This window comes from Calidris pugnax, unplaced genomic scaffold (genome assembly GCF_001431845.1).
Source record: "Calidris pugnax isolate Ruff unplaced genomic scaffold, ASM143184v1 scaffold4, whole genome shotgun sequence".
Classification (NCBI taxonomy): Eukaryota; Metazoa; Chordata; class Aves; order Charadriiformes; family Scolopacidae; genus Calidris; species Calidris pugnax.
The window spans coordinates 4,565,097-4,636,414 of NW_015090781.1; the positions used below are offsets into that span (position 1 = coordinate 4,565,097).

Genomic DNA, 71,318 nt, shown 5'->3' on the forward strand with positions numbered 1-71,318 from the left:
ACAGAGACCAAGTGGGAAGAAGATGGAATGGAAAGAGACTAAGCAAGTGCCTGAATCAAGAGCCACCATCAGCTCTCAGGAGGGAGGGCAGTGGTTGGGTTGGTGTTAAAGGGGTCAACAGAATTACATGCTCCTACTTCTGTTGCGTTTACTTTACTGTAGCTATTTGCAGTGTCAGTGGAATCCTTCAGCATTTCCTAAAATAAATGTACAGTGTCTGCACAACTGAACAATAACAAACTAGTGAAAAAAGGAGCAGCATCTAGAAGCAATACAAGTAAGTGTACAATAAAAAATCAGGATGTATAGCTGCCAACATGTAAACAACTTAGCAATAGGACAGAAGGCTCCAGGTGGACCTTATAACAGTCTTCCAGTACCTGAAGGGGCTACAGGAGAGATGGGGAGGGACTCTATCAGAGAGTAGAACAATAGGACAACAGGTAATAGCTTTAAATTGAAAGAGGGGAGATTTAGATGAGATACCAGAAAGAAATTCTTTGCTGTGAGGGTGGTGAGAGCCTGGAACAGGTTGCCCAGAGAAGCTGTGGCTGCCCCATCCCTGGAGGGGTTCAAGGCCAGGCTGGATGGGGCTTGGAGCAACCTGGTCTGGTGGGAGGTGTCCCTGCCCAGGGCAGGGGGTTGGAACTCGATGATCTTTAAGGTCCCTTCCAACTCTAACCATTCTATGATTCTATGAATATACAAGCATATGATCAAATACAAAAGAATTGCTTGTTATGTACCTGTGTTCATGTGAAATATTCCCAGAATGTGGATTTTATATCAACAACTAATTTCATTTAATTAATCTAAACATGAGGAGGAACTTCTTTACTTTGAGGGTGGCAGAGCCCTGGAAGAGGCTTCCCAGAGAGGCGGTGCAGTCTCCGCCTCAGGAGACATTCCAAACCTGCCTGGACAACCTGCTCTGGGTGGACCTGCTTTGGCAGGAGGACTGGACTAGATGATTTCCGGAGGTCCCTTCCAACCCCATGTGATTCTGCGATTCTGTCTGTGAATACATGACAATGTTCTTGACTACTCTTTGTACCCATGTATCACATATGATTAAGTAGGGTGCACCCACACATGCACTGTTGATCTTAGAAAAATGAATCCCTCATAGGACTTCCCATCCAGACAGCAATGTGGACAGTTCTAAGGTTAGTCATTTTCACAGACTCAAGAAAAGGCAGGGTATGTGCTAGCTAAAATTCCAGGATGATCTATCTCCTGATCTAACTCCTGGGAAATCTTTCAAGAGAAAACTTGTCAATGCATACCCATGTGTTGAGTTACCAACAAGCATTTAACAATGATGAAATAGCTTGTTCTGGCATATGTTACCCATAAAATGCTCGTAATTAACTCAAGGAAAAAATGCACTATACTTTAAAACATCAAAAACAGAATAACTCTTCTTTCAGCTGTGAAAGTACTGGGAGATTTCCAGCTGCGGGAGCGGTACCTGAAATGGTACAGCATGGCTGTTGATGACAAAGTTCAGTCACTACTGATAAGTGTGATGGAGGTCACTGATGCCAGGATACAACCTCAAAGTTATGTTGGCTACCAATGGGAAAACATCCCCAGTTAAAAAGGGGTACCACTTGCTAACTTGGTTCACCAAAGAATTTTCTTTCTTCACTTCACATCAGTTCAGCATTCCTAGACTCCATTTAAGATAAATGTTCTTCACCCAAATTATGGTTTCCTTAATGTGTAGAGAGGGAGAACGGTTCCCTTCTCACACATTAAACACAGTGTGAAACACTTATGCTAATGCAGTCAGCTGCAATTCCAGTATCTCAGCACCACATGAAATCATACCATCAGCTCACTCCATATGCCACACTTCTGCTAACTTCCATCACAACAGCGTAGTTCTGCTTCCCTTCAGTTCAGCAGGAGCTTTCCCAATGACTTCAAATGTCACAAGGGCTAAGCTGCCCTTCTGCAATAAGGCAACACGAGAATAGTAAAAATCACGGAATCACGGAATTGTCAGAGTTGGAAGGGACCTCTAGAGACCCTCCAGTCCAACCCCCCGGCCAAAGCAGGGTTGCCCAGAGCACATCACTCAGGGCTGCATCCAGGCGGGGCTTGAAGATCTCCAGAGAAGGGGACTCCACTCATTTTGAGATGAGCCATAACTGCCATAAACAGCATATTTTACTCAACAAACGAGGAGAATTCAAAAAGCTTCATGGCACATTATCTTTGCTCAAGGAAGTGGCACAGAAGACAGCCTTGTTGCCTTCCCTATAGCTGAGTATCTTGAGAGGAGGGGTGACAAGCGTTTGTTGAGTTCCCATTGCCTATGAGTCCCTTATATCTTTTGACTTTTAAAGAATTTGCTTCAAACTTCTTATTAAAAAGTGAGGGTTTCATACCTGTTCACAAATCTTGGTGAATTGCCTGCCTCACAATCCTGAGGCAGCTGTGCTTAGACATGTGATTTTATTTTCACGAATAACACACAGACATATCCTCCATATGACAATTATGCACACTTAAAACATTATGTAAGTTACTAATTGTATGACCAGGAAAAAAGGAGAGAGCTTTAAGGCAGGTCTCACATGAGCGTATTAACCTGTGAGCCTGGTTTGCAACATAAGTGTGATCAGTGCCTGGCAACTTTGCCTCATTGTAATCTCTTCGATGGGACTTTATTGTCAGCAGTATCCAGAGATGGAAAAGTCCCATGAATACCACATTCGTATTTCATCCTTAGGAAAAGACCTCTACACTTTTATTTTATAAGGCTTTCTCTAGCCTCAGCTAAATGACACGATTTGTTTCATAATAACGGGGAGGAAGTGTATTTTTAACTCAACTCCTGCTTGCTGATGCTGCAGATCAGTAGGGGAGGAGGTGTGCTCGGTAGAGTGATTGGTTGTTCTAAAATCAAATGATAACCCAATGCTGCTGAAGTGATGATGGACACGACTCACTCGTCTACAATCAGAGGAAAAGTGCAACCCCCAGGAGTCCAAGAAGAAGGTAAGGTGTGCACCTCCCTCTGTGCGCACCTGCTCAACGGATGACTTTTTTGGTGCCCCAGCTTAATCCACTGGGTCCACCCAAGGCCTACACACCATGGGTCACTGCCCTCAAACTAGCTCGTCTGCACGAGCAAATAAACTGTGTACACTTTTTCAGTTTCACCAATTTTAATAGCACGGATAAATGCAAGCAACCTGAGTTACGTGCGCACAGCATGAAATGAACTTTTGTATCACACGTGACAAAATGAAAGGACTCTTCAAGCTCCACTACAGTGCGAACACCTTTAACACAAAATTAGGCTCAGACCAGCACAGATGATAAAAGCTGTACCAGGGACTAGTTTGGGCAAGGGCTAAGATTTGAAAGGCTTGAATTTTCTTAAAATAATGATCAATCTGTTCTCCAGCAAAGACCAGAACACTGAAGGTCTGTTTGTTGTTTCCTTTGTCTGCTACAGTCTCATAAAGACTTCAGACTGTAATTTTTAGTATGACTATGCCAGAGAAAATCCCATAAGCAGAGACAAAAATACAGGAGAGCCTTGTGCTGTCCCCCTTTCTTAGCGCCGTGCCTCACCCAGTTGGTGATTCGCACACGCAGCAGCGAGAACTGGGGAGCCCATCTCAGCTGGCTCTTACATTATCTTCTGTAATGGCAAATTGCAGTGCCTCTCAGCTACAACAAATTATGCCAGCTTTTCTTTTCAAGACAGGTAACTTGAAAATAATTGAAGTAAAAAATGAGGGAGAGTCTAACCAAGCCCCAGATGTAACGCAGGAAAGGGAACAAAATTTTGCTTTAGCTTCATACTAATGTCATTCTAGTGACTTCATTATAATTACTGGACATTTGCACCATTGTGAGAGCAGAATCTATCTCCAAAGGACAGATTTTGTGTAGCAAACTGGTTTTACTCCAGGAACCTGATCTGTAAAGCCCTTCCCTTGATATATTTATGTGGCTGTAAGCAAGTCAGAACATTTTTCTCAGGAGTGAATTGCAGCCAGGAAAAACACAGCCCTAGGCCCATGCTGAAGTGGGTAGGATTTTAAAAATTTCTGCAGCAGTTAGTGGTTAGGCACATAAAACCCCTCCGCCCTCCTGCCTCAGGCAAGAGAGAACATGCAGACAGCACAGAGCGTGTTTCATGCGTCAGGATACATCATTTGGCTTTACACAAGATCAACAGATTTCTGAAAAATGAGAGAAGGGGGTAATGCTTATGTGCCTTAAAACTTAGTATGTTGACTAACATTTCAGTTGCTCCTTGGCAGGGCTTAGGGAGAAAAGGCCTGGCCATTGTGCCCAGCAAGCTGTTAAACGGGAAGCTTTGTGTTGCTTCTGGCACTCTGGAAGAGAAGAACCCATAGAAGTCAAACTGGAGCCTGTAAACCCAAAATCAGTATCCTTTACTATTACTCTTCACTTTGACTTTGCTACTACTGATGATGCCCACAGGGGAATACAACACATTCTTGTCCTGTCAGTGCTGATGCGGGAGTTCCAGTGCTCCTCTGGTAAAATAAGATTAAGGAAAGAGACAATACATAGAGAAGAACTTTCATTCGTGCAGGCAAACTGGTGTAAACCAGGGAAAAAAAATCTGCCAATCAGTAAATTGTCATCATAGAAACACCAAAGAAATAAAACCAGGAAGCCCATTTTCTTTCTGGTTCTTTGGAGAAACAAGTTTCTCTGAAGGGAAGCAATATGTACTCAAGGATTTTGTTACCCGGTGCACAATTTCCTATGCATTTTTTTCTTTTACTTACTCCAAACTATTCTGATCACAAAAGAAATTAAAAAATCAAACAACAGCATTACAGTGCTTAATAAAGACTATTGCAATGAACTGCCAGCTGTGTGCTCGTACTGCTGAGCTTAACTGAACAGTATGAGAAACGCTCTACAGTGTGCCATGAATATGCCAGTATTAATAACACATGGATATTCTCATTTTCTCAGGGGAGACAGTCGCACAACTTTTCAGAAGAAGGATTTAGTCTGACTTCTGTTTGCCATCAGTAAGTTGTGGGTAAAGTAATATTCATCACTATTGGGTTTCTGCAATAGAAGTACTGGGCAGTCACCACATAGTGACTGATGACACTCTTGTTCCCAATTCCATCAGAACTCACCTGCCAGATCTTGGACAAGTCGTGTTTTTGCAGTACTGCATGTAAACACCAAGTAAATCGACAGGTAGAAGTGGTAAACCGAGCTAAACACTTAATATCAACCTGAAAGAATCTCTTCCTAGAGTAATGACCCATCAGTGAATACCAATGACAATATTTCCTTTACACTGTGTAGTACATTAAACTCACAAACCCAGTTGTGGAACTGACTGTCTATATTCACAGTCTCAAGCAGACTGTAATCCTCACATGGGGTGGGCATGTGGGCATTGCTCTAACAAAGCAGCTATCATAATGCACAGGATGACTTTTTCATGTGTTGTGTTCCTGTAAAATCTTCCTGGAATCTCAGCTGGCAAATGATCTAAAAATCTCAAACTTTCTGTTGTTCTTGTGCAATTCAGCTGTTAACATGTCTGTACAACAGAGCATGAGTAATTTAAAGCTGGGACCATCCTTGAGACAGAAGGAAATATGTTGTGAACTTGGAGACATGCCACCTCAAAGCTCCACCATATTCAAGATCCAACCCATCTGATAAATTTGCAGCAGAAGTTCTGTTAGCACTCTTACTGTTGCACTCAGGAGTCCATTTTTAACAGGCTAAAAAAATATAATCCTTATGACTTTAAATTAGTTGCAAATTTGTTGCATTTAAAACAACAAAAAACCCTAACCCCCCCCCCCCCCCCCCAACCAACCAACAAACAAACCAAAAAAGGAGTAGGTTTAGAAAATGGCTCCAATCTGCCTCACCTGTTAAGGTATCGTTTGAGTTTTTTTGCTAGATGGTTATGACTGATCATACAATTTAGTCACATAATCTAACTTCCCACATTTGCTACTGAGAATATTATTTCTGAATTGATTTCACCCACAGATAGTCAACTCTTATAAAAGGTGTAATCTAAAGGGCCCAACGTTCTCAGATTTCCCAAAGTGACTTGTTATAGGTGGACTTTGAATGCTTAGATACTTTTTACTGTAAGAGAAAAAAGAGGTTGTTCTCATCCCTGTGAAATTCTATTTGAAGTGAGTGAATCCATGTATACTTATGGTCAAAAACACAGCAACTGAGAACTTATTGTCACACCTACACTCGGTGCTCACTCACCTCGGTGCAAGTCTTGTCTCAGTAGAGATGGGAGTTACACAAGGCAAAGAGAAAACTGAGTGGCCTCTTCTGTCGTCGTAAGGAGGAACCAGGCAGGAAATTAATGCATTTCTGCTACACAAATTAAGGACATAATCTAGCAAGAGTGTGCAGGTGGGTGTATTCCACGTGCAACAGTGGGCACAGCTGTGTGAGGCTGTTGAGCTGTGGGCAGGGCTGGAGGAACCACTGGGACATCACCCCCGTGGGCTGGGGGCTGTTGCCATTTTGGCTTCCACAGCTCATTTTCTCAGTCACAACAGTTTGAAAACCATTTTGTACAAATCAGTTTTGAGCAATGTCGATCTACATGGGAAAACCGGGTCTGCAGCACAGAAGGGAAGTTTGCTGATAAAGGTATAAAAATCGAGCTTGCTTCAGCAGTGCTTTTGGGTATCAGGGCACTCTTTAATCCTGCTCTGACCTGCACAACTGCACCTACAGCTGCGGCTGCCCCTTGTCACCATCTACCTGCCTGATTTTCCAGTCACGTTTCTTCACTTGCACTTTTTTCTCCTTCCCTCACAACCAAGACAGCGTTCGTCAGGTGGCACTTCTGCCGGTGTGTTCCTTGGGTACAGTTTTTCCCCCTTCTGTGAGGAGAGGGTGCCTGAGGCAGAGGTGATGGCTGGCCTGAGGTGGACAGTTGTGCTTCCCGTGGCTGTGGTGAAAGCCCAGGACCTGGGCCTGCCCTTCCACTCAAGGTGGGGAGCGCTGTTGAGGCTGGAGCCCTCCTCCCTGACGAGATGGCAACTACCCTTAGTCCAAACGCTAGCCATGGGGTGGCCGGCTCAAGCTGACCGTGCATGCCAGCTGCAAACGATGTGTGTAGGAGGTCCTCAGTGTCGCCCAGCACTGAGGGCTCCACAAGCCCTGCTCTGCCCCCTCAGCTCTGAGGCAGCGGCGCCCAACCCGCGTTTATCGCCCGCCCGAACACCCTTCGCGCGCCCGCCCGAACACCCTCCGCGCGCACCGCGCACCGCACCCCGCACCAGGCGCAACGTAGCCCGGTGCGGCGCAGGCGCAGTGCCCCCGCCCCGCCCCGCCCCTTCCTCCCGGCAGCGGGAAATTGAACCGCTGAGGCGCCGGCGGTTCGGGGAGCTCTCTCCGCTCGGCTTCCCTTCCTTGGCGCCTGAGGGGAGCGGTTCCGCACAGCTTAGCGGCGTTGGGGTAGAGGAGGGAGAGGAGAAGGTCTCTTAGGGCTGTATCTTTTCTTAACGCCCCCCTCCCCCCTCCGGGTCCTGGCCCAGCTGGGGCCTAGGGGCAGGCTAGGCCGCGGTGGGGCTGGGGGCCTGGTGCTCCGTGAGGGGCCTCCCCGCCTTCCGCGGCCTGTGGGCAGCCTCTGGCTTGGGCTGGGGTTGTGGGGACTCTGCTCCACTCCCTGGGCTGGGTTTTGGGGACTCTGCTCTGCTCCCTGGGCCTCGGCCCTCTGGGGTGCCTCACCGCAGAAGGAGCTCCCTGGGTCTGCAGCCCTGCTTTTTGGGCTGCCCAGCCTTCTTTCTGCTTCCCTGCAGGGTGGAGAATTAGCTAGGGAAGGATTGTTACTGTTAACACAGCCTTCCGATGGTAAAAGGAGTGAGTGCTGTTACATTAGGCAGCTAGAAGCAGGAAGATTGAGGTAGGGACTTGCCCAAAGTGCAAAATTGAGTAAGTACTGAAGTGCAAAATTGTCTTTTCCCCCTTCTAGCCCAAGTTTTTCATATGTGCTGGGCAGAATGATTTTTCTGTGTGACAAATAGCATCACTGCTTGAAAATGTAAAGGATTCTTAGGCTGAGATCTTTGGAAAGGATTTAAGGGTGTAGGAGATCCACCTGAATGTGCTGCCGAACTGAGGGTTAAAGTAACAGCATTAGTAAACCATTGGAAGAAGTGTTCATTATAGTCATTGTCACTTGAAGACCAATCATCTGCATTAGAATGTAAAGGCAGAAAGCCACAGGATTTACTTTGAGAGAGTTGAACAAGTCTGTTGAAGCCAGCTCTTGAATTTATTTTGCTGCTGGGTAAGATTTATTACATATTTATGACATACTATATACGTAGGCATGGTGTAGCCTGTTCTAGGCTCTTGCTTACATTAAGAAATAAGAATGATGATTTGCATTGTATTTAATGGGTGCTGTGGATTTCCTGCTTAATTGATAGATTGCTAAAATACCCAATTAACTAGACTTTATTTACAAAAGTCTGGATTTTTTTTTTAATATAATAACAGATGTTGATTTTGAACAAGGGGGGAGGGAATATTGACTTGTAAGATAAATGAGGACCTGTGTCCTTTGGAATAGAGCCAGGAAGACCAGGGTTTGCCGGGCTGGTAAGGTTTTGGCATACTGAAACTTCGGTGTGTTTCATCTCTGAAGAGAGAGCTGCTTATGCCAATCTTGTGTTGTCTAGTGAATTCTTTGACAGGATTTTATTTTTAAGTGGCTTCTGTTTTGAAAGTCCTATTTGCAACTTGCAGGTAAACAGAGGTGTAGTTGATGATTTTCCAGCTGCATTTTGGCCATCAGCAGGTGGTTCACAAGTGCTAAACTAAGATAAACCTTGCCAAAACAATTTGAAGTTGGTACCTGCTGAGAGGTGTGACTTATCATTTTAATTAAAGCACTTTTCTGAGCGAACTGGGAATGCTTACTTTTAATCTAAAACCCTACTTGTGTGAGTAGTTACTTTTTTAAGCAGCACTCCCAGAAAGATCAAGTGCGATAGTGGATTATTTTCACAGACTTGTATACCCAATTATTTTGTTTTATAGAAAAGATTAATTGTTTATACATGTGGACAATAAAAATCTTCTGGCTCCCCACAATCCTTTTATCACTGCTTGGGATGCAGTTAAATGAAAGGACTGGTTCTTCACAACCTGTCTTAGTAAGGATTATTCCTTTGCATTAGACAAGCAGTAATGGTCATTCAGGTTAAGAAAATATTATTTGTTTGGAATGAACTTTTTTGATGACTTGTTTCGATGTTGCAGGATCTGACCTTGGGTTTATAGGTGTACTATAATGAGCTTGAGTGCTTCGTAAGTTGTCTTGCTCCTTTTTAACACTTGAAAGAGGATATCAGATAGGAAAAAAAATTATAATAGAGAATATCTGTAAGACTTTTCATAATATTTTTCATCTTTTTAAGAAAAAATCCAGAGCTTTATGAATGAGGGAAAAATAATATATGGAATTCATAGTAAGATACTTTATAACAGTCAGTAGCATCATTCATCCTCTTGAAGAAAAGCCACTTGCAAAGCGAGATGCTGCTTGGCACATGAAACAGCTGTGTAACTTATGCAGATATCTTCTTGAACTTAACAATTAGAAAATAAGCCTTAGTATTTATTAGGGCTTTTTACTCGTTTCTGCAGCCAAGTGGCTCATTATAACCAGATGAAAATGGCACCATACAGAATTCATTCTGTCTTTTAACAGAAATTGCTACCCATCTCAAGATGGAAGAACCAGTGCTTGATAAAATGCCGTCTTTGTGCCATACTCCAAAGGATTCTGGGACAGCAGCTCCACAGGGAACTAGTTCAGGGAAACAGGTATGAAAACTTACTTGTTTTTCCAATAATGTGACTCTGTAGGAACAAAAAGGCTTGTGAAATCATTAAGTGGTTGGAGGATGCTGTTTGCTGGAAGACTAAAGGTAGGTAGCTTATGCCCTAAGGTTTTCCAGGTAAGGAATGCGCTCAGTGTGCTTTCCTCTGAACAGGCAGATTTTTGCTGTGAATACAAAGTGATGGAGTAGTATACCCCAAATGCCATATTAATAAATTTCAATACTATTTAGGGTTTGCGGTGTGTTTTGTTGGTGTTGGGTTTGTGGTTGTTGGGTTGTTTTGTTTTTTTTAATTTGCCATCTTCAATTTTCTCAGATCCTAGTTTTCTGGGTTGCTGTGGATGCAGAATAACTTTCTGTGCCTTCTGCTTGTGCTGTGTCCTGATTTTGGTGGGATTGACCAATCAGAATGCAGATGGCCCCTCCCTCCCCCCCTCTAAAAAAGCAAGGAGACGAAGAAAGAGATTTATGAGTTTCGAAAAAAAAACGAAATTGGAAATTATTAATAAATAATGAAATGAGAAGAAAATTTTTAAAAAGGAAAGAAAAAGTATACAGTACATACAAAACCCTATCAAACTCCTGGGATGACAATCATGTCACCAGCATGTGCAGGGAAAAAAAACCCCAGACTGGACTGGGCGACGGACAGAAGTTAAGTTTGTGAAAGCTACAGAGAGAATTAGGAAGTCTGGCTTTACACTGATTTTAGCATATATGTCATATTCTATGTAAATAATAACCAGGGTAAACAGTTCTTTGAAATTTGCTCAAGAATTAGATTGTTCTCTCAAAAATCTTTGGGTTTGTTCTGTGTATTTTATTTTTTTTTGTAGCCAATGAGTGCAGCTCTGAGGGAGCGATTAAGGAAAACAAGACGTTCATTTAATGCTAATTTTACAGTTGCAAAGCGGCTCAAAATAGACACTCAAGAAAAAGACTGTGCTGATGCTGACAGAGAGTGCCTGCCAAAGACAAGTACAGATTGTTCCAGATTACAAGATGGTTCTGAAAACCTGGAAAGAAACAGCACTGGACATACATGTTTCAAAAGTCCCTCACAGGACAGACAGAGTGGTCTCTGTGGATCAGCAGAGAATTCTGATGAGCTACAGGGTGAGCTTAGTCAGCAACAGTCCCTGGAAGTAAAATTAAGGCTGGTGAAACAAGTGCAAGAGAAGGAAGAACTACTTCGAAGGCTCAAACTGGTTAAGATGTATCGATCTAAGGTGAGGTGAGCCTCTGAAGAAGCACGTTGAAGTTATTCTCTGAAGGGGAATTCATAGTGTAATATTTACTTATTAATTTAAGCAACAACACAGACTCATTTTGTGTGTGTGTGTGGTGTTGGTGTATTGTCTCAGTTTAAGATGTTTATAAAATAAGTCAGGGTATCAAAAGCCCCCACGTTTCAGCAAATGACAAATCTTTTTGTTTGTTTGTTTTGTCCCAATTTCAGAACAACCTGTCTGAACTGCAGGCTTTGATAGTGAAGTGGAGAAGTAGTACCCAGCTGATGCTGTATGAACTACAGTCAGCCTTTTCTGCTGATGGCAAGAAAGTGAGTCTCACTCAGCTGATAGATACTTTTGGATTAGAGGACCGGTTATTGCACTACAGCAGAACAGAAGAAGACTTTGTAGATGCATGATATAATGGTGCAAAACTTTCAATTACACACGCATAAGCAGAAAAGACTGAATGGACTCTGATGATGGAAGAAGTGTTGATCAGACAGTGGGCTTGATGCTTTGAAGTGAGGAGAGATACCTGTGAAGCTGTGTACAGTAGGCACTGTAAAAACCACTACTTAATGGAAAAGATGAAAGTCATGCTGTTTTGGAAGACCTGGCTTGATAATTTGATCAGTGAATAGTTATTCAATAAAAATAAAATGAAATCAAGTCCTACTTTAACAGGTAGAAGGCAGTCCGTTCTTTAATTAGTCTTTGCGTGCTTACTTGTCTTGGAATAATGAGCTCAAATTAATTGTCACTTCTGTTGATGTACAGATGGGGAAGAGTTCAGTTCTTTGTTCATAGATACATCCCCATTTTACAAATGTCTTCCTGCTGACAGCATTTTGTGAGTTAAGTAAAGATAACTAATTTTCATGTTGTTAATATTCTGAAGCTGCAATGAGATGTTTAATTATTACTGAGGGAAATGTGCCATAATGCAGTCATCTTCAGATATTGGTCCAGAAGTTGTCTTTAGGGAAAGCTTTCTCTTAAGCCTTCTGCCTCAGCCTGAGATAATAGAAGGCAAGAAAATGGCAACCACCATCTGGCTATTCTACTACTTGATGTGAAAGCCAAGGTGTTTTCTCTTCAAATAAAGAAGAAAAACAAGGCCTTGTCTAATGGTATTGCTTCAAATACAACATCATAAAGCAGAATAAAAGTTTAGCATTTCACTTTTCCTCCAATAAATGTTATCTTTTTAAAATTATTTTTTTAATCTTAACTTGAAATTGTTTATTTTCTCTTGAAGGCCTATGCATATAGTGTGGTGAATTCTGTCTGCTTTTTTTTCCTCCTTAAAATGACTTTTTGTCAAGTGTTACAATACACAGAGCTCGGCCATTGAGCCAGTTCTCAATCCACCTCCTCCTCTGCTCATCTAACCCATGCTTCCAAAGCTCATCTATTTTGGGAGATGGTGTCAAAAGCCTTGCTGAAGTCTACACATCCACTGCTCTCCCCTTATCTACCAGCCAGTCCTGCCATCACAGAAGGCTGTCAGATTGGCCAAGCATGACTTCTCCTGCATGGATAACCTTCTTTTCCTCCACACGCTTTTCTGCTGCAGCTGCTGGTGGCTGTGGGTGGGTACGCCATCAGAAGCAGCAGCAGCTGGGCCTGGTATCACACGTGGTCATTCCAAAGCATATATCCACCTTCCAGCAACACACACCTCTACTATCACAGGTGTAAATATATTTTAAAAAGCAAAATGAAGTAAAAGCCATGGACGTGGATTTTGGCTGATGCAAATTCATGGATTTCTTGCAGTACTTCACAGTGTTCTACAGCTGCAGATTGCAGGCTAAGGATATACAAATACACCTGTTCCCCCATCAGTCTACAATTTCTTGTACCCTTTGTTTTCTGTAATGAGGTGTATAGTTTATATAATCAAATCAGCAGAAAAACATCTCATGGACTGAAATATAAGGGGGATAAGGCTAGGAATAGAATGTATAAAATAGACAAACACACATCTTTCAAACTGAAGTTATTTTTAAGGAAATTACAGAAGAAATTGTTTGTGGAAATAAAAGTTCAGGGAGAAAAGGCAGATGTCCAAGCTCTTTTTTCTTAGAGAAGACCATGGGATCATACATTTACCTGGGCTTTGATTTTTAAAGAGCAGGGAATGTTCCTGATCTCAGTCTTTCAGCTTCTGCCTGAAGAATGTCAAACTCTTCTCCCTGTTCCTTCACAAGACCCCGTAGGTGTTTCTGCTTCAAAATCTCTCGGTAACGCTGCTTTGCAATCTTCTCAGAAACGTGCCGTGTGTCTGCATAAAACAAGATAGAAGGGTTAGCCTGTACTTGTAGGGGATGCATAGTCTATATTTATATTCGACCTGTCCTGGGGTTATGCCAAGTTCTGTATAAAATAGGCAAGGATTTTAAAAAAGGCTTACAGTCAGGCTTAAGAGATTTTTGTAGTATTGAATAAAGCAAAAAAAATTCAAAAAGGCCCTGGGCGTGCTTCCTTTAGTTTCTAGCAGGTACCTACTATTTTGAAAATCCATAACTAGTGGAAAGATCTCTACAGTTTTCCTAATAGTGAACAGCCTTCTGAGTGTCACGTTTCTTCCCCTGTCCCCTTTGAATGGGTGGAAAGAAGTGGGTTGAACAGTTCTGAGAAAGAGTGAACTCCGGTTGCCCAGTGAAGGTATTAATGACTACAATACTTTGACTTACATAGTTTTAGCAATTTAGTCAATTAACTTTGGGTAACAAGAGCCTCAATCTCTAGGTATGCTCTTAAGTAAATGATGTTAAATTGTTGTGGTAGAAAGGGCAGTGCTAATTGTGCACAGAGGACTGATGGTGCGGATGGAGAACAGGCCCATCTGGCCTTGGAGATGTTTTCTGAATGTTCTTTGCTTGTGACTTAGAGCGTCACTGGGACTCACCGGCTGCCTCAAAGATGGGCCTCCTTTCTGAAACAGAGACAAGCATTTCTTTCAGCTCCAGGCTGAGCTCATAATTTTCTTGCTCTTTTAAACTGATGCACTTCTCCAACTCTTTAAGTTTTTTCTGACGGTTCTTCACGTTCTTCTTGTGCAGCTGTCAATTTCCAAATGAATAAAGCAAATATATGAGATTATACAAAAGCTGTTCAGACAAAGTTATGATGGAAAGCCATTATCTTAAGCACTGCACTGTAGCTCAGTAAACTTTCATGTATTTTGCTTTGAATAGTAGCCCCTTTTAGCTTTATTTAGTCTTTCACACACAGTGTATTCCAGTACCCTTCATGGAGTTCTAACAGAAGTAGCAGACAGGGAACAGAGGTATGGGGCAGGGAAAGAGAGATATTAAAGATAAAGCTTGAAAGGCAAAGGGAGGAAAGGAAGCCAACAGAATCAGTGAGTTGAGGACACTCTTGGCTGGGGACACAGTAGGAGCTGCTGAAGAAAGGGTTGTTGTGCTGAAGCTGTCGCCTGGGCTGCAAAGGGACAAGGTAAATACTAAAGCCTGAAGAGGAAGCTGATGCCAGCTGGAGCAACCTGGTGAAAATCAAGTGGTATCACTTAAAAACAAAGCTAATCATAATTTGAATATTGAAAAAGATGAGGGACCCAGCAGATCAGGTTGTTTCTCTGATATTTTGAATATAGGGAGGGAGTAATATTATGAAAAGGCTCCTGGAGAGAAACATTAAGCAGCAAAGACTGGAAGAATGCTTCATTAGAAATGGAAGAGTGGCTTTTATAGGCAGTGCTGGGTAAGAAGTGATGAGCAGATCTGCACCAGATGTCCAGGAAGCATTTAATTCCAGTAACAGAGCAAGTGGATTTCTCTCCTCAGGGTTGATCTATGCAACAATGAATGTATGATGACTGGCTCCAAAGACTTCAGAGAACTGCTGCTGCAGACATCTCAGGGCAGCATGAAGAAACTATTGAAAGCCAGATGAATAAATACATGGAGAGATATATATCTTAATCCGTGTGTGCTGTTACGGCTCTGCTCCAACAGCCCTTGCATTAGCTGAAGAGTTAGCATCCCTACACCAGTTGCAGTTACTCCTTACAGACACCTCTTGCTAACAAAGGAGGGGACTTGCATTTAAACCAAGGATGTGTCTCTCAGATGGAGTGGTTCACTTAGGATTTACCTCATCCATGATGCCAAGAGTCTGCTCCAGCACTGAGATGCGGTGGGCAATGCGGCTGTCGTAGTTCAGCACAGTTAGGAACTGAAGAATTAAAAACAGGAAGAAACCATCTTATTAAGCCTGTTTGTTCTCAACAATTCCACACTTTTGCAAAGATAATCATAATATACGAAACTCAAAAACCTAGAATTCTGCACAGTGGAAAGGCTTACTAGTTATCATAAATGGACATTTTCAGGACATTCTTGGATGCTGTGTGAATACTAGACTGTACAGCTGTTAAAAAGAATGTTATCTATTATGTGTTAATGGAAACAAAGACCAAGAAAATTGGGCCAGAGAAGAAAGTGATTATTTCCTGTCAAGTGGCTTCCTAGTAATTCTTACTTCTTTTGTCGTTCTTATATATGGATAGTAATTCAAGTTGCAGAGAATTTATTAAAGATTTTTTCTTGGGCACACTGCTACTGAAATATATCTTCTTCAAATGAGAAAACAGGCTGTATGACCCATGATGGGCAGCAGACAGGTTTCTGAAGATGTAGATTCATCCTTCCAGAGTACCGTCCATCCAAAGCGACATGTAAAATTTTGTGGACTGCTCTAGTTTAGTTAGAAGAGGAGAAACAGGGAAGACCCAGCAGGGTCCTTGCCTACAGCACCAAACTGCTTCATTCATAGCCCTCACTCCAGGTGTTCTCAGGTCCTTGCCTGCAACACATTTATCCAAGCCATCTTTCTCCCTGTTCCTATTGTTGGGATCTCTGTTGCTTTGTCTTGCCTACTAACCCCACATTTCAAGCCCCTCAGAGCATTCAAATTCCAACTAAACCAGTATATGCCTTTGCTATGGGCAAGCCTAGCGCTCTCTGAAGGGCAATAGTTCTGCTCATCAGTTTAAATGAAGTCTGAGCTAACAGCAACACTCTGCTGATAAATTTGCTACAAGAAGTTTTCAGTGTGTTGTCACATCACCTTTTTGGAAAACTGTTTTGTTGGTGTTATGGAAGTCTCTTTGCTGCAATTCAGAAGAGAGCAAGCAGTTTGGAGAGCAGCAAAACAAATGAAGCCTGAGCAAAATAGGTGATTTGGATTTTCTTTTAATCTTTTGATTGAATTACAATATCAGAATCATAGAACTGTCAGGGTTGGAAGGGACCCTTAAGATCATCTAGTCCAACCATCAATCTAACTTTGATAAAACCCATCACTAACCCATGGCTCCAAGCACTATGGCAACCCATCTCTTAAATCCCTCCAGGGATGATGCCTCAACCCCTTCCCTGGGCAGCCCATTCCAAGGCTTAAGAACCCCTTCAGTGTAAAAATTTTTCCTAATATCCAATCTGAACCTCCCCTGGTGCAACTTGAGGCCATTTCCTCGTGTCCTAATCTGCTCTCCAACTCTCCAATAGCCTTACCTGCTCTCCAACTTTCTTCATTTTCCCTGTGCCTTATAGCTCTCCCCCCTGCAATATCTCCAGCCTACCCATCCTCACACACCCCTTACTCCAAGCCTTTATGCCCCTCACCTCATTGCCACAAAACCATCAGCTTTCCCTGCAGTTCTCTACATCCCATACCTCCCTTACAACCTCTCTTCTCCCACTGCTATCCTTGGTGCTCTCCCACAACCTTTACCTATGTTTTCTGGCCTGCCATCTGGGCTTGTCAAACCTATGTGGCTGCTGACTTGCTGGCCAGCTGCTGGCTCTTGCTTGCTTGCAAACAATTCCCTCTCCTGCTGCTGCTGGGCCAACAAATGGCAGAGAGTGGGGCCCAGTGAGGCTCCTGTAGGACTGCTCCATCTTTGTACAGTGGTATTTCTACGAGATACCAGATGGGGGCACCTCAGACCTTTCACTTAAAAGGAAGTTATGGTGCTTTATTTAAAAGATCTGTTCCTTCTGGCTGCAAAATCCTGATTCCTTACTCTCAGTGCCAATTTTGAAACACTGAGAGTTAGGGCTAATTTTGCCTTTGTTTACACCTGAACATCCCAAACAACTACATCAATGAGCAATCTCAAAAGTAAAACTTCCCTTTGAAAGCTGAATTGTTGACCTATTAGGCATCAGGCTTTTCCATAGTAGTAAGAGACTTAAGAGGTATAAATGATCTTACAGGTATGGGCAGCAGAATCTGCAGTCAAAATATAAATGAGAGTAACTCACTAGCTGGCGATCTTTTGAAATAGGGAGTGTTACAATATCCCGAGCTTTCTGTTTCAGATCTTCTATCTGCATTCTCATTTTCTTGTGTTCCCATTCCAGCTGAAGTATCCCTTTAGAGAATTCTTTACATTCCACCATGCTAGCAATTTTTTTTTCTCCTTGAGCCTGAAAAAAATAGATTAATCTTCATTAACACACTTTATGGATTATGGAATAATTATTTCCAACAAGATGGGCAAGCTTCCAAAGTTATAATTTTAGTAAGGACAACAAGCTATACTGTGGTCTGCTTCCACACTTCGCTCCAGATGGTTACCTTCTGTGGAATTTTGTTCCCTTTTATCCTCTGTGCCACAGCCCTGGATCATAGGAGGAGATGAAGAAAATGACAACTAACCTCTCTCTCTCCATCTTTATCTCTAGTATATAAATGCAAAAGCATTTAACTCTACAGAATAGAGATTTGCTCTGTGTAAGGTATTCTGCAGTTGTCACTGAAAGCTTTGTGCAGTAGCAGTAACAAGCCTTTTTTGTACAGCCAGAATGCCTAAGAAAAGACCCTTTAATGAGAGTATGAAGAACTGTTGTAAGTAGGATCACCTTATATAAATTATATATAATTTTTATATATAGGATCACATTATATAATTTCACCTTATATTAAAAAGTGTAGTTAGTTTTTAAAATCCTAATGCTTCTTAACTATAAGTTTGCCTTGAGGGAATTTTCTGACTGGTGCCCAGGATATTAGCATTTTCTATTTACAGCATGTAAGTGATGGTGTGTCTAAAAACTGTTGCCATTTCATTCATCTGAGGTGTATTGATCAAACATGGAGAAAGCAGCCTGTTTTGCAATCTTTACATCATGACAGGAGACATTATAGAATTCTTAATAGCTTCTAGATTGCAATAGAGGGTGTAGTGATGAATTGAAACTAGATGTCAAAGTGGAGAAAAAGCAGAGCCCCTGAAGGACAACACATTTGTTTAAAACACTTAAGTTTTCTTCAGATAATGTAAATTACCTTGATAGAGGAATTCAGTTCTTCAATAATAGCCTTATTAATGAGAATGGCATCAGTGTAGTCTGGGATCTCAGTACCTTCCAGTTCCACCTGTCCTTGTTTTAGCAAAAACTGGACAGTCAAATTCATCTGAAGTTTGATTTTCTCCTCCTTCAGCCTAAAATGGCAGAAAACAAAAGCAATGTTTAGTGATGGTCTGTGACCATCTGCCACAGGTCAAGGGTACTCATCCTACCTGACCCTCAAGGCAGAATGGTGGGCACTGGTGGGAGAGCAAAGGCTGCAGCTCTGGCTGGGGATCTGCACCATCTGCCCCAGCAGATGAACTGGCTGAAGGAAGAGGCTGCAGCACTGGGAGTGCCTGGACCCTTCTCCTGGGGCAGGGCTAGGTGGCCAGACCTGCCTGTAAAAGGTGTTCCTCCAGGTGGAGGAACTCCTGAAGGAGGTGGCTGTGCTGCAGGAGACGGTGAGGAGGCTGCACAGCACCAGGGAGGTCAAGGAGGAGTTAAAGAGCTGGTTCTGAGCACAGTCTGCAATGAACCCAGAGCCCACCGTCAAACAACCAAAAACTCCCCCACTGGCACACACAGAAGGGAGAGGAGGCAATAATGAAGAGTGGAAGCTTGCAATGGCAAGGACCAGCAGGAGGGAGAGACTTGCCCTGAAGCCTGAGGTGCCCTTGAAGAACCGCTTCACTGCTCTGCAGACTGAAGAGGAAAGAGCAGTCCCATGAGGAGAGAAGCTGGAGCTGGGTAAGGCAGCCCCACCTGCTCCCCATACAACAACCAGTGCAACTAGGAGAAGACAATGGGTGACAACAGTAAGCCACTCTTCTGAAAGGTACAGAGGCAGCCACTTGCTGACCTGACACACTCTCTGAACATAGGAAAAGAAACAAAATTACCAAGTGAGTTCTTGGAAAATGGCTTCTATTTCTAACTTAACCTTCTCATTGTCTTCTGCTCTTCTCTGGAGAAAGGCCTCCATCTCTTCCAGTGTCAGCAACTTCCATTTCACCTAAGCAAGCAATATTGTGACATTCTAAACATTTCCAACTTTGTCAGTATGTCAGAACAGAGAAGAAAAGTTCTTAAGAAGCCATATTTATGTATAAATATGCAGCCTGATATTTTTAGAATCCCAGTAGAGCACATGAGACAGAGAGGTTACAGTCCTTACGCTCTGCTCAGAAAGTCATTTATTCATTTATGCATAGTTTATTCACATGAAGGGAAATGATATTGCCTTCTCTCTTGGTCAAAGGTCATGTATCTCTTGTCTCTGGATAATTTAGATTTACACCTTCATGCTTTTAAACAGAAAAAATACCTTGCCAGAACTTTCCAGCAGCACCCTTTGTTAAGAATTGCTCCTGGGGTTCTAGAAAACTATGGGAGTGCATTGGTGGAAATGTAGAGTGCTAATGGGAGAGAACAACTCCAATGGAGAATGGAAATCAAATACCTTAACAGTGTTTTGGTATGGATAGAGAAAAGGAAAATTATCTTTCTTTTTTTTTTTTTTTTTAAATAAAACTGTATCGAGGTCACTATCATTCTAATCAAGTCTGTCCACATTAATATGCTAGTATTTCCTCTGAAGAAGAACTAGAGCTGCTTTGCCTTGGTGACATTCCTATTATTCTGAATTTAATGTGGCCAGAAGCAACTTTCAAACTGAAACGTGGCTTATGTATTCTGCATTGTCATTTCACCACTAGCTTGGACCCTACACTTAAACTCCTCAGAAGTGTAAGACCTGAAAATATCAAGACGTATAGTGGCAAAACAAAGAATTTTACGTACCAGCTCCTCACTCTCAATTTTTTTTCGTCTGGCTCGACAAAAATGTTCCCATACAGATGGGTCTAAGCCATGGGGCATGTGCTCAGGACTATCCAGTTCATCCATGGCTTTCATTAAAAGGGTAAGTGCACCTCTGTAATCTTCAGCTGAGCCAGAACAACCCCTGCAGTAGGGGTTATCTGTGTCAAGATATCTGTTGTCTGTTTCTGTCACCTGGGTCCTAGTGCACATACACAGTACATACAGTATTTACTTGGGTTTTTCTCTTGCATAAAAGACACTCACAAACAACTATGAATATTTCAGACCCCTAATCTCTTGCAAAGAGAAAATAGCTAAGACCGCGTCTTACAAAACATAAGAATACATGGTTTTGAGAACTGATGATTATTTAGATTGAATTTAAAACAGATTGTGTGGGGTGAATAAGGAAGTACAAGTATGCAAAATAGTGAACTTAGTATGATAGGAAATCAACCGTTGTTAACTATCCAATAAAAAGCAGGCCGTCTACTGATTATCACAATAATTTAGGCTACTAGAATAAATAGCATTGTCGTTCTTTACACAAAAGGAATACCAGCATTTAAACAGATGGAATCGGGGGATCTTACTTTGGTCGATGTTTGTAAAGTTGGAGAAGTTCATCAAGGAGATTGGCAGGTACATCAGCAAACTCCTTTGTAAAACTATGTTCCAGATTCTAGGAGAAGTACAGAAAGCTTTCATGTTACCATAACACTAATTTTAAAAAAGCATCAACCTGCCCATAGCTTAGAAATACAGAAAATGGTGCTCTTCCAAGTGCCCCCGAGCTGACCAGAACTCATCCCATGCTTACAATGAAGTATGTTCTTCTCATTAACAAGACACAGTATTGATCTTTTAATTTCTGGATCTCCTCGTGTTTGTCGAGAATCTCACCTTCCCTTCAGCTACCACATTTTCATAGATGTCTGTGTAAGCTTCAATTTTATTTTTTGTACTCAGGATTGTTCTTGCAATCTTGACCTACAGCAAAACCAAAAGATTTCAGGAATGAAACTCAGCCAACAGAAGCACATTCACATACACCGATGAAGCTGACTCTTTCTTATTTCTAGAGAAAACCCTGTGAGCTATTTTTACTAATAATATAACGCCTTCTTCAGGGAGTTACTTGTAGACACTGCTAAAAGGTGAGAAGGCGCAAAATTAAACTCCAGTGCTAAAGAAATTAAGAAATCTGTGTAAGAAATATCTTATACAGCTGCTTACAAGTCTTCTGTTTAAACTTTGAATGTCAAGACCTATGTTGATACTTGTTTTCACTTGCATAGAGATCTCTTTTTCCTTTGATGTCATCATAGGTGAGACCAGTAAAAAAATTCTCAAATGCTGCTCAGTGGAGGGATCTTGATTTTAGAATGGAACTTCCCTGTTGTCACAACACAGTTCTGCTACATGTCAGGACACTAATCTCATCTGTTTTATGGAGGCTGTTAAATGTTTATACTCTGCTGGTGAGACCGTTTTGTTGTATTTGGCAGTTCGCATGGATCAACAGATATACCAATGGAAACGGTTAGAAAATTAAAAAAAAAGAAAAAGAGAAGATGTATTTTGAAAAATACAAGCCGGTATACACTTGGCCTCAGATAATTTCAGAACTAGTTCAGCCTATTCAGTGGTAGGGGCTAGATGCCTACTTTGGAACCTCTCTCTGTAGCTCACATACAACCCTACACGTTGGGTAGAAGATCTGACATGGGGAGCCATTAATACATTCTCTGTGGACTTGGGAATAGCTCCACAAAGACAAAGTGGGATAATATTGTCCCAGGAGCCAGAACCAACCTGCAGGCTACCACCACTTAGGTCACCTGAGTCACACAGGTATTGGCAGGACACAGGAATCAGAACTGTCACTCCAAATCATTACTGTGAGCAGCAAGCACTTGTATTGAAACCCAGATCTACTACTTGGGCTCTCCAGTTTTTTTGTCTATGCTTTGAACTGGCAAACACAAGTCGGTGTGGCCCAGGCCTCCATGATACACCTCCGTGAAAAATGTGACGGCATTACACATGCTTTTGTGCATTTTTGTGTCATAAAAGCATCATAATTGGTGCTTCCAGCTTGATACTGGATATAAAAAATATTATATATAGCAAACAAATAGCAGGAAGCTCTTCTGAATGTATGGAGTTTTACCAAAGAACTCCAGCTGAATCAAATCTATTAAAACCCAAATGTATTTATAACGCATGTCACCTGTGCAACTTGAAGAAAAAAAAAATCAGTGGCCTTGTAAATTGTCAGAAAATCATTTATGTCAAAATTTTGATTTGGAAAGAGAGTTTTCACAAAAAACTATATTGTAAATATTACACATTTTCCAAGAACAGCATTCCAAATGATAACTTACTTTTTCTTTCTCCTTTTTCACAAGGAAATTATGAAGTCCAGCTTCTCTAGCATCCAACTCTTCATCCAACAGTAAGGCATAAACGAGATTGAGTATTTTAAGTTCTTCCTGTGAAAAGATTGTAATAAAAATGTTACCATTCCTCTTGCACAGAGGCAGAGATGAAAAATTAATGTTCTCTGTGATACCTGATAGATGACCATCTCCGATTTCACTTTCCTTTCAGAGAGTTTGCACACAGTGTCATCAAAATTTTTTGTTGTTTCCTGGATAGAAGCTTCAAGTTTCTCCAATTCATTTTCTAGTGCCTAGGGAAAGGAAGGTCAGCAGCAGCAATATTATAACTGGAGGAACAAAGAAGCTCTGATACAGTATATCAGATGCTGGAGAATGCACAATATGGAAATGTATCCTTCAGCCAAAAGGTCCCAAAAATTACTTGTTTGGAAGGAAAGTGCTGCCAGGTTACCAAGTTACATGGTCCAAATACCACTTTGAAGGATAAAAATCATGGTATTATTGTGTATGGCATCAGCAACTCTGGGAATGGAACCTGAACAAAACATTTTAGGAGTATGTTTGGGAAGAAAAGCCAGCTTTTTGCCAGATATTGCAAGTTTTGGCACGTATTAATTGGTATAAGTAGAGATTGCCTTACTTTATTGTCTAAGCTAGGATTTATTTAATATGCCCCAGGATCTTTGTTCTTCATTTGTTCTTCATTTATTCTATTTACTAGTATTCAGTTTTAGAAGTAGCTCCTGAGAAAGATCAGAAGCTTTGGTCATGAGCACTGTGAACAAAACCACTCCTTTTCTCATTTTAATTTACCCTTCTATAATTTTCTTTTTCTTCATTCAGCTCCTCGACTTTTTTCTCATATTCTCTAAATATTTTCTTCTCTTCATCATTCCAAACATGCTCCGGCTTGGATATAAATGAAGGTGGAGGAATTTCCTGGAAATATTAAAGACATATATGCATCAAAAGCAATATTAATTCTCCATCAGCACACAAACTAACTATAGCTGGCATCAAATTTAATGAAAGGTATTTATGCGTGGTCAGTAAGGGACAACCCTTGAGTGTAAGTAACACATATATATTCTGTTTCCTTGGTTTGTTGCCTGCACCACCATTTGTGATGTATATATATTGTGCTATTCTCTCTCACTTGCTTACAGGAATTCACTATGGGAGCTTGTGAAACACAAGTATTTTCAACTCAAACATACTACTGTCAGTATAAGACATGTAACATTTTTTGTTTCAGAGACCCAAGTCTAACTCCATGCTAATGTATAATTCTAAGTGGAGTCCTAATTTTCCAAAACAGAGCAGTTCCAGGGAGAATGTTTGGGTCTTCCCTATCCTTCTTCTGTGACACTTCTTCACATCCTTCCTTCCTCTATTCCTGTACTATTTATCGTTGCTGAGTTAAATGGAACACAATAAGTTTCTGTAAGATCACAGTCATGGATAATAGACCCTTACCCCAGCAATAAGGGTACCCTTATAATGGTAATACTAGCTTATTTTCCTACAGTATTCCACTCTGATAGATGTTGATTGGGCAAACCATATGCAGGCACTAGAGTCTTGTGGTCTCTTTTAAGTCCAGTGTAGAGTCTCTTACAGAATCTATCTAGCCATAACGCAATGCTATAATTCTCCAATATTCTTCTATCACTCAGGTTGGAAATATTTGCTAGTTCATTTTCACATTTGCTTAAAAGCCCACAAGATACCTAAATGATTTGGAAGAGAGACGGCTCACCACTTTCAAGATGTCTTCCTTTTTGACTTCTAGCACTCCACCCATCATGTCATCAAGAGCACGCAGTCTTTCATTGTCCTGGGAACAACCACAAAAAATACTTTAGGGTACAAAGTAAGTGTGGAAACTGGAAGTTTTGGGAGTGATAATAGGGTAGCTCGTCTCTAGGTCACTCACACGATCATACTGTGTGTCACTAGTAGATCTATGCTCTTTGATGATGTGCGTGAAATATGCTAAAAGTCTCAAGTGTTTTTTCTGGTGACAGATGTTCATATACCAAATAATGTACTAAAACTGCCATACAGAGGCATAAGCTACTCCTGGCCAGTTGGCAGGCTAGAATGAAGGAATTCATAATGACACTGTCTTATTGTGCATCTCTCTTGGGGCCAGAACCATCTTAGGCTTTTCACAGATGCATTTTAAAGCCAGAGGAAAGAATTAGGATCTTCTAGTCTGATCCTTGAAGAAAAGGGGCCTCTTAGTTAACAAACACATATCAAGCACAAAGCTCTTGATTGAGCAGTAGCACGTGCTTAGAAATATATCTAGTCACCTGATATGATATCTTTAATTGCCACTAAGCACGTTTTTAAAAAATGTAAGCCTAACATTAGATCTTTTTTTCCCCCAGCTGGTCTATGTAGATCTGATTATAAACAATCATAAGAGGGAAAAGGCACACATCATCATTAACTACCATTTTAAATGTATTCTTCCATACTACATTACTGGATTATTCTAGTGCAGCATTAAAGAAATAAGCCTAACCAGAGGCAAAGGCCTATTCAGTAAAAAGGATACTACTTTAAGTACCATAGCAGAAAGGCGTCTTTCCATTTCAAGCTTAGCCAGCATTTCTGCCTTCTCTCTCTCTTGTTGAGTCAAGTATTTTTCAACTTTAATCTGTAGGAAGAAAATGAGGTTCATATCAGGGTTCTTTTCTCCAAACATTATCACACATGGACTATTTGGAAAGATGGTGCAATACTAATCCTTACTGCTTTTTGTATCTCTGCTCTATGATACTATTCCTCAAATTGTTCTTTTGAACAGCTCCAAAAGCTTTTTTGAAAAAGTCAAAATGCCAACTACCAGAATTTTTTTGATGTTAGTTGTGTTTTGTGCATACTTTTCTGACAGTGGAATAAAAAGGACTGCTGGGAGAGAAGAGGGAAGTGAGGAAAGACTGACCAAAAAAACCCAGATTAAATCAGTGGAATATATTGTAAAAGAAAAATGGTGTTTCTTTATAAATTATGAACTGAATTTATAAGTACAGTGCTGGGTATGTTTTAATACTTAGATATTTAGTGTGAAACTAGCTTGTTTCAAAATGGTGCTCAGAGAAAACAGAGAAACCTTAATCTATGGAAGTAAATCCTGCAAGCCTGGTTTGGATCTTATAGTCAGAAATGGGGAATGTCTATCTAATTTACGGGCAATTAAAAATTTATAAAAGCAATAAATTAAGATTGTATACATTTTATTCATTTCACATTGACTTACGTTTTCTCCCTGAAAAGGGAAGGGAAGCAAAAGAGTAAAGAAGATTATTTCAAGTACACAGACGCATCTGGTGTAAAGCTGTTCAGTACTGACAAATGCCTGGATATAAGAAGAATTAGAGAACTGTATTTGAGTGAGTGAAAGAGAAAGGTTTATTTTCAGACACCTCTGAATCCTGAACAGTGAGCGCTCGCTCCGGTATCTCATCATCAGTAAGAGCTGGCTCCCACACTTCCACTTGGAGGTCAAGCTGTGCCAAGATTTCCCGGACCCTCAGGTTTCTTTCTTTCACTCTTGCTATCTCCTGCTCCTTTTGGTGTGCAACTATGTCAAATTCCTTATTAAAAGCAGTTTTCACTTTGTAAATAATGTCCTGAAATACCAAAATAGGAGACAACAATACTTTACAAATCACATCCATCCATGATTACATCCCACTCCTTAAGCCATCACAATCATAAATGGGTGTATTTGTATGGGACAGAGGTAAACCGGTAAAGTCCTTTTGTGAAAATCATAAGGGCAGAGTTCAAGTGTTGTTAGAAGACTCTGAAAGAAAGATACTGCTGCCAAAACCAGATGAAAAATTAGGCTGCCTTCTATTTGCTGTTTTTTCACTCTTTAGCTGAAAGAAGGGTCTTCAAAGAAAAAAAAAAACATGTGACTTGTAAATCTAGAGATTGTAAATCTCAGGTTCATGGAGGCAGAGTTAAGGACACACTTTCCTGATTTTTAAGTGATGCAACCTGCAGTTTTGATGTGCTTTCATGTGATTTTCTGTCTGACATATGTAAGTAAAATGTGCCCATTACATAAACAAACATTGGAAACCAATTTTTTTAAACACCTAAGATTTTAAAATTATTTTTAAAAGCATGTATCTTAGTGGATTAATTCTTCCTTTAGCCTAAATAATCGATCTCAGCAAAGAAAAGGAGACTATTAAGAAAGAAAACCACACGTCTCTCCTACTGTGTCAATTTACAAAAACGAAACATGCAAAGAATGTCAGTTCAGTCATTAAACTTCCCATTTTGAGACGCTTAGCTGCTTGCAATTTTTATTACAATCAATATCTGTCCATGATTATTTTACTGATTTCTACTACAATAATAGCTTAGGACGTAATAAGCCAGGATGGCAGATGAGGTGCAATGCTGCTGGGAGAAAAAAGGCTGTGCTCAGTGTCTAGTTGGCCTCTAGTTGCTCTCAGCAGGCTTGGCCAAGAACACTGAAGATACATCTACACTTAGATATGTAATATGCATCTTTAAAGCCAGACAGAAAGATCTTATTACATCCAAGCTTACACCTCAAAGTGCTCCTTGTGTTTCTTCCTTATTTACTTTAAACACTAGTGTTATCTACTAGATTTTATGTGTTACAATGCATAATCATTGAGTTCTGCTACCATTTCCAGCCTTAAAGAGCTCTGTGGAGGCAATGCTTATAGTAGTTTAACCACTTCTACCCTTGTAGATCATCTCCATAAGAAGCCTACTCTGTAGCATGTTTACTACTTAATAAACTGGCCAGGGTAAGAGAAGTCAGAGTCTGATAGTAATGAATTATAAATAACAGAAACAGCGAAGATGCCAAATGAAGGGAGACTGGGGAGAAAGGAAACAGGGGTAGGAACCAGCTGATCTTGCATTCAGCAGAAAATAATATGGAAAGAGGTCATGTTTTCACAGGCACGCTGAGACGCACAAGCCACCTTTGGCTATACCAACTCCTAAACAGAATCACCAGTAGAAAAATACAGATACCCTTAAATTGGGTAACCAATTTCATAAAAATGTTTTTCTTCCAGACCTGAGCTGGCAAATCCACACGGTGCTCTGTTGCACCACGTGCATTTATCAGCTCTCATCTCAGAAACTCAGAGACCTGTGCAACTCTCCATTGTATAGTGTCAGGATGCCCAAAACCTGACAGTGGCTGTGGGGAGAACCAACAGATATGACGGCATCACTGCAGTAATATGAATTTAAGAAGCCATCACCTTCAATAATACTATTTGATTGACTTTCTGCTCCCTGGTGTGCAGGTCCCACTGGCGGTACAGGGTAGATGTGTCTCCCCCATACTGAGAGCTCAGGCTTCCAACCAGGCAGTAAGAAGATGCACTACCATCAGCTGCTACTTCCTCTGCCTTCTGTGATTCTTCCTTGGATGACACAGTCTCAGACTCAATCTCAAGATTATTCTTCTGAACCTGAATATCACAAACACGATAACCGTTAATTTTGCAGATGATCCAGTGGCACATGCATGAAAAAAAATTCTAGAGGTTATATTCTGCAGTTTAGCTCAGCAATCAAAATAATACAAGTTGAAATGATCGTATCTGGAATGTTGGATCCATTTGCAGGTTCTCCAGTATAAGGCAGACATGGACATACTGGAGGCAAGTCCAGCGACTGGTCACTAATGCAATTAAGAGTCTGAAGCATCTAACATGCCAGGACAAGCCGAGAGAGATGGATTTGTTTAGCCTGGAGGAGGAGGAGGCCTGGGGGGATCTCAGTAACGCACACAAAACCTGATTGTGGGGAGTAGGAACAACAGAGCTGGACTCTTCTCAGTGGTGCTCAGTGACAGATTGAGAGGAAATGAGTATACATCAAAATACAAGACATCCAGCTTTAACATAATAAAACACTTTTCCTGTGAGGGTTAAGAGATATTCCAAATCTGACTGAACACAACCCTGAGTAAATTGCTCTAGGAGGACTGGACTAGATGACTTTCAAAGGACTTTTCTCAGCTGTTCTGTGATTCTTTAATACTTACACATTTGTTCTGAGTAAAACCACATTTCATCTTTATTTCATAGAATCATAGAATAGTTTGGGTTGGAAGGGACCTTAAATACCATCTTGTTCCAACCCCCCTGCCATGGGAAGGGGCACCACCCACTAGACCAAGTATTTCTTTCTTTAAATTTGTTTTGGACAATTTCTATGGCAAGAAAATGGACTTCAGAAATGTAAAGAAGTGTTAAGATGCCAACTCAGAACATTCTGATCTGAAATGCCTTTACGTAGTACTTCAAAGAGACTGTACCTTAAGGTCAGCTGTCTCAATCTTCTTTAACCGGAGAACTTTCTCCAAATTTTCCAGCTCTTCTTTACCATATTTCTTCAGTGGATAATTCTTCACTTCACAAGCCGTATGGAAGCACTGTTCAAATTTAAAAAAAACCCACCAAAACCCCAAAGTGAAAACTTCTTCAGAATGTATCTATCAATTCATTTGTTCAACACACGAATACTAAAGAGTTATGAAGACTTCTTAAAAATCAGGAATAAAATAGAGGATCAATTAATATGGACAATATAATAAAATGCAGGAGTAAGACAAAAACCAGTGGCCTTTTTGGTACTGAAAATGGTTCGTTTAAAATTTGCCTTTTTTTTTTTTTAAATAATCTGCGATGTGGCCTCTTTATCCATGGAATTCAATCAGAACTAGATTTTTTTGTAAAATGACTTGGTCTTTCACCATCCTTGAGATAATCCAGTATCACCAGTTCACCAGTTTGACTGCTCTCCATCTGTTTAAAATAGGCAAAATCAGGGTTAAATTTTGCCTTTATGGTTTGTGTAGCAGAAGTCATACTGACTGCAAACAGAAAAATAGTATTTATCTCTCCTTTTAGTAACACTGCATACATATATTCTCTGAAATCAAGGAATCATAGAACTGCTAATTTGCTTATCAGCACTTTTACCCACCTTAGAAGGTAAAATCAGCCAGGCTCACACAAAATAATCAGAATGAAAGATTTTCAGAGCCCTGGGATATTTATTTTGTCTCTGTACTTTAAGGAATCAATAAACTACTGCAGAAAATGAGTTAGAAAGCAGAGGTTACCTTAATTGCACGCCCTTTTACACACATAGCATCCCAGCATTCACGTTTGATGACATCCTGAAAATAAAGGTTGGCCAAATTCTCCATCTCAATCTCCTTCCTCACCTTTCAAGATACAGAAAAATAACCTAGGCAACTTGTATTGAGTTATTGAAAGAAACCTAACAGATGAAACAAATAGCTGATATTTCATCATCCTAGACTACCGGAGCTATCGTCTCCAAAAACTATATTGAATACTACTGAAAGGCACCATTTTACACGTGAAGAAAATCATTCTAGAACTTCAGCAACGTGCCCAAGGCCACAGTGTCAAATTCATAGTTTCTGGCATAGATCATATTCCAGTTGGCAACGTCTGCATCAGCAGCTTCACCTGCTTCAAAAAGTGACTTAAAATACTTTTAAGTTTTCCTGCTTCCCAGCAACTTTGAGATCATCCTCTGTTCTTCGGTCATTCTTTCTCCTTTTCACTGCTAGATTTCAAATGTTCTCCCCTCATTCTGTCATACCCTGGCCACTTCTTCTTCAGCCTCTGCTTGTGCTCTTTCCTGTTCTTCCATGTCCAGGTTGAACTCCTGCTGCTCCAGTTTCTCAATGTCTGGCACCTGCTCATTTTCATGCACCATTTTCTGAATCTGTTTGTTTAAAAATAAGTATAAGGAATAAAAAGTAATTTGAATGTGAATAGAGGAAATGCTATTTTTAACACTATAGAACTTGATACCAGCGAAAATTATTTTAATTGCCTCCGCTTTAAACCACTTCATGGTAATTGGTAGAATATGCTGCCTGTAGCTAGTGACAGAGAGTGCTATGTGAATATGTTTCATCTTTCACTTACAGTTGATTTGGATGTTATATGTGAAGTTCTGTATACTTTCTAAGAACCTGTAGTACACAATTCTTTATTCTCTGGTTGCGAGAACTCTATTAAGTTGTTATCTACCTCACACAGTTCAACAAAGGGAAGAGCAAATCCCTGTACCTGAGTAGGAACAGCCCAAGCACCAGGACATGGTCAGTGCTAAGCAACTGGAAAATGACTTTGCAGGAAAGTAGCTGGAGGTCCTGGTGGACACCAAGTTGAACCTGAGCTAGCAACGGGCCCTTGTCACAAAAAAAGGCTAACAGTATCCTGGGCCACATTGAGAGTTGTGCTAATAGGTTGAGGGAGGCAAGAGACATGGATGTACTGGAGAGAGTCCAGTGAAGGTGATTATGGCAATGAAGCATCTCTCAAATGAGGAAAGGCTTAGAGAACTGGAGCTCTTCAGCCTAAAAAAGAAATGGCCTGGGAGGGGAAATCTCACCAATGTCTATAAATACCTGAGGGGAGGGTGCTGAGAGGGCAGAGTCAGGTTCTTTTCAGTGGTGCCCAGTGACAGGACCAGAGGCAATGGGCACAAACTGAAACACAAGAGGTGCCACTCAAACATCAGGAAACACTTTTTTCCTGTGAGGCTGACTGAGGACTGGAACAGGTTGCCCAGAGAGGTCAGGGAGTCCCCATCCTTGGAGATAATAAAAATCTGTCTGGACACGGTGCTGGGTAGACTACTGTAGATGACCCTCTGTTTTATCCTCTTGCTGATAGCAGGTTTTATGGAAGGAAACAGAAGGAAGAGGAGATGATAGTAGTTTCTATAATGAAAGGCTGTTAGACACGCAGAAACCAGCCTGCTGAGGGGAGAGATTGCTCAAGGTATAAGGGCAAAGGAAACAGAGCCAGACAGTAGTTCCTGGCAGGTTCAGCATATAGTCCCTGAAGAAGCACATCTCTTTATTACCTGTCCACTCAGAGTTTATGACAATAATGTAACTGAGTGCTAGAGCTGAAGGCCATAAAGGAAGTGCTCTTGTAAACAACACTGCTAAGCTGAGCCATTACCCTTGTAAGCAACTCACAGTTTTACGCAGCTTTTTAATTCCCATTTGCAGCTCTTTCTTCTGGTTAGCAAACCTCTGAGTCTCTTCTCTAATGACCTGGCATAGAAGAGATATGTTGTTGAAAGATAAAAACAGACAAGAAGAGAAAAAAAGATTGAAATAATCTAAAGGAACATTACTTGTACAGAAAACAAAACTCAAAAGGGATTAATAACTGAAACAGACATATTCCAAATTCAATAAGATAGTTCTTAGAATCGCTCAAGAGAAAAAAGACTGTACAACCAGGTCACATTATAAACTGATTATACAGCAATAGAGCTTAAAAGAAAGAAAATATTAGAGAAAAAGGTAATTACAAGTGCAAGAATTACAGACACATTTAACTGTGTAAAGCCTCCTGCCAGAATTTGTCAAGTGTTATATATTCCTTAGATTTTTCATTGTCACTAAGTGCTTCTAGTGGGATATTTAAAGACACAAGTAAACTAACATCTGTTACTCATTCTGGAAGCTGTAAGATTTTCTTTGCCCTTACAACCTTGCCAATTCATCTTTTAGGGAAAATTCTGTGATTAATCCACACCTCTGGAATTTGCTTTCTAAAATAAGTTTGTAGCTTTAAGCAAGCTGATGGCTACTGATTGAAAGGAAGGGGTGTGTCATTCTGACATTGGATGGCCTCCATCCTCTAAAAGTCAGACGTGTGTCTCTTAGGACATTAACAAGCAGCTTAAAGCAACCTAGGACCACACTGCTGCCCTTCAACCTTTGCTTCTCATCACCTGTCCCTAGCTGATCCCAATGGTCATGTGATACTCGTGTGTATGCACAGTCACATGGATTTACCAAAAAATGCCAGTAGAGACATCAAAGCATGAGTGGCAGCACCAAAGTAGAAACAGGAATATATGTCTGGGAGAGAGATGGAGAAGGTGTCACTTTCAGCGGCGATATGTCTTAGATTGACTTCAGCCACTTGTGAAACTGCATCATGATTTGGAAAGTCACTCCTGAGATCACCCAGAAGGCAATGATATTTTGCTTTGTCCTATCATCAAACCTCAAAAGCTGAGCAAAATGTACAGCTCTGGCTTATATCAGAAAGAACCTTCTACCATCTATAAATTCATATTTCTGGGGAAAAAAATACTAATCTATACTAACATTGACATAGCAGTTTCCAGGCTCACAAAGTGCTAAATCTCCCTTCTGTAGACAGTTAGATCTTTGATATACTTTAACTTATAAAAAACTTTGGTTACATAACATACTCACCTCAAGCTTAACCTGAAATAAACCTCAGGGGGTTTGTAATTAAATCAATACTCAACAATATGGCACTCTCAGTGCTGTAGAATTTGTTATTCTGGCCCTTGGGAAGAAGAGAGCAAGCATCTGCTTGGTTTCTGGCACTAATCTTCTGTGCAACTTATCGACTTTTAGAAGAAAAGTCTTTACAAGTTTCTAAAGGAAGCCAATTTCTCTGGCAATCTGTTTTAGTTTACGCCTTGTCTGGAAATGGTCTTTTGGTATTCAGAGGTCCTGTTGGGCTAGGTACCTTCTCTCATGTCTTTATAGCCTTGACCTGGGATATCTAATAGTCTAGACTGCAGTGCCTTCGAGAGAGGTCCAAATGTCAGAAAAGCTTTAGAAACTAGATTCCTTTACAGCATAAAACTTGGCACCACAAATCACTACTGACTCTTGAAAACTCTGGCTTTGATTAATACTTCTTCTATGAAAGTACCTTCTGTATCTTCTGACCCATCCACGTCACGTCATCTGTACTGGCTGAATACAAACTGGTGATGTTTCCACCTTCTTCTGACACCTCTACAGTGGAAGATTTAAGTGGTGCCTCCTGAAATTAAGGATATAAACATCTATGTCAGGTACTCAGAGAGAATGAAAGAGACAGAAAAGAAAGTAAAAATGGACTTGCATTAGAAGCACCACCACCAAATTCCAGAGTGTTATAACATTTTTGTTCCCTAAACAGTCCCCAGATTTGATCCTGCAAACCCTTGCTATTATGCCAAGCCTTTTGACTCAGAGGGGCTGACGGTACTAATCTCTGTAATCATTGCTTTGCTTGATTTCAACCAAAAAACAGGACTGGTTGTACACTATGTATAGCAGTAACAGCACACTGGGAATGACAACGTAACTTCACATGAGGAGAAATGGACTTTCACAGTTTCCTCTGGCTGAAGAAACCAAGTGAAAGTGAAGACACGAATGTCATCTTCCCATAACTATTCCACAAATTAATAATTAAGCATATTCAGCCCATCCTCAGATGTATTCTTCTACATTTGCAAAAGTATCAGAGTTCATTTTGAGGACAGTTTTTATCATCTGTAAATATTAGGATAATGATCAAACTTTTTTCCCCAATAAGAATTAAGAAAACACCTTAAATTTCTCTTCTGGAATTGATTCTGATGTAGATTCTGGGTCAAACTGCCATTCTGCCATAGATTTTAAAACAACATTTTCATTCAAAGCAGACTCGTTCAGTACAGCAAGAAGAGATTGCCAGTGAAAAGCAGCTTCCTTAGCTTCAGTTTTCGTTATCTTCCTAGCAAAGAGAAAGGGAACGGATGCATTTTTTTTGTGTATTATGGAAAAGGATGAAGTATTAAATAATCTTTATAACACAATCAAGTTGTTTAAAAATGCTTATTCAATGTTTTTACATACGATTCAATATTGTTTGTGTTCTAGAATTGCATAATTAAGTGAAGTTTCCACAGACTTAGAAATTCTGAAAGATGGATTACCCAGAGAAGAAATATTGCTCTTGTGGAGTCATCTTTAATCTCTCCATCTACCTGCACCTTTGTTATACCTAAACCACGACAGAAAAGCTGTAGTTTCAAGTGTCTCTTACTCCTAATGTTCTAAGAGCTCTCTAGAGCCACAGTTGAACTCCCATTAAAGCTGTGATGTCTCCTAATCACTGAGTTAAAATAGTATCTCACGAGATTACATCCTTTACACCCCCAGAGAGCCCCTTCCAGATGGTTTGAGAGTGACAAGAAGGCCACTCTGGGTATAGTTATCAGAAGATACTCCAATATCTTACATTGCAACCGTACCTGGAGTATAAAAATTTTCATGAGCTAGGGAAACTGCCTCTAAAGACAAGAGGAATGATTTTATTACTATCCAATTCTTCTCCTTACTTTGAGACTAATAAAAAGGAAGTCTTGAATTGCAAGTAGATCAAAATTAGTCTGTCAGGATACAGGATTTTGCACCATCAATATTGGTCTGCCACTTTATACATACTTCCATTTCAGACACACCAGGGCACCATCATTTTCACCAGTAACAAGGATGAATTTGCCATCCAGCGAAAACACCACGGATCTGATTCCTCCTCCTTGATACGAATGACAATGCTTTTGAGCAAGTATATCCTAGAAAAGTTATAGAAGCAGTATCAGCAAATATGTTTTCCTAATGAAATACGCCTGTAAATTATGCTTCTTTATTTTTAGATAAAAGTAAATTAAAAAAATATCAAAGTACATAAAAGACTAGGATATATGAGTCTAAAATTCTTGACTACAGATGGGGGAAGTTTGTAGCATATTGATTTTGCAGGAGATAAAGAAGAGTAGTAAAATTATCTACACTAAGATTTACTGGAGAAGAAAGTAAGCAGTTTATACATTCATTATAAAAACAATTCTACTGTATAATGCTATGTCAGTTCATGCTCAACATAAATTTTTCTGAAACATGTTCTATTCAAGTAAAGAAAAGCTTACAGTGAAAGACAGTAGTTTTCACACCTCTTTCTCACGTAAATCAAACAAAGCCTTTGCCTGGCTGCCCACCTACCATAGTAAGAGAATGATAGATGATCAAAACCCCATCCTTGGCTGCTGATGCCAGCCAGCGTCTGTTGGGTGATAAACAGAAGAAACCTGATCCAAACTGATTGCTGGGAATCCTCTTTTCTGACAGAAATACCGATGGACCTGCCAACATACTCTGCCAAACAAACAAAATGTTAGCAGTAGTTTAGATGATGGAAAGATTTCTACCATTTTGAGAAGATCAGTGAGAGCTTTTTGGGTTATCACATGTGCTGCAATTTAAAATGTTGTTGGATTACTGAGCCCAGGAAGCAGTACTGCTGCTACGCTGCTGATTTGCTTCTTATCTCTTCCAAGGGGTCTTTATTCAGTATGTTTGAGCCTATATATATAGACTATTCAGTATGTTTCTTGGCTCAGAAAGTATAGGGTTTGTCAAAGAGGAATGCTCACCTTTGGAGTTCACCTTCTTACTTGACCTGACTCTTAAACTGAGCGAGGCCTATGAGCTGCAGAGAGCTCCAGTTGAGCAGCAGGCAATGACAGTGGCTTCCTGAAGCCCACAAGGTTTCACTGCAAGGCAGGGCTGGGCTGGGTTTGCAGTTGCCTCTTAGAATCGTGGGCTCACATTGGCTCAGTTCCTTCAATAGCTGGATATTCAGGTTACTCAGCAAACTGCACAAAAGCAAAGCTCCCCTACAGAAGCTACATGTAAAATGCCTGCAAGTTGTATGAATTTTAAGAACCAATATTTGGCTTTGTAACAGAACAAGGAGATGGCTTTTGCCAGGTTTCTGAGCAGAGAAGTGCAGAGAAGATTTCTTTAAGATGATATCCTGCTATATGCACTTTATCTACAGCCTTTATTCACTGGTACTTAACCACCACCCAAAATAAAGCAGCTTCAGAGAATTACCTCTTCAAGGAGATGGTATTTACAGATGAAAGGTGCACAGTTACAGTAGCCATAGACAATGTTATCCTTCAATCTGACTGCTGAACTCAAAGGGTAATCCAGATCATATTGCTCCTTTTTAATGGCACTAGCATTAAGCATTCCTTGTTCATTAACATACTTATCGTTATCTAAAAGATTGAAAAAAAAGAAACAGAAAGAGCCCCAAATCAATGCATTCCTAAAATATCAGGTTTAGATATTCCTAGAATACCAGATACAATTAAAAGTTCTGTGATCACTCATGACACTGAGGTCCATTTTTTCTTGCTTATAGAACTTCTAAAATGCTATAAGATTACAGCTCTGTCCTGAATGACACAAATTACTGAGTTGTTTCACAGTTGAGCATGGCATACATAAAACAAATCTGAACAGTATTTGAGAATTTAGCATGGATTACCCAATTTAGTGAAAGACTAACAGGTTCCCTTCATTCTACTTCCAGATTATGAATAGAGATTCTACCTGTAATGTCCAATATGTAGATACACAGGGCCAGATTTCCAGAAGGTGAATGGAGGTATGCTATTCTCAAGTCTCCTTAATTCTCCCCTTTTAATCATAGTGCTGTTTTTTTTTCATGTAATCTTTCCCTGCAACATTCCTTATTGGGATAGAAGCTAATACTTTTAACATACAACGGACACTTTCCTTGGTGCTTTTATATAGAAAAGCTATAACAAAGACAGGGAATCATTTTTTTTTGAGATGTATCAACCTTTAAATTTTTCCTAATGAGCTATTATATACCTATAATCATTCTTTGAAGAAGCTGGTGGGGTTAATTCCACTTTGATACACTAGTCTGCATATGGGTGATGCCCAGCCCAAGGCCTCTTTGTGGCTGGCTTTGGGCAATGCCCACACAGCAATAATAACAATAACAACCAGTAGTAGCTGTAGTTAAGTGGTGGCTTTGTGATTCTGGAAGTGAATTACTGCTTCTTTCCTTAGCTGTCCTTCAAAATACCAGTCTTTCTGCTGAAATGATTCAGCAGACTATAAGTCTGCAGCCTGCTGTGTGAGAAATGGTGTCCTCAGAGAATGAGGACAGATGAGATGAAGAAAGAGATTATGATTGTTAGTATTTTTTGTTAAGGGATAGCAATAATATGTTATTGCCTTAGAAAAATATCACAGAGTATATATGTCAATTCTTACCTGTTATGAGTGCTGAAGGTAGACAAAAAATTGCCAGCCTTGCTCGCTGGACCTCAGCTACGTTAAGAACTGCCACCACTTCAACTGAGTTGTTCTTCAAGTCAGAAACTACAGAAAGATCCAGCACTTCATCTGCCAATGCTGAAGCAGGTAGGGAACAGCAATGTAAATTGTTACTAAATCATAGTAATGTTTTTATTAAATCATGTGAAACAAAAGGAGATCTCTGTTCAGAGTAAGTCTCAGATCAACCACGTGGTTTTGAACTTGCATTAAACCAGCAGACAAGCCACAACCTGGTTTCAGAAAGTGCTGCACGCACACAACTTCAGCTTGAGGCATCAGGTGCTGAGAATACTAAGCACCAGAGTGTTATTATTACATTAAACATTCAAATTTGAGTTTACATCCCACTTGAATTGTAGCAATTTTGAGGCTGTCTGCTGATAACCTCCAGATAAAGCCCTGCTCTAAGAAACCAGCCAGACAACGAGAACACGATCAGGCAAATTCTGAAAATTAAGGAGATGTAATTCTATATTTGTCAAACCAATTAAAATGATAAAATAATGCCCTTTCTACTTAGAATTATGATGCAGATCCACATGCACAGATGTGATCTCTAAGTATAATGTTACTGGAATTGAGAGACTGCATAGACAAGTTTACAAATTCCAGAACTTTTTTTCAAGTTGAAACTCCATTTTTTATTCTTCAGTATCAACCAGCAAAGCTGATCCAACAGCACCCGTGTTAAAGACGGGGCAGACATTTGTAATAGGAGATTGTACCCAGCTATCAAGACCTACAGTTTTTTAGTCTAAGTTCACATATGGTGAGCCATAAAAGTCTTAAGTTCCTTGCTAGCACTATGAACTTTTGTGCTGAAGTTGTGATCATTTGGTCAATTAATCCATTCTCTTCCCTGTGACTTTTACGTTCCCTGGAAGAAAGGTCATATTACATTTACTCATTAAAATTACTGAGGAAAAAAAAAAAAGATTGGCCAGAACAAATATGGTTGGGAAATTGGTGGGAAGAATACGTTTAGTTCTCCTAAAAAATAAGTAGAATGAAGGAGAATGACTTAATCTGATCAGCAAGTATACTTAAAAGAGAGCAAATAGTGAGAATACAATGTAATTAATGTTGTTACATATATTACCTACATATCCAAGAACTTGGAATAATTTTGAAGGCCGGGCATCAAGAATAAAGATATGTCCTTCTGTAGCTCTAGTGATGAGGAACTGGCCACTCTGATCATAACTAGGTAAAATATAAATCCAAGTAGAAAGCAGTTCAATACAAACAATAAAAAGGGTCAAATAATGCCACTCCCATAACTCTGCCGACTTCATTGAGGGCAGAAACGCAACGGAAATTTCATCTTCTAGGTTTGCCAGCTCAGGGTCTGATATAAAGCCCAGTGCTATGAGTGCAATCTCCAATTGAGTGCTTGGTCAATCTAAAGCCAGTGACCCTGCATAGCAGTCTATGTTAACAAGTTTATTAAATCTTTCTTTGAAGTTCACTTTTCAAAAAAATAAAACTCCTATAAAGTTTTTCACACTATTTTGAATAGACATGTTTTTGCTTGCATTGGCTTCACTTTGAATAAGTTGCTTTCTGTATCTATTTTTAATGTTGTACCTTAGGTAACTGTAAAAAAAGAAGTAGAAGTAAAACATTCTCATGTTTTTCAATAACTGAAAAAAAAACCCAAACAACAAAACAAATAAAGCCTTTAAGATCACTAGAGATAATTACAGGAGGACTGGTAATTTCTGGAACTCTAAGCAAATGAATAATTATCAATGGCAATAAAAATCCACCCTAATAGAAGGGATGATCAAAGGGCTTAAAATTAAATTCCCAAAACTTCAAATTTATATTCAGTGAGAAATAAGCCTCTAAATTCAGATACCTGGAATTGTGCATAATTACTGCATGTGGTGATCTGTCAGAAAGGATGTTATAATTGAGCATCTTCAGTGCTCAGTTAAACCTTCTTAAAATACACGTTTATTATATTTCTCATATAAATCCTGCTACTACTCTTCTAGCAAGCAATTCAGAATATGTTGGGAAAAAACCTTGAAGCTGTTAAAATATTTTATTTTGTTATTTTTTGAATAAATACTTCAATTTTTTTTGTTCAACCAACAGCATTACTCAAATTGAAAATATTCCTGCCCTTGTTACTACATACTTACTGCAAAGACAGCACTGGAAATTTGGAAAGAAAAATTCTGTGAACAACCCGTGGAGCTTCAGCTTTGGTAACATCAAGGAAATAGATTTGACCCATTTTGGTCCCTACAGCAACACTGTTGGAGGAGGGACAGCAGGCCATAGCAGTTGCCTAGTTGAGAAGTAAAAGATACTTAACAGTTCCATATCATTTGATGTATTATGCTATACATTAGTATGCAATTAGTATGCAATTTCTTTTACTACTTAAAAGTCTCTAAAATGTGAAGAAGAAACCCTAAGTGGTTTATTTAAAAAACTTTTTTTTTTTCCTCATTTTTAACAAAGGAAGGATTTTAGAGACATCATAGGCATTTTACCTACACTCTGTATCCACATATTAAAAGCTGATTCTGCGCTCCTCAGAAAAAAACTTTATATCCATTATCCAGATTTTAAGTGAAAGATGTTTCACCCAAATAACATGAGTACGCTGCTGTATGTATAGCTGGTACATAAAGTGATTTTTTTTCTTACTATGTCAGATTTCAGGGTTCAAATGCCTCCTACATAAAGACAAAGCATCAACAGCGTGAAATACTTTTATCAACTCAATTCCTAAAACCAGGTTTTCAGATCAGTCAAGGTATTTAGTTTTTATACACTTGAAAATGTTCCTTTTAGTTCTGACACTCAGTAAAAATTAAAATTTAATAAAGTAATATAATGAAATTTGGATTGTTATTTACAAATACATGCTTACAAACACATCACTAGGACATTAGGCTGAAATATTTCTGTTGCTTTATGGCCAAGTTAAATACATGATTAGTTCAAGGAAACATTTTGAATTATGATCTTTATAAAAACTCTTTCATGGGTTGTTCAAAGACACTACTGAGCTTTCCCCAGCACAGGTTGATCCAAATCTGTGGAATATTACACTATGAATTGAAAAATACTAAAGAAAATGTTAAGTATCAGTCACTATATAAGCTCCTGGTTACACGTACCTCAATATTAAGGTTCAGCTTGCTGAGACAAGTTCCATCTTCCAGGAACCAAACTTGTACTTCACCTGAACTTGTTACAGACTGTTGGACAGAGAAAAAACATAGTCAAAAGAGGGTGGAATAACCAAATAGTCTGGAAATGACTAGTGATCTTCTATAGAACATAAACTCAACTAATGTCTGAGCACAGCAGATCAACTAGTTTTGTTTGGAATTATCTTGCTTTTCCTTTAAGTCCAGTTGCTGCAATGCACACCTGTCTAAGGAAAACATTTAATAACTTTTATGAATCGCTGCAACTACAGGAATGGTCTTTAAACAGAATGAGACAATTTAGGGCAGAACACAAACTTGATCAATATTAGCACTCCCACCATTCAGCCAGCAATAGATAAACCTGTTTATAATTTTCTTTGCATATGAAAGGGATTAAGGAGAGGTCTTGTTTTCTGTCATGACGCATATCATAATGGTGCTCCAGTTCTTCCTATATCTGGGCTATTTTATAATTCCACAGTAAAGTATGGCTAGAGATCAATCAACCCTCAGAGTGAGGTAAAATCTATCATTCCTGTGCTAACAACAAACAAACAGATTCAGCAAATCTAATCGATTAAGACCCCAGGGTTCCTAGGCTGGCTACCTGAAGTATTCATGGTCTGGAGATCAATCAGACTTGTTGGCTAAAATATATATCTTGCAGGAGTCAAAGACAGAGGAGGAAAGCAAGGAATTGCTCAGAATGAAGAGATCCATGAGTCAGGACTTCTTTGTCCCTGGACCCAGGACAGAGGCATCTCTCAGGCTGTTCCAATTTGTGCTGAAGGCTGAAAAGATCAGTAGGAATTTCTTGTTCCAACATCTATTCTCTGAACTAATTCACCTTTTGCTCAGCTACGTTCTTGGACAATAGTGAGTCACACAAATCAACAGCAGAACCAATATGACATTTTAGCAGTCTGTGAATTACCCACCTTGCATTCCAGAGCAAGTTCTGACCCTTTTATAGGCCATATCTGAATTATTGCCATTTACTTCCTTTAATGAGAAGTTACACAACTGTAACAAATATCAGAAGAGTTCCAATCTCTGCAAAGCTTTTGATTTTGTGCCTTAGCAACTGATTACCTGAAAAGAGCTACAATTACATATGAGAAAGAGTACCATTTCTTACCACACAGTACTTGTCCCCTGGAGTAAGAAAATCAGCCGCCAGAAAACAAGTGCTGCCTGCATCCAAGAGTTTGACAGCTTCTCCACCGTGCACAGGTTCGTAAGTATAGACTGTCCCCTGGCAAATAAAGAGAAATAATCTATCACAGGGCTAAAAAACACTTCATTAAAAGTTTTCAAAGACTTCAACAAAAAATACACCTCTTTCTGAGCTGCACTCTCTAAAGTTTTATATTTGACTCTAAACTGGAGTTAAAAGTGCCAGCAGAATTCAGCTGAATTTACTGGATTATATTAATTTACACTAGCTGAAGATCAGGTTAGTTCTTTTTACAGTGATCCAGGTAGTCCCATTTTTGAGAATTTTTGTTTCTCAAAATTGCTTAAATATAATAATTTTAAACCACCCTATTTCATGTTACTGCAGGAATTAATATTCTAAAATAATACAAAAACATAAATCATAAATGTTAAGCTTTAAGAGATGTTTTTATCTAAAGATTGCAAAACCTCTTAGAAACAATTAATAACTAATATTAACAAAGATTTTAGAACATCTCTACCCATGTTAAAAAAGAAGAATGAAATCAGGTCAGTAGGTTCCACGTGACCTGGACACACTGGAGACATTGAACATTTGCTCCCCTGTAAACACACAAGTATTTCTTCTGGGAAATCTCACCACTTGGTACTTTATAATCCACTATCTGTGGGAGACAATTGTTCTTCATTAAAAGTCTTTCCAATTTTTCATTCAAAAACACAAGATGAACTAAATTCGCCTCTGATACAATTAGTTGACTTGTGTGATTACATTACAGACATCTTATATCAATAGTATCAGCATACACATATAGAATCTCAGGAACATCCCATTACACAATGTCATTATCTCAGATGCTGTACCTTGTCGGTGACCAGCAGCAGGATGGTATAATCAGGAGAGAATACGAGGCTGGAGATGGGTTCTAAGATATCGGCACAGATTTTCATCTCGTACCGCAGACCATGGATGTGATAAAAGAATAACATGCCCTCCTGTGCAGAAAAGTACAAATCCACATCAGGTCTAGGTCGTTTAGCCCTAGCCCACTCTGGCAAACTGAATTGCAAGAACTTCTGAAAATCTTGCAAGCAAGAGTGTTTAACCGTACCCCACCGCTAATGGCCTCATTTGCCTTCAGTATGTTTAAATCCAGAGGACTCTTAAACCTGGATAATAAATCTATTGAAAAATGAAGGTGTCCTTTAATACAAGTCTTACTAACAAGTCTTACTTTTGTTTGATAACGGGAGACTCTCATCAGTTAATACTTAAGAATTTGTATTGGGTTTTTTGAGACAGCGTAAGAATTTGCCCCACTCTTAAGCAGTAACGTACAATGGCATCGTCAGTTTGGGTTATTGACTTAGATTTTGCACAAAACAATCTGTTAGTTCTCTTGGCCATTTTCCCTCCTTTCCTGTTTTTTGTCCATCCTTCTTTTGTGTTCCTCTAAAATACTCATTGCCTTTTGTTAAAAATAGCATTGTTCTCTTTTGTTGCTTCTCTGACTACAAAAAAGGAATCTCTTCCCACCCTGCTCCCTTTCATTTTCTTGTCTCAAGTCTTAACAAAGAAAAAACACACAATGCCAGGGAGGACCTTTATAGTTCTGATGCCCTGCACTTTTCCTAACTCCTGTTTCTGCAGTGAAGTCTGCACATATACTCCATTTGAATGTTCTTTGATTTTCACACAGTAAGAGTAAGCCAAAGGCACAAAGGCTGCCTTACGCGTCCAGCTGCGTACAGTCCCTCGTTACAAAATGCCATGGAAAAAAACACTCGGTTTTCCAGATCCTTTGGTTTGCCACCTGAGAGCACAAAAATGACATAAATAATCAACTTTAATTTATTGCAAAAATGTGTCTCAACTTCAAATCTGAGATGATTTACTATTTGTGAGTAAAAAGGTTCCATGGGCTATATATTCTTTGGACTGGTTGCTGTGATGATGAACGAGGAGGTTTGTATACATAACGTGAAGTGACAGGACTACTCTTGTCCAATGAACTAGAAATTAATTTGAGAAATCATTAAATTTGGTAAAGGCTGCTAAATAGCCACATTAAAGTTTGTCAATAACAGAATCATAGAGTCATTTAGGTTGGAAGGGACCCTAGAAGTCCTCTGTTCCAACCTCCTGCTCAACACAGAGCCAACTTCAAACTCAGAAGCAACTTCAATGTTAGATCACGCTGTGCAGAGTCATACCCAGCTGAGGTCTGAGTATCCCCAAGAATGGAAATTCCATAGCTTTTCAGGGCAACTTTTCCCACTGCCAGATTACATTCACTATGAAACTATTTTTTTCCCTAATAAGTACCCAGAATTTCTGTGGATACAAACTGTGTCCTTTGCCTGTCTGGTTCTATCATCTCTGTAACCTTTAATTATGTTGCTGAAGCAATAATAAAATCCTCCATTTCCTTTTCTCCAGGCTGAACAAACATATTTCTCTTAGCCCATCTTTGTATGGCATGTACTTGGACTCTGCAATAATCTTTGTGGCCCTGTGGTGAACTCTGTCCATTATGTGAATTTCCTTGCTGAACTGTGGAGCCCAAACCAAAGTGTTTGAAACAAAATCCCGAACAAATCCCTAAATCCTAACTCAACTAAATCATAAGTGATTGCAGTTCTAAAAAAAGTTACTAAAACAAAGCAGCAGGGAACCCATTCTAGCATTGCTTATTCTAATTCAAATTTGAATGAACAGAAATTATTTCACTGCCACAGTTTCTCCCGAGGCTATTCATTTGGCTGTCCGTTAGCCCAAAAGCTATTAATTATTTCTCATGTAAACAGATAAAAGATTGCCATCAACGTGTCTTACAGAGGCCAACGTGAGCTGTGTTTTTCTAACCAGTGGTTTCCACCTGTACTCACACATTATTACTCCCAGACATCACTGGTGTTCATAAATATCTATTAACTTGATTTGAACATGGAAATACCTTTCTTTTTCTGTACTTCTCTATGAACATACGACACCACATCTGAGATTTTACGCATGCGTTCTGCAGAAAAGAAAACAATTATAATGTCAACCTTGTTTGTGTGTCAATATTGCAATAACAGTCAGTTGTATTCCAACCTACTGAAGAAAAGGCTAGGTTCACTACACTGAATCAAAAATGCACATTTTTCCCCAATACCCAATTTCTGTCATTTATGCAACTGAGCAGGCACAATCTTTCTGTGATTCAGCTTACAGCTGTAAAAGGGAGATGGCAATACTTGGCACGGAGAGTGGTACAGATGCAGATTTATCAATGTTCCAGTGCTAAGTTTTGGTATTGTTATTTCTAACCATGATTTTTTTTTTTTTTTAATTTGATGTAATTAAGAAGGAAACTTCAGTCAGTCTGACAAAAATGTCCAAGTAAAATGTGGCTTCTTATGATCCTGTTTGCAACACCATAACAGGAATTTAGCATGTGCTTGAAGCTGGACATGCACGTAAGCATTCTGCTAAACAGATACAGATTGCAGTCTGTTTTAAATTAAGCAGAAGTTTCAGTACAGCACGAATACAGAAAATTTTGTTACAGGTTTAGGACAAGACTCAAAAAAGAATACACAGACCAAAGAAAAGCCCGAACGGTAAATATAAATAAAAATAAAAATAAATAAAAATAAAAATAATAAAAAAAAATAAATAAAAACCTTCTACTGAACTGGCAAAAACATTTCTGGTCATACCTCTGCTTTTTATTTGTTGATGGTTTCCAACTCTTGATTTTGTAAATTTAAAACTCTGATAATTTCAAAAGCAGAGAAATAATGCTGGTTTGTTGGTTTGTTTTTTTTTTAAGAGTAGCCTTACATTTCTGTGCTAAGCATCAAAACTGAACAGAGATACAGTACTTCAGAAAAGTCAAGGACACTTGCTGTAGCTTAAAAAATAATGTATTACATGACAAAAGAAGAAAACAAGATGATCACCAGCCTGTCTGTTAACACTGCCTCAGTGTTTATTAGAGAAACAGTTCTATGCTGGTCTAGTTCTAGTGCTAGGGAGAAGCATATTGTCCTAGAAGTATATATATATACTTTTTATATATATATATATCCTAGAAGTATATATCCTAGAAGAAGTACCCCTCTTAGACCTGAGTGAACCAGTGAACTTCATGTGCACAGCAGAACTGACACCTTCCAGCCCTGCAAAGGACAATAGTACACAGGTTGCCATTGCCAGAAGACTTTATGCTGCCTGGGTTCCCCTGTCTTCCATCTCGGGAGCCCTCCAAATGGCCATGGAAGGGCAGCATGTGGCAGGTAGCAGGGGAATGACCTCGGGATTCCCAGAAAAAAAAGAATGCTTGGAATGGGATGCTGTTGCCACAAAACTTGAGTCAGTCACCAGCCAAAGATGCCCTTGAAAAAAGACAGGTGGGAATACACATAGGGCAGAAAAATCACTTCCTCAAGCTACAATCAGTTTGAGGGTCATGTACCGAATCCTCCCATTCCAGAATAAATTAAAAGCAGATTTCTTTGTTTGAAGCCAAAGACATCTTCTGTTCACTCTCTGTGCTTCATACCTTCTGCAGTAAAGCCTGAGATTCTTTACAGACTTGTTTTCATTAGAAAACAGTTTATGTAAGAGCCGACCCTAAGGAATTCTCTTAAGCAACATTACATTAAATTCAGTTTTGTTGTTTGAAGATTTATTACGCATCTTCAAAGATCTGTTCTAACATTATCTAACATACCAAATGAGGACAATGCAATATTTCATGCAAAACAAAATGAATTATCAGTACTTAACAAATAGGGAAAGGACTGTGTATAGCTGGTCTATTAATAGTATAATGCTAATCTAGTAGGGCTGGTTAATAAGATCGAGGCTCCTGGAACTATTGTTAATTTTATCATTTTTGATGTATTCAGATTTCTCTTTGTTTTGCCAAAGAAAAAAGAAAGCCAATTATTAAGTGCTCAAGAAACCCACAGAGAAGTTCAAAAGACATTCTCAAATGTTTATCACATGAATAAAATATGGCTTTACCATTTCTGTAAGGTACACAATAGGAGAACAGAAGAAAGCAAAAAAACGTTTCATCTATTCACTCTCCTCCCTACTTGAATAAAACACACAATGCAGCTATTTCTTACCAGGTAGAGGTTTTTGTTGAAGAGCAGAAGCACGGCATGTCTCAGCATCAACTGCCAAAACATATCCTTCTTCACAGCCCACGTAAACTCCTGAGGCTGCAGTCCAGCAGTGGGCAGTAGGATGCACTGAGGACCTAACATAATTTCTAGGCTTCAGCACAAAAACAAACAAGTTCAATCAACAGTTGACAAATATCTGTACAAGCGGTTACATACATTTTAGGGCAAAAATAAATCATTACCTCATAGAGTCTCACCACTGGTATAACATCAGCTTTATTTTATTCAGTCGTCCCTTCACTGAAGCTAGTAACTTGAGAAACAAGAACATTTTCGAAATAGTCTATGACTAGAGACAGTGGTGGAGAACTCACCTCTCTCCTGAGAAGCCTGATATAATAATGAACTGCATTTTTTAAATTATATATTTAAAAATTTGAATTTACATGGATTTATTCTCCAGCCCTTGCATCTGCTACAGTTTTGTCCTCTAGCTTGGAATTCCCTTCATGATCTTCCCTACCCTCACAAAGATACTGACCTACCATAACCAGGTCATCTCCCAATTTTTTAATGATAAAAATATGATAAAATTCAACACATTGAGCCTCTAAATGATTGTTTAAATTCTTTGGTAACATCAGAATAGCACTGGAAGCCCAAACTGAAATGGTTACCCACTATGACTTCATCCTGGCAAACTCTTTTCAAACTGCTTTTCGGAATAATCTTCCACTTTATAGACATAACTTGTACATGTGGTTCTGCATACTCAGCAGTGCTAGAACACATTTTGTTTGAATAGCTTATCTTATCATATAATCCAAGTTGGTCTGTAAAACAGCTCTGTCAACCTTTGGGTCATCTGCAAATTAGTTCTAGAAATATCCCTGCCACAGACTTCCCATGTGCCTTGAATTTCATTTTGCTGAAATAAATCTCATAAATCCATCATCCACAAAACAGGAAGAACAGAACTTCTCCAGAAAATATTATTAAAGACAGCGACCTGTTCAGATACAACAGCAAAAGGGGTCATATAAATACCATGGCAGAAAAAACTAGATGGAAGAAATTCAGGGAGGGGGAGAGGTGAACAAGATACAAGAAAACCTGGGGAGAACCTTTAAAAGAGAAGACTTGGAGAACTAGTTCTGCATGTGAGCAGAAGTGGTGAGGAACAAAAGACAATATGATGGATGAAAAACAAGAAGAGTCTATAATTCTATAAAACACCTGCTGTCTCACTAAAGGTTCTATAAAAAGAAGAAATATGGATGGATTTGTGATGAAAACATAGGACAAAGATTCATCAGGACCCAGATTTCATTAGTAAAATATGCCAAGGGCTTGCTGCATGATTCCGGGTAAGTAACCTGCTCTCTATGCTTACAAAGCACTTTGAATTTCTCAGGGGAAAATGCTACAGAAATAAAGTATATTAACATTTACTTTATAAATCAAATAGGACTAACAGTAATAAATCTAGGGGCTCTCCGTCACCCAGAGAAACATTTAATATAGGCATTTTCACTGATTTTATGAGGCTTGAACATCACAAATCTTTGGGAAGGTTGTAACTGAACTACTGTGAATCAGAAGACTCCTGTGTAAAAGCAACTTCTGTAATGTTCCTTTGTACCTGCTGTCATGACTATTCTTACACATAAACCAGGTAAAATATGCTCTTCCTAGGATGACATTATGTAAATCCCAAACCAGGCTGCTTCTTGAACTGTGCATTGGTACGGTGTGGCATAATAATAATGCTGGGTTTTTTTGAGCTTCTCTCCCTTTTGAGGAGCACCTCTTCAGAGAAAATAATCCATGATGAATCCTTGTGATGAAAAGTTTTATGAAAAGCTTTATGAAAAGACAATGAAATAAAATTGGTGCTGGGGTTGGAGTAAGGTGGGCTTGTCATGGTAAAGCATATTGAGAAAACTCAGGTCCCAACTGTAAGAAATACTGAAACAAAACTAGATCAATATAATGCAAGAAAAGAAAAGGATTTAAAGCTTTAGGACATCTCGATCCCTTTTACTCTGCTGCCCCGTTGTGGTTACACTCCGGTACACACCCAGCCTCAGTATCTCATTCCAGAGTAACACATTTCAAAGCAGCAAACAAGTGCACTGATAACGGGCTTGCTTTTCTTACTTGCCTCTCACATATTCCTTAGGAGTGGGCTACAGCTTCCAAGCACCACAGACCACAGGTTGAAGACAACTCCTTTAAATAAGAGTCTAAATAAATTACTCAGCTACCACAGTTCGGAGCAAGGTGAAAACATGCCAGAAATTGATTCGGTGCCTCCTGGTACTAAGGTGTGAGTGTAGCACCTCAGAATGTAGTACAGAGAAAACAGCACACCTCCCCATCAACAAAAGGAACACCAGCAGCTTGTATTTCTGCAAAAGCTTTCATTTCTAAATAACCTGATGTTCATTATCTTGTCAATATTCACAACTAAAATACACCCATTTAGGGAATTTGGACAGTAATTAACTATCAAAATATTTACCGTGTAATTTGAAAGAAAAGGAAATCTTTGTCAAAGCCTAGTACAACAATATATTCTTACCCCAGGAGTATTTCTATGTATAAAGAGAACAATCACCTTGAAGGTGCTAAAAAGACATCTAGTGTTTCCTGCAGGCAGTTGGAAATGCAAAGACCCCACAGTGGTATCTAGCATGGCTGAAAGCACAAACTTATCCATGTGGAAAAGTTCACGACATGGTTCTGCAAGTTCAAGCATAAGAACCTACTATTCCTGAATTGACCAGCATCCATACAAGGACAGACAAATTACATGAAACCTCCCGGACCTAATATGGGAGACCTAATTCTCTTCATTTCCCATGTTCTAAGTCATTTCAAATCTAAGCAGTTCATGTGTAATCAGCATCAGTGCAGGATGTTTGTTTGCAGTTATTGATTCTCCTGGAAACAAAGGGCCTCAGCAGTCAGACAGTTAAAAACCTCTGAGAACCTGAATGCGTGAAGCCATGAAAAGAGGATGAGATCATTCCCTATTTTTAGTTTTTATTCTGCTTTATAAGAAAAGTTTCTGGCAGAAATCTGTGGTATACTGATTTGATAATACGGAACTCACATTTATCCCTTGAAAATATGTAGTATAATGCCAGTATCATCTTATGCATGGTAGTTTTGGTGTCACACATATACCACAAGCCACCAAATAGAAATTGATGGTCCTAATCTTAGCAGAGAATCCCAGACTTGCAAGTTAAATGTTTTCACACTGGGAGCTGCTTCTAATTGGTAGTCAGGCGAAAGTAAATTTCAAACAAAATGAGGATGCTTTTGAAGCCTCTCAAAAGAGGCATCTCATAGGAGACTAACAAGTCAATGATCAAATACAAGCGAGACAAATGGGCAGATCCAACACTGACAGTGGCATGGGAAGGTATTTCAGAAGCAGGGGTTGCTGTCTTGAAACATTTTCAGAGTCAAAAAGAACACAAATCTCAGAGGGAAGTAAGGATATCTGAAGGTTAGCACAGGAATAGGTTTTCAAGGTTTGAGCAGGTCATAATAGCTTGGGCATGGTTAAATGCTGACATGCTCCTACTGCTTCTGGGATACAGATTGGTACCTCCACTGCACAGATCTATCACCATGCTAGGACCTGGGTGAGAAATCTCTACTGCACTGTGCAGCAGCAGCATGTCTTGTAAGCCTTCTGTCAAAATGGATTTCAAAAACATCGTTGAGACAATAGATCTATTTACTGGGTTGTACCTGTTTAACAGACATTAAAATTATTCATTTATTAACAGCCATTTGCATAAAAAGCATAAAGATTTGGAATAATAAAAAGGGAAAAAATCAGTAACTACCAGGAATGTTTCTGCTTCATCTCCTACCAGTCCAGCAACGGCGGAAACTGGCAACTCTGGGCCATAGTACAAATCTTCACCATAATAAACTGGGAAAAACAAATCCTTATGAGATCTCACAGACCCTTGTTCATCATGGAGCTTCACAGGGCTATGAAAAAGCAAGAGACACTGTCTGAGGAGAAGAAATATTACAACTAGTAAATGGTGATACAAAACTGAGGAGCATGTTTGCAAAACTGTGAGGCACCAACTCGGTTAATGGACTTTACTCCTGCAAGAGCAATGGAGGCCTGTGGGAGACAATCATTCTCCGTGGCACGTACCATTTCACTGAAAAAGCAACAGTAATTCTACTCCAAAAGAGGAACGTTGTTAACTGGCAGAAATGGATTGCCATACTCTAACTCAGTGTCTTTTCTTGTTGCCTTGTATAGACAACTATTCTGTGTTACTGTTTCCTTATTAACCAGGATTAATAAAGTTGCACACTTAACTTGCATATGCTGTGAGGATTATACTTCATGTTTATGTAGAGAAAGTTTACCAATGATGCAAAAATTAGTAGTAGTATTTGCCTGTTGCACTCTGGTAATCAATGTACAAGTGGCTGCTGCAATACAGGAGTTGAGGGTTCCATAGTTTATAAAGTACGTTGATTTATGATTTGGAAAAAAATATGTAAAATAAACCATTCTTAGTGGAGGTTTAACCTCTATTGAATGGAACAAAACGTGAGGAAAAAGGAGTATTTTCGTATGTGTATTCTCTACTGACAAAAACAAAACCCCCTTCAGTATTCTTTCCATACTACAAATTAAGGCCATGTCTATACTTTCAGTAGTGTAACTCTGTTAGTGGCAATATGTTGGTTATATTGATAGCTAACGAGTTCAAACATGCTTGGGATTTGTAGAGTAGCTGCCACTGAAACAGCATAGGAGTTATATTTCAAGGACTCCAACTTGAATGACACACACTACTTTTATACCAGCCTCAAAAAGCATTTTAGCATAAATAAATTCTAGGTTTGCTGTGCTCAGTGAATTGCATTGACTGAGCCATCCCCTGTGGACCTGTAAATCAGCCACACAAGCTGGAAATCACAAAGAAAACTGCTTTTGGTACAATTTGTGATTACAACAACATACTGTTTAACTCTGCTTACTGGGAAATAATTTGATCCTAATTTGGTGGTTTCATAGCTACAAAAGCAGTGCTCACCACAGCCACTTGCAGGAAAGCAGGTGGAGGCACTACCTTAATTCAGTCACGCAGCTTTTGATAGAGGCTGCCAAAGCAGCTGATTCATATTAACTTCATTATGTGCATAATCTGGACATGTGAGCAGTAAGAAATTAAATCATAAATTCAGTTCACATGATTGACTAGGCAGGTTCACACCAGTTGTGATTTACCAACTCCTGATTGCAATTGCTAGGTGAACTAAATTGGATTAAATTCTTTGCGAAAAGATGTAGGTTTTTAGTCTTAGTTATTAAAATACACTTCTAGATTTCCTAGATTTTAACCTAAGGGTGTTTCACTTACTTTCGTGTAAGGTGGTGCTCGTCATTATTCCTTTCAATATGCCAGAATGTAACGGAGCTCTCATTAACAGAACACAGTTGTTGCCAATTCATAGGGTTAAAACTTAAAGAGGTCACTGTTACCCCTGGCTGCGACTCACTGCACAGGAGGATATTTTCTTGCCAGTTCCTTCATTAAGGAGAGTAAAAGAAAATCAAATCCACTAAATGAGTCAAAAACATTCAAAGATAGGGATGAGATTAGGACTGACATTCAAGATCAAGTTTGGAAAACAAATACTTTGTCACTGACAAAAAAAAAAATCTGCTGTCAAACAAGTTAGATCTTCTTGGGAATAAAAAGGAGGTGGTTAATTAGACACACATAAAATTAGTACTGCTACAAAAAGACTGAATAGTGAAATAATTTTGAAAACTGACATTTTAGAAACATTATCATGCACTTCTTTTTGTGAAAAGACCAACAGAATCAAGAGACCCATCACTGAGTACTTGAATAGCCCCAAAGAATTAACTCTTCAGCACCCCAGGCCTCAGCCTTGCTTTTCCAATCCGCAAAATAATGATTATAATGCTTGCAGTTGGAAGGTGTTATGGTTAGGAAATAAAACATAGTCAACCCGTGATTATCTATGGATGAATTATTTAGGTAACAGTAATTGTGCTGTGAATGCACATACAAACCATGGCTGCATTAACGAACTTGAGCACAAAAGAGGGCAGAATTTGTGTGGGGCTGGTGGATACAGCTGACACAAGCCAGGGAATCTGCTTTCCACTGACTTTTCTTTTGTCCTGTGTAGCCTATTTATGTTCTCACCACCTAATTTGCATATTTCTCTATTATCCAGATTAATTCTTGACTGCATTTGCATTTTTAGGTGCTATCCAAGAACTGCTTAACATAATTTGAAGAAAATGATTAAAACTGTTTCTTAATTTCTTGGACTGTGTATCTGGCCGTTAATCTAAATAACATTTATAGCTTTAGTATTTGTCATTACTGCTGATGGGAAAAAAACCTAAAATGCATACACTGCTGTAAATGGATTAAGTATAATCCTGCTGTTCTGGCCTGTAATAAATTCCCCCACAGAAATAGACGAAGACACAAGACAATGGTTAATATTGACAGCATATGCAAAAAATGAGAAGTATTCACACATACGCCGTAACTCTCATTAAAATTACAGAAAGCTACAAGCTGCAATTCTGACTTTAAAAGACATCAGTGTAGTCCTCTCTCTAAAAATGCCACCATGTTCTCCTCTCGTACCTAACTGATAGTGCCAAAACTCTTTTACAGTAGATCATTTATTAACATCTGAAACTATATGGTACACGTATCTGAGAAAGAATCTGGCATTAAGTCTCTCATTTGAACAGAAAAGAATAAAGATTTAGGGATAAAATACCTCAGGTGAAAGGCAGCTTTTAGTTATCCATAAGCTTTCTGCATTTTGAGACTGACATAAGTTTCAAAAAATCTCTTATACATCTGATTCCAAACTATCTGCTTATAATACAGGAACTGTGCAAACAGATTGCAATTACACATGAAGAACACTAAACATTAACATTTCCTTCATCTGTACACACACAATGAATGCACAATATAATCCAATTGCAGAAGTGAAGGTCCTGATCTCACAGTAAATTCAGACACCTCTGCTCAAGTTATTATAAATTCCAAGTTTAGTATTGTAAGGTAATTCTGTTTTGTTACTAAATTCTTTCTGACTGGAATCCTGGATGAATCTTTTATGACAATTAGCTGCTGATGGTCCCATTCACGCTGATTCAAATAGGATTAAATTGTTTGGCTTTGGAAATGGCCATTACTGTAAAGCACTGAAACATCTCTAGGTTTTTCAATTTTTAAGAATAATCTAGAGAAATCTTTCAAGATGGTGGATTTGTGTTGTTAACTGCACACAATGAACACATTAGACCGTGTGCATTATTCCTGCTGTATGAGACACACACATAAGCTTTCCAGGCCAGTGAGACTGTCTTACTGGTTTCTACTGTGATATACACACAAACATCCTTCCCCAACTACTGTGTACAATCCGAGTTCACAGCAGAGGCACCTGAAATATTATCTACTATCATTAATAAAATTCTGAAGTTACAGGAGTTTCTGCCTCTTCACTAATCATTGTACAAGGAAAGGTCATCATTAAATTGGGAGTATACAGAATATTCAGGACACGTCCTTGCTTGCCTTCCTCCTACTCCACCCTCCCCATTTGTTTTGAAGAAGTGCTCAGACTCCATAGTCAATGGGCGTTTGCTGGCAATGGAGGCATAAACAGGACTAAATTTTTACATACCGACTTAAAAATTTAAATAATCTAACTTTCTGTATCTGTACCATATTATATAATATTTATTTTCATGACAATGAGCAAAAAATGATGATCTAACCCAGGACCCGTGGCAGCGTAATCACTGAGCACAACTACAGGACAGAACTAATACCAAGCACAATTAAGGGGATCGCTGAATGGTCCTTGGGTGGGGTGGGGGAAGTAGAAATCAACTTCAGAACACTTTTCATCTTTCAGCAGGCAATCTCCTTTCACAAACAGCACGGTACTCAGCTTCCAAGGGTGAACAGATAATTAACTGATGCTTAAGACTTCAGAAGTACTCCAAAACACAAGATTTGGAAGAAAGTAGAAGGCAGCTGTGGCAAAGTAACAGTCATTCTGACTAGTGGCTACTAATGCTAGAAAATAAACAGCAAGTTTGGCACAGAAAGTTTGCAGACAACGATCAATAGCGAAAAAACAAAGGAGATGAAGGCAACCTGTGTGTCTTGCACACTTGTTAACTTAACGTAAGCTAAAACAGCACAGGTACCAAAAAATAAATTAAATGTAAATGCGATTAGAGAATTTTTTTTTACTCTTACCATATTGAAAGAACAAATTCTGGGATTGAAGAGTAACTGGCCAGATACGGGCCTGTGAAACTAAACGCAAGTAAGGTATAGTCCAGCTGAGCATCACCTGAAATATCAAAATAAAGAGCATGGTCTTTAGTTGCCCCAGGCTTCACTGCATGCTATCACAGACTCTCTTCACAGTTCCTTTACATCCACTTTAACTCTTCAAAGGAATTCTTTAGGCCCCTGATTCCTTTGCTTCACTCCAGATTACCATTTTGATTTGATCATCAAAATCTTCCCCATGTATCACCGCCTGGAATTTTTGTCAATTCTTTTCAATAATACCACGGATTTATGAAGTATTTTTCCCCAACCCTGAAATCCTGTGCAGTCATAATTTCATTCATCTACGTGATATAAACAAGTAGTATGATCCTTATTTAAACAGCAAGGAAACTGAAACTTGGATAGGGTAAGCAAATAATTCAGGAGAGAAACATTTTAAGGCAGGCAAAGATACACATTAGATCCCAAATTCCAAAGTCTAACTGCAAGAACCCTGATTCCTCTCACATCTCAGATTTCTCAATGTCGTTTCAGCAGTCTGCTCAGGAGCCCACTGCAGTATGATTTTATTTTTTTTCTTTTTCTGATTATATTTTTGTAAATTGAATTCCATTTAATTCCATTTGGTTTTCCTTTAAAACAGCTCCATTTTGTACTGTCAGATTCCTCGCTAGCATGAGCCTAACTAAAAGTAGTGCAGAGGAAAATCCCTTCCACTGCTTTCCACGCATCTTGTCATGAGAGAATTTTCTGCCACACTGTTTTTCAAGTCGTATCAAAAAAATCCTTCAGAAACTGGACGATTAAAGTATTTTTTCAATGACATGGTGATGGGGAGGGTTACCACATCCCTACCTTTTAATTCTGTCAGTTTCCTGAGTTCTGGAAAAGTGTAGATATATATGATGGGATTCAGCCTCCGGTCCGAAAAGGCCAGCACTTGACTGTTCGCGTTCGCCGCAAAGGCTCCCACTTGGCCAGTCGGGCAGGGCAGCGCTGACGTCTTCTTGGTTTCAATGTCCAGGAAGAGGATGTAATTGCCACAGGGGTAGCAGACAGTTTGATTGTTGATAAAGCCAAAGTTCTTGTCTGAGAATCCCTGAACCCAACTTGAGAAAGAGCAACTGAATGTTAGAACATTAATTAAAGACACATTTCTCAAAATACTGTGGTAAAGGGAATGTTGTAGCCTAAGTTACGCTGAACTGATGCTTGGCATTTCTTAGACTCATCCTCACACCAACGTTGCAAAACCACAGTAGTTTCAAGATCTAGTATTCTAGTAGAATCCCTGCTTCTTTGTTTCCAAAAACATATGGTCAGCCTTACCCAGATGAAGCGCAAAGGACTGCCATAAGAACATAGAGAGATGTTTATATTTCTTCCAGTTTTCACTAAAAATAGAGTAAGCCAGTTCACAGGCTCTGGTTTTGTACTCCTATATTAGATAATAGAGTATATACCTTTATTCTGAAAGAATTACACAGGTACAATCCATACATGGGACCCAATTGTGTTTGCTTAACCTTTTTAGATTGTCATAGTTCATCCATCCCCATAAAATAAAAAATACATGGCATGGCTTGTGTTTATGTGAACGTAACCACGAGGACTGGTCTGCCTTAAAGATACCAGTACTTGAAGATGGTAAAACTTTGGAATGTAAACAGGATGTGTTACACAAGGACTGAAATAAATTACTGATGAGGAGTCAGCTTAGGAACTTACAATGTTATCAACAAAATCATAACTGCCTGCAGATGTTTTTACCTTCCAGAAAGTGAGTGGATAAATATCAGGATCCTCTTATCAAAGGGATCTGCATTTACCACTAAGCGAAGATGTCTGACTGAGCCCCAGCAGAAAAGCTTCAGCAGTGTAACAGGTATTTTCCATGTACGACAGTGCTGTTAGCACCCTCTCTTCTAATTTCTATTCAGAAACTTTCCATCTCTTTGCTTCTTCCAAATAAGAGCATTTGACTGGAAGAGATCTTTGTCCTCTGCAATTGCAAGCAGCATTTTTATGCTCCTTTCATGAACAAGTCAGTCATAAGATCAGCTCAGCTGCTGATCTTCTATACTCTTACTAGAAGATGGTACTACAGCCTCAGCACTCTCATAGTTAGGAACATTTTTCAAATGACTGGTCTTAAGATATCTATGTCCAGCAATAATTTCTTGTTATCTTTTCTGAGTAGTTTCTGCCCTTGGCCTCTGGTTATCCACCAGAGGAGCAAGTGTAGCCAGAGGGGAGTGGGAGCACACTAACCATATGCTCATGCAGGTGAACTGAACACCATGGCAACAAAGAGGAGACATTTCAGCTGATGAATATTTTTCTGAACCTTTTACACAAGAACTAGAGATATAACATGCCAGGGCACATAAGCAGACCTTTATGAATAGGACAAGCTCTATGCTTTTGCCCAACACTAGATCTGAATCAGCGGAAATGAAATAATTTTAATTTCTGTTTGCAGAGGTAAAATGAAGTCTAGAAAATATGTATGCAGGGAGAAATTAATTGGGATGACAGCACAATTTATCATCCTTATACAACCAGTAAAGGCTTAAGGGAACAAGGATTCAGGCTGTTACCTGATGTCAGCTACGACTGGTGCAGTTGACAGTGAGTCAGGTAATTAGCCATGGCTCACCCACATGTTTTCACTGTTGTGTCTCCCTCCAGTTCTGTTACAAATGTTGTGTCAGAAGTATTTCAGTCAAAAACTTAGCCAGCTGGCAAAATGTGGATGGGGCAAAGCAATTATAGTTGCTTGGGAATTTCCTTACAGAGCATTTTGCCACTGAAAAATGCTAGTTCATACGAAAGAGATTACATCAAGCTATGAGTTTTGTCAAACTTTTCTGAAGGCACAGACACAGCATTCCAGTTTCCCTCTGCAAAATATTTTTTGTCACTTTCTTGTAAAACTAATATTAATTTATAAGAAAGGCAAACTTGAAGCTTTTCTATTTTATGGAAATGAGCTTTGCTTCACATTCAGTAAGGCTTAAATTTGTTTTCATTTTGCATAATATTTTCATTTCTTAATGGTGTTTTCAAAAAAAGCAGAAAAGCTGGGCCACAGCTCTTCCAAACACCACCAGTTTGCATAAGGGACCTCTTCTGAATAGTAATAACCTCCTCCACAGATGGCCTCTTTTAAACCTCAGAATGGCTAAGGCTGAAGCCTGTTTCTCCTATTAACAGAAGAAAGAATTTTCTTCCCATTAAATGGCTGTATGTCCCATAAGCATTGATGAAACAGCTGAAATACTTACAGCGGACAAGGAAGTTTAACATCTGTCCCATTCCATAGAGAAAATGTCTAAATATCCTGGATTGCTGTGAAAGTCTCAACCAAGGCAGGGCAGGAATGGCTTAATTCATCTAGAGCTCCTATTTGCTCAGAACCAAAATGCAAGTTGTTGGTTTGCCAAGAGCTCTGGAAGAGAAGTGTCTTTCTATATATAGTGTGGGTAATGTTTGTGGGAAAAGGAAAGCTGAAAATCTCTGACATGTAGCTTAAAACACACAGAGAGAAAGACAGGAGGACTTAAAATACCAGGAAAAGGAAGAGCCATGGCAGAAGATGATGGCAGTAGAGTTTAGATATAGAACAGCCAGGGAAATTATAGAGGCTGAAGCAGTTTGGGTAAAACAGAAGAGATGTGGCCATGAACAGAACTGACTGTATGGGTTCATGAGGCCAGGTACTGAGAATAAAAAGCATGCTCCAAGAGCTCATCAGGATCGTGTGCTGCCAGAACCACTGTGCAGGAAAATACCACAAGCCATGCCACATTTCCTAACAACTCAGCAAGCTCCAGCTTAAAACTAGCCACAGTTGCTTACTCCTCACTTCAGAGCCTCCCTGTGCTGAGGGCAGAGAACCTAAGCTCCATCCAAATCCACCAGAGGCTCAGTCGCTGGTACACGCTGCAGCTCAAGTACTTGGTTCCCTTTTCCCTCACCCCCAACTACCTGCTGCCCTACCACAGACCCACAGCACAGCAGCCTCCCTTCCTTTCCTCCCTGTTAGCTCCGACGGCTGCACAGAGCTGACCGGGGACGAGAAGAGCTAACTCCGGGGGCACAGACACGACCCCAGGGGCACCCCGCCGGGTCCGAGGGGCTCAGGGGTGTATGTAGAAGGCTGAAGGGCGCGGGCTGTGCCAGCCGGCCCCCACCTCACTTCCAGCGCGGCCTCCTCAGCCGAGGCGGAGCGGCGGCCCCACGGGCGCTCGGCGCGAATCTCCTCAGCGGCCGCCTCCATCCGCCCCCGCCGGCCCGTTGACACCCGTCGCTTAGGAACAAGAACGGCCTCTCCCATTAGCTGGCACCAGCCCTCCCGCCACATTTAAAACAGGCAGCTGATTGGCCCGTGCGCCAACCAATCACGGGAAGGCTATTTAAAGGGCCAGCAGGCCAAGCGGAGGGAGTATGGCGTGCGGCCTTCCTGGGCGGGAGGGAAGTGCGAAGGGGTAAGGGGCGTAGTGTGTCCAGCTACAGCCGTCGAGCTGTACATAATGGGGTAATGCTGTGAGTGACTGATACGTACAGCCTTGAACCTGGGCAATTACTGCAGGCAGGTTTGTTAGGGGTAGAAGCGAGTCAGGCCTGAGGGAGCCACCGTAGGCCCTTCCTGTGGGGCTTTGCCTGCCACTTAATAAGCCAGCTGTGTCTGCTCCCCTGGCCCTCCTCGGGCTTTTGCTTGCACAAAAGGCTGCACCCAGGGCAGTATTTTTTCAGGCTGTGTAAATCAGTGCCTATGCCTACTCTCTACAACTACTTGGAAGGGCATTGTAGAGAGGTTGGTGCTGGTCTCTTCTCACAGGTAATTAGTGATAGAACAAGAGGGAATGCATTCAAGCTGCAACAGGGTAGGTTTAGACTGGACATCAGGAAAAAACTCTTCACAGAAAGAGTAGTCAGGCATTGGAATAGGCTCCCCAGGGAGGTGGTTGAGTCACCATCCTTGGATGAGTTTAAGAGTCGTTTAGATGTGGTGCTGGGGGTGCAGTGTAGGGGAGAACTTTGTGGAGTAGGGTAGATGGTTGGACTCGATGATCCCAAGGGTCTTTTCCAACCTAAATGATTCCATGAAATGTTAAAGAGAGCCGAGGAGAAGTTGGCCACAGTAAAAAAGAAAAAGTTCAATGATGATCTCTCTGTATATACTTATGGCTTTTAGCATGGTAACACAGCAAGAATTTCCAAGTATTTTAGAAGCAGAATTAACATCAACATCTCCCTTTCACTTTTCTAAAGGGATAAATGCTACTTATAGTGATGTCCTTGCTTGCATTGGATTGTTATTTGTCCATGTGGTGGCAATGTGCAGTTTTGCAATACTGCTCTGCACCCACAACCGCGAAGCACCGATGGTGTGTGAGGCGATGCAGGAACAACCACAAAACCATGAATTAAAGGTAAAGAACAAATTTAATCTCAATGCCTCATGGATTGGGGGATCTCTGAAGCAGTACCCAGGCAAAGGCCTGCAAGCAGGGAACGCTGGCACCATGGAGCAAGAGAGAGTCCTTATTAATGAGAGAGCCTTTGTTAGCGAGAGAGCGACAGCTCACACTTGCTGTTTGGGCCTGTATTTCAAGGATTCAGGCAGAGTTTTCTGCTGTGCTTTGAGCTTCTTCAACAACAAATCTTGGGCATGTTTAATAAGGTGCCCCTGAGTCCATCCCAGGCCTATGTTGTCTAAGTGCAGATGTTCTACTTGTTGAGCACACAAAACTAAACAATAATTAGGGTGATAGATGTGTTTTCCAGCACTGCATGTGTGAGCCACTTGAGCGTGTTGACATTCCCCCTTGCTGATCTTCCGTTACTTTCCTACAGATGGAGGGGGGCACTCCTGTCCAGAGGCAGCAGGACAAGCCTGTGTCTTACCTCTTGTCCCCCCAGACGCTCTGTGTGCCACATAAAACCAGGACAGGGTGAGGAAATGGGTTTATTTTTCCGTGATGCCTTTGAGGGGGTACTGCAGCGTGCAGAGTTTGTGATGCTGCTTTGAGCTCCTAGGTGCCTATCTTTGGGCTGTGAGTTAACAGGCTGCCTGCGTTCTTCTTAATTGCTAAAACATTTCAAATTCATTTTCTCTTTTTTTTTTTTCATGTCCCAAAGTGCTGCTGAATCTTTCAGAGCACCTCTGAGGAAAAAGACCTGGGCGTCCTGATGGACAACAGAATAACCACGAGCCAGCAATGTGCCCTTGTGGCCAAGAAGGCCAATGGCATCCTGGGGGGCATCAGGAAGAGTGTGAGCAGCAGGTGGAGGGAGGTCATCCTGCCCCTCTGCTCGGCCCTGGAGAGGCCCCATCTGGAGCACTGGGGCCAGTTCTGGGCTCCCCAGTTCAAGAAGGACAAGGAACTGCTGGAGAGGGTACAGCAGAAGGCTACAAAGATAAGGGGCCTGGAACATCTCTCTTCTAAGGAGAGGCTGAGGGACTTGGGTCTTTTTACTCTGGAGAAGAGAATACTGAGGGGGGATCTGATCGACTCCTATAAATACTGAAAGGGTGGGTGTCAGGAGGATGGGGCCAGTCTTTTTTCAGTGGTGCCCAGGGACAGGACAAGAGGGAACAGGCACAAACTTGACCATAAGAAGTTCCATCTAAACATGAGGAGGAACATCTTCACTTGTAGGGTGGCAGAGCCCTGGCAGAGGCTGCCCAGAGAGGTGGTGGAGTCTCCTTCTCTGGAGACATTCAAACCCTCCTGGACATGTTCCTGTGCAACCTGCTGTGGGTGGACCTGCTCTGGCAGGGGGTTGGACTAGATGATCTCCAGAGGTCCCTTCCAACCCCACATCATTCTGTGATTCTGCGAGTGAGGAATATGTCCTCTAGCACAGTTTTTGCTAATGGTAGGAGGAAATATTTTGTTGGCAAAGGAGATCTTATATCACTTCTGTTTGCCTAGGGCAGACTTGTGCAATGCATTACCACTCCCTTTCACTGCTGAGCTGCTTATTAATTGCATAATCAAGCAGCGATGACTTAACAAAATTCATGTTGTTGTTCTGGTCGAATGGATAGCAGTTTTAGGTTCATGGTCACTTCACTACCGGCCAATTCAGTGTTTGCCTGCAGGAGAGATCACCAGAGAGAACATTGGTCTTTGTGACATGGAGTTGTGAGGCCCAACTCCAGTGACAAAACCAAACCAAAAGTCACCAACAGGCAAAACCCCTGCTGTGTAAGCACAGATTCACTGATGAGACTGGGGAAGCTCCAGTTTCTCTATCAGCCTTGGAGGTTTGACAGGGACATGTCCATCGTTGGGAGGACCAGGACTGTCCCCTCAGCTAATGCTGCCCCAGCCCACTGCTGCTGCCAAATGTGCCATTTCCTGATGAGGTACAGCTCTGACCTGAAGGTTGGGTGGAAGCGTGTGGAGCTCCAGGAAGGGAAACATTTTAATTCTGGGACCATAGATCAACTTGGACACTGTGTGAAACACAGTAAGAGGAAAGCTCCTCCATTTCCACTATTATACCCCAGGAAAAGCTGGTGTGAGGAAGGCCCTGGTGTCCTCACCTAAACTAACGGGGAAGCAAAAGGGATGGAGAAGATTTTAGTCCGTGCTTTGGTTCTTTCTTTTGCTCTGTGCACATGCTGATGCTCCTGTGATGTTACCGCAAACCAGCAGATAAAAATTTCTAAGACTCAATTTAAAGTTTAGAAAGCAGGCATTCTTTATAGCAGTGCCAGGTGCACAGGGGATAGCTCCTCCTACTGTGCACATTGAATACTGTTGTCAAATTAAATTTATACTCAACAGGTATACATATTATTTAATTCCAAGAAAACATTAGCATATTCATTAAATTGCCAATAATTCATTTACATATTATAATAAGCTTTTGGGCACGTGTAGTTGTGCCTTATCATGGTCCTTGTTTTGAGTGAGGGTCATTTCTTCCTCAATCTTTATCTTCTTCACCTGTCCTTTGGCTCACTTTTCATGTTGGCAAAACATTCTAACTGCTTAATTGCTCATTAAAGCTAATGATCTCTCTGCTACCACCTGTTTGTCAGACGATGTCCATATTTATTGCATCCCTGTCTTAGGTCATGTTCTCAGGGTCACATACATCCTTTCTTAGTTTATTACGTCCTTGAAACCATTTGGGATGGTTGCTAAAATAGCTACATTTCTTCTCTGAAGGAAGATTCTCTACAGTTTAGCCATTTATAAACTACATAAAATCTGCCTTGGGTATCAGTGGGTCATGTTATCTGTTGTCACAGAATTGTCAGAGTTGGAAGGGACCTCTAGAGATCCTCCAGTCCAACTCCCCTGCCAAAGCAGGGTTGCCCAGAGCACATCACTCAGGGCTGCATCCAGGTGGAGATCCAATCCCTTAATCCTCTCTGTTGCCCTACGCTGGACTCTCTCCAGCAGTTCCCTGTCTCTCCTGAACTGGGGAGCCCAGAACTGGACGCAGGATTCCAGTTGTGGCCTCCCCAGTGCAGAGCAGAGGGGGAGAATGACCTCCCTCCACCTCCTGGCCACACTCTTCCCTATGCAGCCCAGGATCCTGTTGGCTTCTTGGCCACAAGGGCACATTGCTGCCTCATGGATAGTTTACTCTCCACCAGGACCCCCAGATCCTTCTCCTCAGAAGTGCTTTCCAGCAGGTCCACCCCTGATCTCTATTGGTGCCTGGGGTTCGTCCTCCCCAGGTGCAGGACCCTACATTTGCTCCCCTTGGGTTTTCATGGTGAAGCAGAATAGAAATAGAACAGAAACCCTCCTTGCTATCCTCAAGGTGGGCCTGGATAGGGTTTTGAAGGGCAGTAGGTGCAGCTGGAGAAGGCCTGGCCCAGGTGGCAAGGAGCAGGAGGGAGGCCTAGTGCTTCACCAGCTGCTGGAGGCTCCACTTGGGAAAAAAAAAAAACAAACACCAAGCACATGGGCTGGAGTTTTGCCATAGGTTTCCCATTTAAATGGAAGTGCAGCTGGGGCGGGTTATAAAGAGGCGAGCAGTAAGCACTGCCTGTCCCAGCATCCCGGGTCACCTCAAGGAGGGGGCCGCAGGGTGAGAGACACCCTACGTTCCAACCACCCGCACCCCGGCTTTCCCCGCTCCGTGGGTGCCAGCCACCCGAGGCAGGGTGCCGGCAGCCACCGGGGGAGGCAGGGAGGAAGGCCGGCAGGCACACGGGCCCGGAGCCCCGGCTGTCTGCCCGGGCAGCGGCTGGAGCCCCGCTGAGGGGCCGGCGGTTCCCGCCCTCCTCAGGGCCGCTCCCGGCGGGCGGGGCCGGGGCTGAGGCACGGCAAGGCCCGGCACAACCCGAGCACAACACAGCGCGATGGCGGGCGATCACTCTCGCAGCCTGGGCAAGGGTAAGAGGTGGCCTCGGGGTGCCGGGGCCTCCGTCTTGTGGAGGGGGGCGAGAGGGGCTGTGCGTGAGGCGAGTAATGGCGATAACGTTGGGGCCGGTTCTCTTCTCTCTCCTCAGGCAGCGCGGCCCCGGGGCCGGTGCCCGAGGGGGTGATCCGGCTCTACAGCATGAGGTTCTGCCCCTTCGCCCAGAGGACTCGCCTCGTCCTCCGTGCCAAGGGCATCAGGTGAGGCCTTCTCCCCCGGGCCGGGGTCGCGGCTCCCCCCACGGCCGCCCGGCCCCGCTGCACCCCGCGACGGGCCGTCAGGGCTGGCAGGGGGGGTGATTCGATCTTCCCTTCCCCCTCGGCATCCTAAACTGCTCTCGGTTAAACATCCCTGAAAAAACCGAACGGAAAGGGGTCCCTGTGGGTGATTTTGCCATAAAGCTGGAATTTCTTAGGGCTTTTTTGGGGGGGAGAGGTATCTTGCTGACATTGGAAATAAGGAGGCTGTGGATGAACTCGGTTAAGTAAAAGGCCCAAAGCAAATCCATAGGGAAAAACCCCAAGCTGATTTTTTGTGTATTTGTTTCACCTGGCATCCTGAGTATTTGCAATAAGAGCATTTGAGCTGGGGCTGGGTAAATGTGAGTAGAGCCTTAATGTATGTTGTTGTTTGGTTTTTATGTAAGCTGCAGCAAAAATTCTGGGAGATAAGAATATTAAGTGTTTCTATTATATTACCCCTTGGCAAAACACAATAGTGGGTGAGTGACCTTTCTTTTTAAAGAAAAGTGGAGATGTACTGTGTTCCTAAAGTGTCCTCTCATCCCTGTGCTGTAGTGAGTTAGTGGCATTCAGTACTTGTGTTTTCTTTCTTTTTCAAGACAGCCACATTGTTTCAGTGTTTTTCAATGGGCACTAATGCTTTCCTCAGTTTGCAGCCTCAAAGTAACAGGGTTTTTCACCTTTGGATTCCCACCAAGTCCCAACCTGCCCCTGCCAAGCGCCGGGACGGGAGTCTATAGTGAATGCTTCCCACTCAGTTCTTTTGATAGCAAGATAAGAGCTGGGTTGGTTTGTTTTGTAATTTTCTTGGGTCTTTTTTCCAAGGAGTGGGGGCATTAGAACTTCCAGGTCAGTTTAATTTTGTTTTTATTTAGTGTCTTTGGTCTGATTTTTTGAGCTGGGAGGTTTGTTTTAATATCATGATTTTGGAAGGATATTATTGCTACCTAGACACAGTAGGTGCCTTCTGGTAACCTTTCAGTTGTTTTGAAGGTTCAGCTATGTTTAGCAGATTTTTGGGCTTACTAGGAATTTTCTGGGGGTCACACACAGAGCACTGCATATAACGTGCTTTGTTAATATAACCTAGACACATTTCCCCTGTGTCTTTTCTATCAAAATCTTTTTTGCCTTTGCCCTGCACGCCTGGTTCTATGTGAGGCCATAGGTGAGGAAGATAAGTAGGTAGGATGCCCTCCTGATTTGCTCTTCGGTGTAAGGTCAGATTAAAGTTCAGCCATATTTCTTAATTGAAATGTGGCTTATTTGCAATCAAGTGCCTCTTAGAATGTCCCTGAATCTGCATGTGATAAGTGTGCTGTGTTCTGAGCTTGACCTTTGCTTTTAGTGTGACTCTAAGGGCTGCCTCTGTGTGCTTGCAGACTGTTCATGTGTCTTTTATTAGTTTAGCAAACAACTCAGTGTAAGTCGGTGCTGACTTTCTCCAGCAAAGGGAAGTTCTCCCTGGCAATATTTCTATGTGCCAAATGCTTAGTTCTGCAAAGGACTTCAGGGAAGGCTCAGGAGAGCAGAGGAATGAGGATTCAGCCTCTCGAGTGCTGTAGCTGTTGGGGTGCAGTGACTGCATTTCACCGTGGTATGGAGTGGACTGTAGCAGAACTGAGCTTCTATGGGTCTTGTTTCTTTCCCTCTTTTAGCCATGAAGTAATCAACATCAATCTGAAGAACAAACCCGACTGGTTCTTTGAGAAGAACCCCTTTGGGCTGGTTCCTGTTCTGGAGACCAGCAAGGGCCAGCTGATCTATGAGTCCCCAATTACTTGCGAATATTTGGATGAAGCATTTCCAGGGAAGAAGCTGATGCCTTCGGACCCGTATGAGCGAGCCTTTCAGAAGATGCTCTTGGAACACTTCTCAAAGGTACTGCATGACCAGGGTGGGATTGGGTTTCTTACTTTACTGTGGTGCCAAAAGCTGCAGCTCTGTTGCCGATGCTGCTTTTGTCCTTTAAGAAAGAGGTCTTGTGTCTGGGAGAAGCGTTTAAATAACTGAAGGGTTCTTTGGGGGTCTCTTGCTGTGAGTGCATGCAAACCACTGCGTGTCTGAACTGCTCCCAGATTTGTGTGTTGGGATGGATGTCACAGCTAAGCTAGTGACAGTGTATATGACTGAGGCAGGGTTTTGGGCATCGTACAACAGAGGAAAGGTTAGTAGACCAAACTAGCTGAATGCTTGAGACCTGGGCAGTGACAATTGCTGTATTTTGATCTGAGTCTTTCTGTAGGAAGTACTGTGTGAATGCAGAATGTGAAGAGAATGTGAGAGAGCCTACAACACGGACAGGAGATGGCAGGTGGCTGTAGTCATGGGACATGTATAAGTCTGGTTTTGGCTCTCCATAGGGGTTGGAAGTGGGCACTGCAGCTGACTGGAAGTAACCTTTCTGTACCCTAAACATAGATAATACAAGCGTGTGCTTTGAAGGCTCTAGGAAGTGAAAGAAGTCAACCTGGATATGAGGCAGCAGAGGAGAGGAAACAATGGAAGATGCAAAGAGGAGGGATATAGTTATACAATCATAGAATAGTTTGGGTTGGAAGGCATCTCCAAAGATCCAAGCCCCCCTGCAATGAACAGGGTTGTCTTCAACTAGATCAGGTTGCTCAGAGCCCTGTGCAGCCTGACCTTGAATGTTCCCAGAGATGGGGCATCTACCACCTCTCTGGGCAGCCTGTGGCAGTGTTTCACCACCCTCATTGTTAAAAAAAATATTCTTCCTTATATCTAGCCTAAATCTACCCTCTTTCCAATTAAAACCATTACCCCTTGTTCTGTCACAACAGGCCCTGCTTAAAAAGTTTGTCTCCGTTTTTCTTATAAGCTCCTTCTAAGTACTAGAAGGCCATTATAAGGTCTCCCCGGAGCCTTCTCTTCTCCAGGCTGAACAACCCCAGCTCTTAGAAAAATGTTTGTCTGTGAGCTTTTAAGAATACAATGTAGTTAGGCTTGGCAACAGGGCACCTTCCTGGTCCTGTATGCTGATTTTGCTGGCAATTACCAAATGAGAAAATGCACAGGTTTGTAGAAGCCTGCGTATCCTGGGTTGCGTGTCCCTGCATGTCTTTCTTTCTTAAAGTACTTTAAATTATGATAATTAAAGTGCATTTGGATTTCAGGAATGTGTAACTGGGTAAAGAGCACCACTCTGCACCTTGCTACTTTTTTAGCTACTTTTCTGGTAGTGTGTAAAAATGGGAACCATGCCCTTCTTTTCATTATTCCCCTTTTATTACAAGACTAAAATTGATTACTATTTGCATTCATTCTTCCTTGAAGCCTTTGCTTACCTTTTATAAAGTACAAAATATTTTTAGTAATGAACTTTATTTAAAAGATTTAGCTTGCATCTAGTATCTTAACATCTTAAGTTCTGAGTGAGTTGTATTATTGTAATAGGAGCATTAAAACTGTATCCTTTCCCTTGTACAGATAACGCCCCTAGTTTTCAAGTATTTTGTGGCAGTCAAAGATGGACAGGACGTCACGGCGCTGAAAGCAGAGATTGCTGAAAAGTTTGGCAAACTTGAAGAGGTAAGAGTATTTCATGATAGTGACCACGTTGCCAGTCATTGTGTGATTGCTTTTTTCTTTTGTGCTTTGGCCTTTGGAACTAGATCTCTTCTTGTTTAGTTGGTAGTAACAGTAATGAACAATCTTTCCATTTACTCACCCCAGGCTAGGATGCACAACAGCATCTTTAGAGTAAATTCAAGTAGCTAAAAAACTTCATCTGTATGATGTGGACTTACAGAGGTTTTTTTAATTTGAGCTGATTGCTGTTACCTTAGAAATCTTTTTTGTGCTTTAAATGTAAAGAGACCTTGCAGCATGTTCTAAGAGCAAGGGCTGAGGAGTCTGAGCTGCTGAAAAGCATTTGTGCTGTAGCTCAGCTGAAATCAGTGCAGATACTCTGGTGATGAAGAAAATCCTTTTTGTTTAAAGGGGGTGGGAACAGAATTTGTTCAAGGGCGGGAAAACAAGAAAAGCTTCTATAGGCATGTTGGTGACTAAAGGAAGACTAGTGAAAGTGTTTCTCTCTGGAATGAAACAGGAGACCTGGTCACTCAGAGCATGGACAGGGCTGAGGCACTCAATGACTTTTTTGCCTCGGTCTTCACGGGCAAGGGCTCTAGCTACACCGCCCAAGTCACAGAAGATAAAGGCAGGGGCTAGGAGAATGAGGAACCACCCACTGTAGAAGATGATCAGGTTTGAGACCCATCTGAGGAACCTGAAGGTGCACAAGTCCTCAGAGCATGGACAGGGCTGAGGCACTCAATGACTTTTTTGCCTCGGTCTTCACGGGCAAGGGCTCTAGCTACACCGCCCAAGTCACAGAAGATAAAGGCAGGGGCTAGGAGAATGAGGAACCACCCACTGTAGAAGATGATCAGGTTTGAGACCCATCTGAGGAACCTGAAGGTGCACAAGTCCGTGGGGCCCAATGAGATAGATCCGTGGGTCCTGAGGGAACTAGTGGCCAAGCCACTATCCATCACATCTGAGAAGCCTGGTAAAGTTTCTGCTGACTGGAAAAAGGAAAACATAACCCCCATTTTTAAAAAGGGGAAAAAAAGGAAGACCCAGGGAACTACAGGCCAGTCAGCCTCACTTCTGTGCCTGACAAGATCGTGGCGCAGATCCTCCTGGAAACTATGCTAGGGCACATGGAAAATAAGGAGGTGATCAGTGACAGCCAACATGGCTTCACTAAGGGCAAATCATGCCTACAGGAAAAGTGGGGAGGGACTTCTTATCAAGGAGTGAAGTGATTGGATGATGGGTGACAGTTGTAAACTGAAAGAGGGTAGATTTAGATTAGGTATTAGGAGTAAATTCTTTACTGTGAGGGTGATAAGACACTGGAACAGGTTGCCCAGAGAAGCTGTGGCTGCCCCATCCCTGGAGGGGTTCAAGGCCAGGCTGGATGGCGCTTGGAGCAACCTGGTCTGGTGGGAGGTGTCCCTGTCCAGGGCAGGGGGTTGGAACTCAACGATCTTTAAGGTCCCTTCCAAATCTAACCATTCTATGATTCTAACATAATTTGTCCCTTGTGGAAATCCAGCTCTGGGCTGTGTTCTCCTACAGTGGTGTAATGCAACTCCAGCAGAGCTCCAGGAAGCATCAGCTGGATTTGCTGTATTGGCAACTTCACAGTCCTGATTCAGCGTCAGTAGTGGTTCTTGGCTACTCTGAATGGCTCTCAGACTTGCCTTTACCATGAACCCATTCCTTCTGTGTTTTTTAGCAGCCACAACTGAGCTTGTCTGGCTCAATGGAGAAGCATTCCTCTGTAGTGTTTCTCTTCTGGTGCAAAGTATCCACATTCCTAGTACATTCCTGATTGTCCTGACAGTCCTGTGTATTCTGCTTCCCCTTCCCCTTTGACTTGCCAAATGGTTTTTGGAGTAGTCTTGTCTGATCAGGCTGATGCTGGAGCAGTACAGCTGACAAATGACTTCTTGGGGGAAGCCACATGTGTTTCGCTTCCCTGAAATGCAAATCTATTAAACATTAAGGCAGTATTAACATTCCTCCTCCTTTATTAATGCCGTGAAATACTTGCTGCTCCTTCAGTGTCTCTATTTTTATTATACCCTGAAGGATTTTGCAGGAGCAGCTGAAGGTCAGCTGAGGATGGGAAGAAAGAGTGATGCAAACCTTAGGAGATATTCAGAGATATTGCAGGAGATATTGAGGAAGGGAAGCTCCTGGAAGCACCGGTGGATTTGGTGGGCTGCTTCCCGGCAGAGGGAGCTGTGTTCACGGCTCTGGCTGGGACTCTCCAGTAATTCAGCCAGCTTGATGCTTCCTGAAAGACTGCTTTAAAATTTCTAGTATTCTAGTATGGGGGTTAGGAGACAGGGAGTAAATGCCATAGGAGTGTTGTCCAAATTTGTTGGGTGTCCGAATTTGAAGACAAAGATTTGTAAAGTCTCTCAAGTTCCGTATTTCAAATGCCAAAGCATGTTAAAGCATGTTAAACTTGGATGACCGTGACACTTGAAATGTACCAGAAGCATAAATGTAACAGGAGAACTTGCTGTGTTCTTTGTGGCCCTGCTTTTAGTGCTGAGCTG

General features: G+C 40.9%; 3 protein-coding genes across 3 annotated transcripts in view; 2 read left to right on the top strand and 1 right to left on the bottom strand.

Annotated features, from left to right (window-relative positions):
- The first annotated feature begins 7,384 nt into the window (after positions 1–7,384).
- On the top strand, positions 7,385–12,221 carry SFR1 (SWI5-dependent homologous recombination repair protein 1). Its single transcript, XM_014958210.1, has 4 exons — positions 7,385–8,311; positions 9,740–9,855; positions 10,709–11,101; positions 11,332–12,221. Exons 2-4 carry the CDS (start codon positions 9,760–9,762, stop codon positions 11,521–11,523), a joined length of 681 nt encoding a protein of 226 aa, XP_014813696.1. The 5' UTR covers positions 7,385–8,311; positions 9,740–9,759; the 3' UTR covers positions 11,524–12,221.
- An 875-nt stretch (positions 12,222–13,096) lies between these two features.
- Positions 13,097–59,858, bottom strand: CFAP43 (cilia and flagella associated protein 43). Its single transcript, XM_014957599.1, has 39 exons — positions 59,773–59,858; positions 56,432–56,685; positions 55,535–55,631; positions 52,616–52,783; positions 51,065–51,215; positions 47,199–47,349; positions 45,032–45,094; positions 43,809–43,888; positions 42,939–43,070; positions 42,034–42,150; positions 40,860–40,940; positions 39,870–40,018; positions 38,819–38,922; positions 37,654–37,794; positions 36,451–36,620; positions 35,557–35,709; positions 34,999–35,129; positions 34,120–34,285; positions 33,452–33,565; positions 31,720–31,797; positions 30,324–30,449; positions 29,812–29,916; positions 29,002–29,118; positions 27,938–28,150; positions 26,099–26,305; positions 25,240–25,329; positions 24,421–24,498; positions 23,475–23,600; positions 22,832–22,951; positions 22,644–22,751; positions 21,160–21,246; positions 20,850–20,938; positions 20,236–20,455; positions 19,335–19,447; positions 18,431–18,587; positions 17,404–17,568; positions 15,230–15,310; positions 14,022–14,175; positions 13,097–13,394 (listed from the first exon to the last, which is right to left on the bottom strand). Exons 1-39 carry the CDS (start codon positions 59,856–59,858, stop codon positions 13,237–13,239), a joined length of 5,100 nt encoding a protein of 1,699 aa, XP_014813085.1. The 3' UTR covers positions 13,097–13,236.
- A 4,932-nt stretch (positions 59,859–64,790) lies between these two features.
- Positions 64,791–71,318, top strand: part of LOC106897406 (glutathione S-transferase omega-1-like) — an 8,549-nt gene continuing 2,021 nt past the window's right edge. Inside the window, exons 1-4 of the mRNA XM_014958016.1 lie at positions 64,791–64,950; positions 65,067–65,175; positions 66,876–67,098; positions 68,668–68,769. Of these exons, the coding sequence (XP_014813502.1) occupies positions 64,917–64,950; positions 65,067–65,175; positions 66,876–67,098; positions 68,668–68,769 (468 nt within the window). The 5' untranslated portion in view covers positions 64,791–64,916. The remainder of the gene's footprint in view (positions 64,951–65,066; positions 65,176–66,875; positions 67,099–68,667; positions 68,770–71,318) is intronic.

Coding starts and splice junctions, on each gene's coding strand:
- CFAP43 (XM_014957599.1), bottom strand. CDS start 59,858: ATGGAGGCGGCCGCTGAGGAGATTCGCGCCGAGCGCCCGTGGGGCCGC. Junction 28,151..29,001: donor TTGAGACAGCTGACCTTAAG/GTACAGTCTCTT, acceptor TGTGATATTCAG/GTTCAGAAGAATAATCTTGA. Junction 19,448..20,235: donor AAATTGAGAGTGAGGAGCTG/GTACGTAAAATT, acceptor TTGCTTGCTTAG/GTGAAATGGAAGTTGCTGAC.
- SFR1 (XM_014958210.1), top strand. CDS start 9,760: ATGGAAGAACCAGTGCTTGATAAAATGCCGTCTTTGTGCCATACTCCA. Junction 9,856..10,708: donor GAACTAGTTCAGGGAAACAG/GTATGAAAACTT, acceptor TTTTTTTTGTAG/CCAATGAGTGCAGCTCTGAG. Junction 11,102..11,331: donor TTAAGATGTATCGATCTAAG/GTGAGGTGAGCC, acceptor TCCCAATTTCAG/AACAACCTGTCTGAACTGCA.